Here is a 72,089-nt window from a genome sequence, read left to right as displayed (position 1 = left end):
AAAAAGAAACCAGCACTGGTGATTTAAGTAGCAAGCTCTGTTAGCATTGAAGAAGTTATCCCCTCTTAAAATGCCACAATTTGGGAGAATTGATCCCTTTGAGCTAGCCACAGATGATTGGCTTCAATGCATAGAACGCCTCACGTTTTTTTTCAAGCAAACGAGATTACGGGGAAGAGAAGAGGTGAGTGATCCTCTTGAGTACTTGTGGGAGGAAAACCTACTGTCCGATTCAAAGTTTGATGGCCCCAGATTCGTAGAATTTTGATGAATTGGTGAACCTCGTGAAGGGTCACATTCAACCAAAGCCCTCAGTAACGATGCAGAGGTTCAGGTTTAATTCACAAAATAGAGCCCCGGGTGAGACAATTGCATGCTGCGTGGCAAATTTGAAGCACCTAATGGAACATTGTGAATTCGGTACGACTCTGAACGACATGCTCAGAGATCGTTTAGTGTGTGGTGTAAAAGAGGACACTATTCAGAAAAGATTATTGTCCAAAGTGAATCTGGATTTCAAGAAGACGCGAGAGATAGCAATGGCCATGGAAAGCACTGTAAGTGTTGAAAAGCAATACAGGGTGCGCAAAAAGGTGCTGTCCTCCACATCGGGTGGGAAACCTCAGCCAAAAGAGGCGTGATAAAGTGAGACTCTGCTGAGAAGTGGGAAACAGCCCCTGCTAGCTGAAGAATAAAGGAAAATAGCTCAGCAGCGAAATCAAAGAATAATTTTAATAGAGATGGAAACAATCAGTCTTTTAGCGATTCGCAGTTTAAAAACATGGAATGCTACTATTGTCACAGAGATGGACATGTAATGAGGCAGTGCAAGGAAAGATTCAAACAGACTTGTAAACAAAAGAAGCCCAATGAAATCTATAATGTAGAAGAGCCTGAAACAACAAATTCAGGCAGTTACTTGTTATTTAGCCTGGAAGTTGGAAAGACAGAACCAATATTTGTCACAGTGAAAGTAAATGGCAAACCTGTTAGAATGGAAGTGGACACGGGAGCTTCCACTACAGTAATTGAAGAACGTACCTTCTGATATCTGAATAATGATGAACATCAATTACGTTTAGAAGAAACATACAGGTGAAGACATTCAAGTAAAAGGCATAAGCAGATTAACTGTCCATTATGGAAGACAATCGGCAAAGCTACCCTTGACGGTGGTAGCAGGTGAAGAGCCAAGCCTCTTGGGGCGAAATTGTTTAAAGGAGATTAAGTTAAAATGGGCTGAAATTTTCCAGGTGAGAGGAAGTGGGCTACCAGAGCTACTTAGAAAGTATGATATCATCTTCAAGGACGAACTGGGGAAAATCCAGGGCCTGCAGGTCAAGATTCATGTAGGTCTGGAAGCAACCCCTCGCTTCATGATGGCGAGACCGGTGCCATATGCCCTGCAAGAAAGAGTCAACATTGAACTAAACAGATTAGAGAAACTGGGCGTTATACAAGATGTTTTGTTCTCAGAATGGGCAGCACCCATAGTCCCCGTTCTTAAACCCAACCAAAGCGTCCGAATTTGTGGGGACTACAAACTGACAATTAATAGAGTAGCTAAGCTAGATAGGCATCCCATTCCAAAAATTGAAGACCTATATGCCAAGCTGGCAGGAGGGACAATATACACAAAGCTTGACATGAGCCATGCTTATCGACAACTAGAGTTAGAAAATACCTCCAGGGAATTTGTCACAATTAATATCCACAAATCGTACCAATATACACAAGTACCTTTTGGTGTCTCTTCTGCTTGTGCCATCTTTCAGAGAACAATGGAAAGCTTACTGCAGGAACTGTCCCAGGTTGTAGCCTATTTAGACAATATATTGGTAACAGGATTAACTGAAAAAGAGTATTTGGCAAACTTAGAAGAAGTCTAAAAATGTTTCTTGCAAGCTGGAGTGCATTAAAAAAAAGTGCACGTTCCAAGCGAGGGAGGTTATCCACTTGGGTCACCGGGTAAATTCATAGAGCCTCCACCCGGTTGAGGAGAAAGTGAGAGCCATAAAAGAGGCACCTGCACCAAAGAACGCTTCAGAGCTCAAATCGTTCCTAGGAATGATCAATTATTATGGACGGTTCTTACCCAATTTGTCTACAGTGCTGGACCCCCTGCACTCTCTACTCAAAAAGAACCAATGTTGACCTTGGGAGGCACCCCAGAAAGAAGCTTTCATAAAGGTGAAACAATTGTTGCACTTGTCCAATCTATTAGTGCATCATGACCAGACGAAAGAATTGGTGCTGACGTGTGATGCATCTCCCTACGGAGTGGGAGCAGTGCTAGCTCATCGAATGGATGACAGCACAGAACAGCCACTAGAATATGTATCAAGAATGCTCACCACAGCGGAAAATGGATACTCGCAAATAGATAAAGAAGGCCTGTCCATCATTTTTGGTGTCAAGAAATTTCACCAGTACGCACACGACCGCCATTTTATAAACATTTTGGGCCACAAACCATTGCTAGGGTTGTTTAGTGAGGACAAGGCTATACCACCCATAGCCTCAGCAAGAATACAATGATGGACTTTAATTCTGGCAGCATATGAACACACTTTCGTACATAGGCCTGGCAATCAAATTACAAACTCCGATGCCCTTAGTCGTTTGCCTTTAAAAGAAAATGATGCCCTCCTCAAGGAGCTGGCATGTCCCAGTTCCACAGGAACTTGCTTTACTGTTAAGTTTCTTAGATTCCTTGTCGATATGTGCTCGACATATCAAAGACTGGACACTTCGGGACCCAGTCCTATCTCAGCCATGAGGACAAGTGCGACATGGTTGGTCACAGGAGCCCATAGCTGACGAAATCAAACCGTACTTCAACAGAAGTCATGCAATAACCAGCCAGATAGCATCTTATTGTGGGGAGCACAAGTGATAGTTCCTCTAAAGGGAAGGGAGAAACTTTAAATTGAACTACACAGTGTCCATCCTGGAATTTCCTGAATGAAGACTATATCATGCAGTTGTCTATGTTGGCCTGGAATGGATGGCGAAATAGAGAGTTTAGTAAAGCACTGTGTGCAATGGCAGCAACTGCAAAAGTTGCCATTGACAGCTCCGTTATACCCATGGGAGCGGCTATGTAGATCCTGGGCGCAGTTACACATTGACTATGTTGGACCTTTCCTGGGAACAATGTTTCTGCTCATTGTCGATGCCCATTCAAAATGGTTTTACATATATGAGGTGAAGTCACCAACGATGGCTGCTACGTTTGAGGAACTACATCAGGGGCAGAATTTTCTGGCTAGTGGGCGGGTGGAGCAGGAGCAGGCACGGGCGGGCGCAGACCCGATCGCTGCCTGCGATCGGGTCCACGCTGCCATTTTATGTGGGCAGGCCAATTAAGGCCCACCCAGCATGAACCGCGGCTCCCGAGGATAGCGGGAGTGGGCGGATGGTGGTGGGACTACAATGACTGCCAGGTCCAATGGCGACCCGGCGGCCTGTTTTAAAAAAGCTGCTGCAGCCTTTCAAAGGCTGTGAATCATGGTTACTGGAAGGGCTCCCCAGAGCGCTGCTGGTGAGCAGGCCAGGCAGGAGGGTAGGGCAGGGGGGCACTGTGCCCTTCATATTTCGGACGATTGCCTTGCTGCCCTCCTCAAGGAGGTGGCAGCACGGTGGGAGGTCCTCGCACCCCAGGACGGGAGGAGGAGGCCCCCCCACATGGCCAAACGTGCCTGGGAGGAGGTGGCGGAGATAGTGAGCTCCCACGACGTGGTGCGACGCACATGGATCCAGTGCCACAAGCGCTTCAATGATCTCTTGCACTCGGGAAGGGTGAGTACCATGTTGGCATTGGTCACTTAACCCAGCAGGTCAGCTTTCCCCCCTTGGCGCATCACCCTCCACACACACAACCCCCCCTCCCCACCGCCCGCCACCCACCCCCAAGTCTGAGTGTAGTGACTGCATTGAATCATTGATGGCATGTGTCCTTCGCTGGGTGGGCCAGCAGATATTGCCCATTCCGAGGTCACCCTGAGAGGGTGGTGATCAGATGGGTTCTGTGCCCGCAGCATGTGGTACACTGAGACCCACATGACTGTTCTGGGGACAACCTGGAGGAGCTGCACCGAGGCGCAGTGCTGGAACTCCAGGACATGTCAAAGTCAGGGTGATGACATGCTGGGAGGGGAGCTTCAAGGTGGTGTTGGCACCAATCGATCTACCGCTCTCTGCACTCCACGTGCTTGTGCCTCCTTGCTATGGAAGGTTAGACCGTGTGGTGCCAAATATGACGTAGGCAGCATTTGGCCAAGGTGGGGGGAACAGGCTTGGCATCTTTGTGTGAGTGTTCGGCAGCAGTGGGGTGAGGAGGCACTGGAGCCCTGCAATGTCCCACTATGGTTGGGGAGGGCCTTCTGCAAAGAGAATCCAGGTACAAGTAGCACTAATCAATGCTCTTCTCTCCATTTCAGGAGAAGAATGCACATAATGCCACTGAGCAGGTGAGGACTGGTGGAGGGCTGGCCCGGGTGGCGATGCTTAGCCGGTTTGAGCAGGAGGCCCTAGATCTGGAGAGGTGCCATGTGCCCAGGTCCACCGCTGTCAGTGAGGCTGTGGTGCCACAGGTGTATGCCCAGCAGTGAGGTCACCATCTTCCGACTAGGTACTTTACAGCCTTCCGGACTGAATATTGAGTTCAACAACTTTAGATCATGAACTCTCTCCTCCTTCTCCACCCACTTTCCAATCCCCCTTTTTCCAATAATTTACATATATTTTTCTTTTCTCACATATTTCCATTATTTTTAAATGTATTTCCATCCAATGTTTTATCTCTACCTTTTAGCCTATTTCAATGCCCCCCCACCCCACCCCCACTAGGGCTATCTGTACCTTGCTCGTCCTGCTTTCCACCCTTAATGTCTTCATTAGCACATTTCTTAGCCAATATCACCACCGTCAACACCTCTTTGTCCTTTTGTCTATGACATCTTTTGGCAATCTCCACCTATCACTGGCCCTCTATCCAGCTCTACCTGCCCCACCCCCTCTTAAACCAGCTTATATTTCACCTTTTCTATTTTTCCTTAGTTCTGATGAAGAGTCATTCAGACTCGAAACGTTAACTGTATTCCTCTCCGCAGATGCTGTAAGACCTGCTGAGTTTTTCCAGGTATTTTTGTTTTTGTGAAGTCACCATCATTCTCCCAGCAGCCAGGGCAGTGCTGAATGTTCAGTGATTGAAGTTTGCAACATGTCTTGGCCATTGCTTATGAAAAGATGAGCACATAATGATCCAGGGGACAGCGATGCACATTGACATTGTCTCCATGTTAACAAATCAAATGTCCTTGTTCTTCCTTTCAGCATCAGTGGAGCAGGGCTGGGAGGAGGAGCAGCAGAGACCCCCTCTCACACCTGAGGGCCCTGAAGTCTCGGACTCACCAGCGTCACACCATCTCTGCCAGGCGGGCACCAGCACAGATACTAGCACCTCAGGGGGAATTAAATCATCGGCTAGTGTCCCAGGGCACAGCGGTGAGGGCACTTCACAGTCGCTGGAGGAGCTGGCAGAGACAGAGAGCGCCCATGGTGCCAGCAGTTGGAGGACTGCAGGGAACCAGGCACATGCTCAGTCGGTGCCTGATGATGACCCTCTGGAGTCGTCCACGATGCAGCAAACGCAGGAAATGCGGCTGGGTGTGCGGGAGCATCTGGGGGAGATACATGAAGCTATGCTTGGCTTGGTGTCCGTGGTGGAGGAATCTACGTGGACCATCGCCGATGCAATGAGCCTCATGGCCGAGCGCCATGCGTCCTCCATGGAGAGAGTGGCGACTCTCGAGGAGAGGCTCCTCCAGGAGACCAATCAGGGCTTCCTGGGGATGCGCTTGGACCAGCAAGCCCTCAGCTGGTCATTGCCAATGTGGGAGATGGTCTGGGAACCCAGCTCGGTGCCCATCCATCCACTGTGAGCAGAGAGGTCCGAAGCGACCTCACGTCGGTGCAACAGCTGCCTGGCATCTCTGTGGGCACCTCTCAGGGTGCTCGCGATGAGGGTGGCAGCTCCTCCGCCCCTCTCCCAGTGACCATTGCATCTGATGAGGCTGCGATGACTGGGGAGATGCCAGCTGTAGAACTGAGTGATTTTCTGAGGGACATTCAGCTTTATTGACAAGGCCCTTAGTTAATGTTCCTATCCAGGCAGATTTTGCACTCAGGCATCGAGTATGGAGCCTGCAGCACAGGCTTGTCCTGCAGGTCCATATGTGGTGTGCTAGCTGAAGGTTCGGTTGATTAAAGCCTCCCGGGTGTCCCTGTCTCCCTGGAGTATGCCTGGGTCAGTGTCTACCCCCTCAGCATTTCCCTGTGCGTGCTCATCCTTGGACTCACTGCTGGACTCCTGGAGAGGAAGCAAGAGGTATCTGCCAGCACTGTCGAGGCCTTCCATGCCTGGTGGGCACCACGGGGGCTGAGATGCTTTATCAACCCCCTTAATCACATTTTGGTTTGATGTTTGTAAGTTTCCTTTAAAATTTGTCTTTGGGTTTTTAGTTACCTTAATTTAGGGGCTGTGTTTATTTTATCCCTCATTTTGTCAATTTAGTTTATTTGGTGGACTCCAAAAAAGAGTTACATCTTCTTTGTCCATAGCATTGCCCCTTTCCAGCGCAAGATTGTGCAGAGTGCAGCATGCAACCACTATCTGCGACACACGATCTGGGGGGTAATGGAGTGCGCCCGCTGAGCAATCCAGGCATCGGAAGCGCATCTTGTGAAGATCGCTGGTTCTCTCCACCACAGCCCTTGTGGAGGCATGGCTCCTATTATACCACTGCTCTGTTCTTGGATGGCGGAGAGGCGTCATGAGCCACCTTCTGAGGGGAAACCTCCAGTGGAGAGTTCAGCTCCCATCCCCAGGCTAAGGGAAGGCTTCCTGAAACCTGCAGGCCCAAAATGATTCTTCACTGCAGAGTGCTGATCTGTGAGTCCAGTCCAAGCAGCTGGTATGCGTTTTGAAGTATTGCAGCTCACACAGGCAAGTGTCAGTAACTTTGAAAATTAAATATTTCACAGAGCACACTCGCGACCCCACTGAGCCCTCTTATCCCACCCGTGGATGAGGTTTATACAAATGTGTCCTACCCGCCTGCCTGTTGTGACTGTGCGACAACCTAAAGGCCCAAAAAATCGCCATCAATTGGTGCCTCAAGGGTCTTAAGTGGCCTGTTAATTAGTGACAGGCACACATCAGATATCATCACACGTCCACCCAATGAAATATCGCGATGGCACGCGGTGACATCGGGACGCTCGTCCGCGTCACCGCGTGTCATTTTACGCATTGGCGTGTGGATCCCGCCCCCGCATGCCAATGAGGAAATTCTGCCCCAGAGCTTTGCCATTCACGGACTACAGAAGCTGTCATTTCCCGATAATGGCACAGCATTTGTGAGTGCTGAGTTTCACTGGTTTATCAGTCTCAACGGATGTGATAACTGCATCGTACCACCCTTGTCATCCAGCAGCCATCCATCCAGTCAGGCTGGAGCGCTGAAGAGCCCCAGCACCTGGCAGTGTCTGAGGACGTAGGCATCGTGGGAGCTGCCTGGGTACCTTGCACAGGCTTGTAGAATCAGCATCCTGAGATCACACACTATCTGCACCTTCATGGAGTGGAAGCCCTTCCTGTTGACGAAGGCACCGGGCTCACCTGCTGGTGCCTTGATGGCCACATGTGCACAGTCTATTGCACCCTGGACGCGGGGGAAGCCAGCAATGGCCGCGAAGCCTCTGGATCACTGTGTCTGGCTAGTCTGGTCCCAGCCGTGGTGGATGAAGGTCAATGCATGCCTGAATAGAGTGTCTGTAACCTGCTTGACACAAGTGTGGACAGCTGATTTGGAGACACTGCAAAGATCACCCACTGACCCCTGGAAGGAGCCAAAGGCATAGAAGTTGAGGGCAGCTGTGACCTTTAGAGTCACTGGCATGAGATGTCCACCCACACAGTTCGCGGAGATCTCAGACCCAATCACCTGACAGATATAGTTGACTGTCTCCCTGGAGAGACGGAGCCTCCTTCGGCACTGCATCTCAGACATATTGAGGTAGCTGCTTCGCCGCCTATATACCCTGGCAGCAGGATAGCGGTGTCTTCTGTGGCCCCTTCTGCCTTGGACTACCTCTTGGCCCTGCGCCCCTTGTGCCTGCGTCTCTCCTCCCAAAGGTGGCTTCCCCGGAGGCTGAATGTGCACTCCTGGCCTCCCTCTAGCTCTCCCTTCCTCCTCAGAGAAGGTGCCTCGAGTGGAGAGTTCAGCTCCCATTCCCAGGCTAAGGGAAGGCCTCCTGAAACCTGCAGGCCCAAAATGATTCTTCACTGCAGAGTGCTGACCTGTGAGTCCGGTCCAAGCAGCTGATATGCGTTTTGAAGTATTGCAGCTCACACAGGCAAGTGTCAGTAACTTTGAAAATTAAATATTGCACAGAGCACACTTGCGACCCCACTGAGCCCTCTTATCCCACCCGTGGATGAGGTTTATACAAATGTGTTCTACCCGCCTGCCTGTTGTGACTGTGCGACAACCTAAAGGCCCAAAAAATCACCATCAATTGGTGCCTCAAGGGTCTTAAGTGGCCTGTTAATTAGTGACAGGCACACATCAGATATCATCACACGTCCACCCAATGAAATATCGCGATGGCATGCGGTGACATCGGGACGCTCGCCCGCGTCACCGCGTGTCATTTTACGCATTGGTGTGTGGATCCCACCCCCGCATGCCAACGAGAAAATTCTGCCCCGGAGCTTTGCCATTCATGGACTACAGAAGCTGTCATTTCCCGATAATGGCACAGCATTTGTGAGTGCTGAGTTTCACTGGTTTATCAGTCTCAACGGATGTGATAACTGCATCGTACCACCCTTCCTCAAACAGACTGCCTGAAAGGGTGGTTCAAACGTTCAAGACAGGCATGAGAAGGCTAACTGGTGATTCCTTGGCAACCAAGCTAGCACGCTTTCCTTTACATTACAGGACTATCCCTCACACAATGACAGGTGTCACACCTGTGGAGTTATTGTTGAAACCCCGTCTCAGGCTGAGATTGAGCATGATAATGTCGAATTTAGAGGGGAAGGTGGAAAGGAATCAGGGAAGCCAGAAAACTGGACACGATTGGCATAGCTGCGAGAGGAAATTTACCGTGGGAGTGCCGGTATCCGTGAGAAACTTCTGGGAAGGACCAAAGTGGTTACCGGGTGAAATAAGTGCAGTGACTGGACCCCTATCTTATCACATGGAGGTGGAAGGCCGAATCATCCATAAACATGTGGCCCATTTAAGGAAGAGAGAGACAAAGCACCAAGATTTGGTTCCGCCGCTAGCCATGACTGGGTCTGCATTTCCTGTTGTGGATACTCAAACCAGGACAGACTTGTCTGATGTTCCTGTAAGAGTTGAGGATACAGAACTGCAAGTGCCCACTGAAGCACCTGATGTTCAGGCAACTCCGGAAAAGGAGGTTCCTGACAAAGAATCTGAAGTTGTGGAACTGCGATGTTCCACTCGCACCAGGAAACCACCTGAGAGACTTAACTTGTAAATTCCTCACTCAGTGTAAATATTATGTTGTCTTGAAAAATATGTACTTGTAAATATAATTTATATAGCCAAGTTAAAGGGGGAGGAATGTAGTAATTATATTTTTATTTAGTGTACAATGTACCTTTAAGAATAATACTTGTTATGGAAGATCACATGATCTGTACAAAAGAACATAAGAAATAGGAGCAGGAGTAGGCCATTCAGCCCCTCAAGCCTGCCCTGCCATTCAATAATACCATGTTGATCTACTCCAGGTCGCAACTCCTCTTTCGTGCCAGCACCTCATAGCCCTCAGCTCCCCAATATTTCAAAAATCTATCTACCTCCTCTTTAAATACTTTCAGTGATCTAGCCTCCGCTACTCCCTGAGGTAGAGAATTCCAGACATTCACTACCCTCTGAGAGAAGAAATTCCTTTGCATCTCAGTTTCAAATGAGTGTCCCCTTATTCTGTAACTGTGTCCCTGAGTTTGAGATTCCCCCATTAGTGGAAACATCTTCTCAACATCTACCCTGTAGTAACCAATAGGAGAGTAGCAGGGGCTACCTCAGCGGTCAGTGTAGAAATGGAGTTGGAGTTGAAAACACATGTGTAGTTGCTGCTGAGTATGTTGTAAATAAATGTAATGCTTCCACTTAAGAAGTGTCTACAGATCAACTGTATCATTAATAGCACAACTCGGCCATCCTACAACACTGGGGCTGTTCTCCTTGGAGAAAAGAAGGAAGGGAGGAGATTTGATAGAGGTATTCAAAAGCATGAGAGGTCTGGACAGAAAGGTAGGGAGAAACCGTTCCCATTGGTGGAAAGATTGAGAACAAGAGGCACAGATTTAAGTGTAATTGGCAAAAGAAGCAATGGGGATATGAGGAAAAGAGTGAGTGAGGGTGTATTGGAGGCAGATTCAATTGAGGCATTCAAAAGGGAATTGGATCATTATCTAAAAAGGAAATAATTGCCGAGCCATGATGAAAAGGCAGGGGAGTGACAGTAGGTGAATTGCTCTTTCAGAGAGCCAGCATGGATACGATGGGCTGAATGGCCTCCTTCTGTGTTCTAATCATTCTGTGATTCTATCTCTCTCGAGTGGGACCTGAGCTTATAACCTCCAGATTCAGTGGCAAGTGTGCTATCACAAGGGTATAGCTGAGACTGGACCCTTTCCTTTCCTCCCCTAAACAGTAATCAGTTAGTTGGTCAGTACTTTCCCCAATGGTTCAGTAAGTGGTTGCGTTGTGTTATGTGGTGCTAAACCATATTAAATAGAAGGTCTTAAAATCGCTACTTGCCAAAAACTGGAGAGCTTCCAGCATCCTTGGAACTTTATCAGCATTTGAAGAGGAAAGAGAGAAAGTGTGCTAAAACTGGAAGAAAAATTAAGAAAATTTATAACTCTTAACCTTGCTACAGACAGCAATAGTCTGGCATTTGCTGTTATGCAGGGGCCAACATATAGAGAAATAGTAAAATCAACAATCTAAGTCAAAGTGTGCCATATTCTGTAATGTGTCCAGTTGACTAATTTGAGCAAATTTTATTGTTTAATCGTTGCCACCCAGTACTTTACTTTGTTCTTAATTTGAAACCCTGTCCACTGTCACCCTCTGCTGACTGGAGTTAATAATAAGATTAATGAATGTTCCTCTTGGAAAGGATGAAACAGAAGAACAGTGTGCCACTGTAACATGGGTGTGTGTGTGTGTGCATGCGTATATGTGACTCTTTGGGTGGGATCGTCCCAGATTTGCACTAAGTGGGTTAGCGGGCGGGTAAAACAGCATTTTACCCGCTGGCCGTAATGGCAGGTTTCCACGCCGTGTCTTCCCAATCCCGCCACATTATTTATGCATTCCTAGGAAACACACCATTTCAATGGCAGGCAGGCTCTCATTCGCCCGCTTGCCATCACCTCATAGCTTCATCACGCCGGGCGCCATATTTAAAGTCCAGCCACACACATCTCAGTGCTTCTAGACCATGGCTGCTGCATGGAAGATGTCCACGAAAGGCAAGAAGACTGCAGCCCCCAGGTTTAGTGACGCATCACTGGAACACCTTTTGGATGCCGTGGATGCCCACCGTGATGTCCTCTACCCGCACTCTGGCCGTAGGATGGGCAGTGGCATTACCAATCAGGCATGGGTGGTGGTGGCAGTAGTGGTCAGCACCAATGCCCTGCAAAAGAGGACAGCCACCCCAGTGCTGCTACAGGGTGAATGGCCTCTGCCATTCCGCCAGGATAAGTCACTCTTCTCGGTGGAGGTGCCGACATTAGGCTCCTCACTCACTTTGAGGAGTGTGCCATTGCGCTGACTGGCGAGGACGTGGACAGTGCCTGAGGCGACAGTGAGGTCGGCGGTTAACACCCACATGAGGATCCTGCACCACAGCATTCCTCTCTCAACGCAGCTGTGAGAGAACTGTACAACGCAACTCTCCTGCTTTTGACTCTGCTGCCATGCACTAATTATCTCTGCTTTGGCTCACAGGGAGATCTGCCAAGCAATTGACACCCTCAGCCAACTAGTCCCTCAGCTTCATCCAGGTCCTCATCTGCAGCCAAGAGGACATCTCCTCCAGTGAAGAGGTGGAAATAAGCAGCCTGGAAGACCCGTCACCGCAGAGGGAGCAGCCGGTCCATGAGTGATTCTGGAGGGAGTGTGTGTGTGTGTGTGTGTGTCAGGGCCTTTTGGAGCCTCATGCAAGCACTTTCCCATGCACACAGCTCTTTCACATTTCACACTTATCTCAATGTCCTGGGCATTTTGACAGCTTCTACTGGGGTTTGCTTTCAGTTGTCCATCTAAGTTGACCTGCATCTCCGTCCATCCACTGATCACATTCCCATGCAGCACATGATCTCGCCCACCACGACACTCATTTCACTCTTGATTTAGCAAGCATGGCCTTGTTTCACTGCATTCACATTCACCTCCCTGACCTCCTCCCTCCCACTCCCATGGTCCACGTCTGCCTCCAGGTCCCCAACAACCACCCTCGCCGTCCCTTTTACCACTACCGTTGAACCCTCACCCGCCCACCCTACCGCCTCACTCTGTCCTCGGTCATTCTTACCCTTCTTCCACACCACGCTGTGGTAACTATGGTTTTATCTAATGTGTAGTATACCTTTAAGAAGGATGTTACAATGGAAGATCACATGACTTTGTGTAACCTATAGAGGAGTAGTGTGGGCTAACTCTGTAGTTAGTTAGCAGTTAGTTGGAAGTCAGTAGCCTGTAAGTGAGCAGCAGAAGTATGTAGATAGAGTTTTGTGTAGAAACACATGTGTAGCTGCTGAGTAACTTGTAAATAAACAGAATGCATTCCACCTCAGAAGTGTCTGCTGAACTACTCTATCTAAAGTACCAACTTGGTCACCCCGCAACAAGTATGCAAGTGTGACGCGCAAGTCACCATAAACTGATTGAGTCACAACAACCTGGCGACGAGGATAAAACGAGGATAAAATGAGGATAAAGCGGAGACCCAACAAACTTGCGACAAGGACACAGCAAACCAGTGACAAGGAGGAAGCGATGTTAGAAGATACAATGAGCTAGCGTCAAGAGTAAAATCATGAAGGAAATTAAAAGAATCAAAATCGGGCTGTACCTTGCACAGTCAGAATAAGTAGAACTTTCCGTTCAAATTGTCGAAGCAATACCCTCAAAGCATGCCACATTCAGGAGAATTGATCCATCCGATCCATCCATGGATGATTGGTCTCATTATATTGTACGCCTCGCGTTCTATTCCCAAGCAAACAACATTATGGGAGAAGAAAAGAGGTGGGTGATCCCCTTATCTACATGTGGGAATAAAGCCTATGGCTTAATTTGAAGTTTGATGGCATCCAGTGCCTTAGATTCAAAAGCTTTTGATGAATTGGTGGACTTTGTGAAGGGTCATTACCAGCCAAAGCCCTTGATAATGATGCAACACCAAGTATAATTCAAGAAATCGAGCCGCGGGGAGACAGTTGTTTGGTATGTGGCAATTTGAAACAGTTAACAGAACATTGGCAGTTTGGTACATCTTTAAACAGCATGCTCAGAGATCGTTTAGTGTGCGGTCTGAATGAGGACACAATTCAGAAGAGATTACTGTCCGAAACAAATTTAGATTTTAAGAAGGTGCTAGAGATAACACTGGCCATGGAAAGCACAGTAAGGGATTTGAAATTCATACAGGGAGCACAAAATAGCACCGTCCTCCATATTAGGAGGGAAGCCCCAGCCAAAAAGGGCACAAAAAAGCTAACAGAAAAATAAAAGAATTCACTCAGCAGCTAAAATATGGAATAATGGCAACAGAGGTGGAAATAAGCAGACTAGTAATGATTGGCAGTTTAAAAAAATAAAATGTTTTTATTGTCATTGAAATGGACACATAATGAGACAGTGCAAGGAAAGAATCAGGCAGACTTTCAAGCAAAAGAGAAAACCCTGTGAGATTTACAGTGTAGAAGAGCCTGAAGCAACAGATTCAGATAATTATTCATTATTTAATTTGAAGGTAGGGAAAACAGAGCCAATTTATGTAACAGTAAAAGTGAATGGCAGACCTATTCATATGGAAGCGGACACAAGAGCTTCCACTACAATGATTGGTGAGCATATCTTTCAATATTTGAAGAATGGAGAACATGACTTAAATTTGGAAGAAACTGATGCCAAATTAAAAACTTACACGGGTGAAGACATCCAAGTCAAAGGCAGAAGTAGAGTTACTGTCCCTTACGGGAGCCAATCGGTAAAACTACCAGTGTTGGTATTGAGAAGTAGAGGACCAAGCCTCCTAGAGCAAAACTGACTGAGGGAAATCAACCTTGATTTGTCACGGAGATTCCAAAAAGGAAACTGAAAACATTCCTGTTTTGAAAAAGTGTGTAAGGGTTCAACGACTGAAGAGAAGCAGGCTATCTTAAATCAGAACATGGTAGAACAGCAAAAGGAACTCAAAGAGACCCTGCTTCATGACAGAGCTCAAGACGAGGTGAGCAACCTCTGAAAGGAAGAAGAAAACTTGCTGAACGACCTTCAGACATGACAAGGTTCCCTCAGGTCTAAGTTTGTACCACTGGAAAAGTATGAAAAGCAACAGAAAGAATTCAACACTTCCCTGAATGAACTGAAGGATGAGTTGGCAGACAAGACACAGCAATGCTCAATTTTCCAGGAGGCAGCAAACAAATACAAAAAAGAGATGGAAGAGCTGAAGAACCAGCTACATGAAGCCAAAGAGGCTTTGGAGGCAAAAGTCACAGAAATTTCCAAGAAGTTAACAAATGATGAAATCCTGGGAGACTCAACCACTGATTTCACTCAAGTCGAGCTTGCATCTGAGAGTAGTCTGGCCAATAGGGAAGTCAAAAAGAAAGTCGAGATTAAAGTTAATATTAAAAAGATGAAGGCCCATTGAAAGAAGACACAGAAACACAAAGAGGGCACTGATCCTGGCAGCATATGGTATACTTTTGTACATAGGCTTGGAAATCAAATTGCAAACGCCAATGCACTGAGTCGCTTACCTCTACAAGAAAATGATGAAGATGCCCCAGTTCCACAAGAACACATGTTATTGTTAAATTTCTTCGATTCATCACCGATATGTGCTAGACAGATCAGATATTGGACAAGTAGGGACCCAGTCCTATCCCAAGTACGAGAACAAGTGCTTTAGGGTTGGTCACAAGAGCCTTTATCTGACGAAATGAAACGTACTTTAACAGAAGACATGAAATAACCAGCTAGGATGGTATCCTATTGTGGGGAGCACGAGTGATTGTTCCTCCAAAGGGAAGAAAGGCATTATTAAGCTCAATCTTGTCCTGAGACAGCGTTTCATTATTAATTCTACAGGTGTGACACCTGTTGTGTGAGGGGTGGTCCTATAATGAAAAAGAAAGCATGCTAGTTTGGTTGCTAAGATATCTCAAGTTAAATTTTTCATGCCAGACTTGAACGTTTGAACTGCTCTTTCAGCCAATCCATTTGAGGAAGGGTGAAACGGTGAAGTTTTCACGAGTTATACAGTTGAGGTTGATAAACCGTTGAAACTCAGCACTTGTAAATGCTGTGCCATTATCAGATATGACCACTTCTGGTTGTCCATTAATTGTAATACTTTGAGGTAGCTTCTCAATTGTAGCAGAAGACGTTGGTAACTTCACCTCACATATGTCCATCCATTTTGAGTGTGCATCTACAATGAGCAGAAACATTTTACCCATGAAAGGTACCACATAGTCAATGTGTAATCGTACCCATGGCCTTCCTGGCCACTCCCAAGGGTGTAACAGAGCTGTTGAAGGTAACTTTTGCAATTGCTGACACGGCACACAATTCACCACTAAACTCTATTTCTCCAAACATTCCAGGCCAGCATAGATAGCTATGTGCTAAGGTCTTCATTCAGGATATTCCTGGAAGGTGGAAAGGAGTCAGGGAAGTCAGAAAACTGGACATGACTGGCATAGTCATGAGAGGAAATTTACCGTGGGAGAAACGGTATATGTGAAGAACTTTGGAGAAGGACCAAAGTGGTTACCAAGTGAAATAAGTGCAGTGACTGGACCTCTATCTTATCACATAAAGGTGGAAGACTGAGTCATATGGAGACATGTGGATCATTTGAGGAAGAGAGAGACAAATCATCCATAAATTATTCCATTAGTGTTTAAAACCAAGTCAACGTTTCCTGTTGAGAGAACTCAACCTAGTACAGATGTGTCTGAAATGCCTGTTGTACCTACAAGAGTTGAGGAAACAGATGTGCAGGTAATCACCGAAGAACCTGATGTTCAGAGAACTCCAGAAAATGAGATTCCTAACGAAGCGTCTGAAGTTGTAGAGCTGAGATTTTCTACATGTCTAAGGAAACCCCCAGAAAAACTGGATTTGTAAATTACTTATCTGTGTAAATAATTTGCTATTTTGAATAGATTGTGATTGTAAATGTATAAAAAAAAATTACTAGTAAAGGGGGAGGGATGTGGCAACTATGGTTTTATCTAATGTGTAGTATACCTCTAAGAAGAATGTTATAATAGAAGATCACATGGCCTTGTGTAACCAATAGAGGAGTAGCGTGGGCTAACTCTGTAGTTAGTTAGTAGTTAGTTTTGAGTCAATAGTCTGCAAGTGAGCAGCATAAGTATGTAGGTAGAGCTTGGTGTAGAAACACACATGGGAACCTTGTAAATAAACACAATGTGTTCCACCTAAGAAGTGCCTGGTGAACTATTCTATCCAAAGTACCAACTCAGTCACCCTGCAACAAGCGTGCAAGTGTGATTCACAAGTCACCATAAAATGGCAACTGAGTCACAACACACACCCACCCTCAGTTCATTCCCCAGGAGGCAGACATGAACCTATCCAACCCCTCCCATACACGTTCAACTACACATCCCCCCCTCCATACCCCTTCTCCGCTCTGCACCCCTTCCCCCTTCGCACTCCTTCCCCCCCTTCGCAGCCCCTCCCCCCATGGAACCCTCCCCCCCACCAGAACCACTTCCCCCTCCCAATCCTCCCACCACCCTGCCGGATGCCCCCCCCAACCCCCGCTTAGTCTCTCCTTCCTGACTCCTTCCTCCACCCTTACCTCTTCCGCCACCTTAGTCCCACTCCCCTCTCGACCCCTTCCTTCAGCCTTACCTCTTCCTCCAGCTTCACTTCCTCCAGCCTGCTTCTACCCCCTTCCTGACTCCTTCCTCCACTCTTACTTCTTTCTCCACCCTTACTCCCTCTCCTCTCCACACCTCTCCCTCCCTCGGACACACTCTCCTCTCCAAACCCATTCCTCCCCCTTGATACACTCCCTTCTCCACACCCTTTCCCTTGCACCTTCCACCTTCCTTACACCTACCTCCCTGTTGCCCCCTCCTCCCCCGTTCACCCTCCCCCCTCCCAAACTCACCCCATCCTGACACCTTCATTCCTCCTCTCCCAACCTTACCCCACCCTGACACCTTCATTCCCCCCTCCCAACCTCACCACCTCCCTGACACCTCTTCCTCTCCCAGCCGATCCTAGCCCTTCCTCTCCCACCCTGTCAACCATCATCCATTGTGAGCAGACCCTCAACGGTGATTTTCCACCTTCCGTGAGCTTCTTCGCAGAAGAGCCATGTCCATGTGAATCCACCCAGAATGCCATGACATTCCTCCAGTGTGCCGTTACTGTAGGGTTCCAGTATCTTCTGCTCCTTGGATGTCCGGGATGTGAGCAAGGCCCTGGTGGTAAGTCCCAACTTTTGCATGTCACAGTTGTCAAGATGTGTTCTATGCCGGAGTGATTTCCCACCGATGTGGGCAGACAATCCAACATGGGGGGATGAGTCCGGTGGGCTGGACTAATAATGACATGTTGATGTATTACACTGAGGCTCCTGACATCCAATGGCGGTGAGTGTGGCCTGCCATTAGTGGGCTGAGCGGACAATCGCTAACCGGTTTCATGCTGTCATGAAACCGATGACACCATATTGTCTGCTCATGCCACAAAACACGCCCAGCGCCAGTGGGTATAGAAAACCCTGGCCTTTGTGTGTGCGAGTGAGTGTGCAGGAGCTCTATGTATATGTGAGTTGTGTGTATGTGTAGAACTGTGTTTATGTGGGTGGGTGTATGCACAGCTGTGTGTTTGTGAACCTGTGAGCTGACTGTATATGTATGTTTGGGACTGTGTGTATATATGTGGTGTACATGCGTTTGCGTAAGGGGATTATTGGTGAGTGTGTGTGGTGGTTGTGTGTGCGTGTATGTGCACATGTGAGGGGTTGTGTGTATGTATGTGTGTGGGGGGCTGTGTCTAAATGTATTTGTTTGGGGAGGATTATGTGTGTTCATGGAGCATGTGTGTGTGTACGTGTGTGCATGTGTGTGTGTATTTCTATCCATGCATATGGGTGTGGGTGCATATGTGTTTTCCTTCCTGCTCCCACACCTGTTACCTCTGAAGATCCCAGGAGCTGAATTATCACTTTGAGAACTGGAAACAGGAGTCAGGACTATTTCTGGGTGTCAGACCCACCCCCAGGAGGAAAAGAATCACCCTTTGGGGTTTTGACCATGGCACCCCCTTAATTAGCATGGAGACAGGTTCCTTTCCAGAGGTTTTCCAGCTTCAAAGTAGCAGCAGCCTGCAGTAGATGGTAAACAACTGAGAGGACATTTCAACATGGCGGCACCATCTCAGCAACCTTTTCCAATCGTTAGATAAAAAACAAGATAAGCAGTCACATCACCAATATTGTGGTGAGAGAAATCCCTCTAGAGGGCAGCCTTTGGCTTCACCTGCACCCAAGCAGACAGGGAGGCCCTTTAGGCCTGCCTAGAGCACTGGCCTACAGCCCCTCCCACCCTCGCTCTCCCCTGCTCCACGCCTCCCTGCTGCTGGGTGCCTGCCTCCATGCGCTTAGACTGACCCCTGTTACTTTGGGAAACTGGAGACCAACTGGAAAATTCCTCTGCTCTGCTAATGAACCTGACTACTTGTCTTGTGGTGGGGACTGGGTAAGAGTGTAGGCCTCAAACCCACCTCAGCAGAAATGGCCAATGTCAGGAATGGGTTCAGGGAACTGGCATGCCAGCTGGTGCCGGTATTGTCGGGCCTCGTCAACCTCCATTCCCAAAAGTGGAAGAACCTGAAACATTAGCCCTAAGGATCTATCCTTGGTGCCCTCCTATTTCTCATCTACATGCTGCCCCTTGGCAACATCATGTGAAAGCACAGTATCAGGTTCCACGGGTACACTGATAACACCCAGCTCGATAACTCATTGTCACCTCCCTCAAACCCTCCATAATCTTTAACTCGCCAGTACTGGATAAGCAGAAATTTCCTCTAAATACATATTGGGAAGACTGAAGTACCTGTCTTGGGTCCCACCCACAAACTCTGTTCTCTAACTACCGACCCTATCCCCCCCATGGCAACTGTTTGAGGTTGAACCAGGCTGTTTGTAATCTTGAATTCATATTTGACCTTTAGATGATGTTCCCATCACTTATCCACTCTATCACCAAGACCACCCGTTTCCACCTCTGCATTATTTGACTCCATCCCTGCCTCAGCTTGATTTGTTGCTGAAACTGTCATTTATGCCTTTATTACTGCTAGCCTTGACTATTCCAATGCACTCCTAGCTGACCTATCAGCTTCCATCCTCCATTTGAGGTCATCTAAAACCCTGCTGCCCTGATTCTAACTTACACAAGTCCCATTCACCCAACAAGCACTTTGCTCTCTGATCTGCATTGGCTCCCAGTTGGGTAACACCACAATTTAAAAACCCTCATTGCTGTTTTCAAATCTCTCCATGGCCTCGCTGCTCCCTATCCCTGTCATCTCCTCCAGCCTCACTGTCCTCCGAAAGATTTGTGCTCCTCTAATTCTGGCCTCTCGTGCATCCCTGATTTTAATTGTTCCATCAGTGGTGGCAGCTGAACCTTCAGCTCTGGAATTCGTTCTACCTCTCTACCTCCTTTAAGACGCTCCTTTAAACTCACATCTTTGACCAATTTATTGGTTATCTGTCCTGATATCTCCTGGTGTGGCTCAATGTCAAATGTTATTTGCTAAACCATCCTTTGTGTGTGAAGCACCTCGGAATGTTTAATTATATTAAAGACACTATATAAATACAAGTTGTTGTGTATGTGGAGTGCTGTGTGTATATGTGTCCATACAAGAGTGTAAACATGGGAATGCCTCTATCTATTTGGTGAAGTTATCCACCAGTACTAGACAATACTTGTTCCCTCTCTGTGTGAGGTGAAGATCCTATCAAATCAATTTGGATCCCTTGCCACAGACCCTCAACTCTCCTATTGTGTCCCATGGGTGTCTTCCTCTTTTGTGGATCAGGATTTTTGGCAGCACAGATCAAACATCGCTGACACATATCCTCCAGATCCTTTCTCATCTCAGGCCACCATCCAACATGCCATAACCTTTCCCAAGTGGTTTCCAGTCCCAGGTGGCCCCCCCCCGGACCTCCGTGGGCTAATTCCATCACTTCTAAAGCTCCCTGCTTTTCACATCTTTCCACATACTGGCTTTTAAAATATTCCACCTCTCTTGCCCAACGGTCAATCCCTATGGCATATGTTTCCCAGTCCTTCTTTTTCCCTTCCCTCTCCTCTTGGAGCTGACCCAGAGTACATTCTACAGCTGCACACTGCCCTTCCTTTTCTCTGAAAAGGTTTGCCAATTCTTCTTTCTGTATCAATTTAGCTTCTTTATCAGCTAGTTTAGTTTTATACTCCTGCAGCTCGGCTCCTGATCGTTACATCTCAATTTTATTTCCATCATCTGGCTCTCTAATCTCCTGCATTTCTCCAGTAGTACCGACAACCAGGTTGCTTTTAACAGCCCTGTCTTACACGCAGCTCCCCCCATCCAGAGTTCCGCCTCAAAGCCTGGATTATCCGACTGCTCATTGAGCTGAATCCATCCCTCCTTCAGGGGCAACTTAGCTGGAAGATATTTGTGTATAGCCTCATCCATGTTTGTCTTTGGAGTCCTCGCCAAAAATCTGTAAGGTTCCTGAGAGTCTCACTCAGGTTTGGAGTTGTACTCTGGATGTAACAGGAATGAGTGACAAGCCAATGCTTTAAAGCAACAATTTTATTGAATATTGAATATTGATAATTATAATAATTACTATCATGATATGACAATTATAATTGATAATATAAAAAGAGAAAGAAGTAAAAAGAAAGAAAGATGACTTTATTGAAAGGAGAAAGCACTTCATATATATCAGAAGAAAAGAAAGACAATTTTTTTTAAAGCACAAAGAATAACCCCAAATTGGTCTGTTCCACGACAGCTCCCCAAAATGGATAACCCCAACTTAGTCTGTTCCATGACAGCATCCAAAATTGGCAAACATTCCCCTTGGTACATGCAGTACCAAGTCTCTGAGTAACCTTACATACGGGGATGAACTCTTCGACCAGTCACACCGATGTCCGTGGTCTTCAGTGCTTGACTATTACGCTCCGGCTGCAGCACCAAATCCTGGAAGCAACGTCCCTTTAAGCCAAATTTCTGGCTCCACCCCAACCTTTCGAGGCCTTGTTTAGACTTTCTCAAAACAATGAGTCTGGACAAACATGAATCCTTTAACAACTCTCCTCACAGGCACTGCAAGGCTGTGCAGACTTTCATCGGCTTTGCAATATTCAAGTTGTTTATGCATCCTTTGATGGTGGCTCCCCAACTGCCTCCATTCAGGTGGTATGTCCATCAATAAAACTCCATCTCCAGATGACTGCACCATAGTTGACCACCCCATATAACATTATTCAGTGTCCTGGTTGTAATACAAGGGCTATCAAACGCAGTAAGGAAAAGGACTTCCAATAAATAAAAAAACAACTTTTATTTTAGTAGTCTAGCAGGAAAACAGAGATGTAGACCAAACAACAGCTGTCGATGGCCAAATGAAAAACAATGTCTTCAGAAAACGCATCACCACTGATCATTAGTAATTAGTTGATCAAAGCACAATCACAGCTAGGTTTAGATCAATGTCTACAAAGTAAGATTCATTACAGGTTGACTTAAAAATCAAAAGTGAAGCAAAAATAAAATTACAAAAATTAGTGAATATGGCTATAGGCCTGCATGTGACCTCAAGCAGCACATTGTGCCAACGAATGCCCTTTATCCTGGCAGTAGTTGCAATTTTTTCCTCCTGTGGTAGTCTTCTATGCCAGCTGTATTTGACCTATCACCGAAAATCAAAGGCAGGATACTGGGTGACAAGGGCTATCCATTCAGTGCATGAATACATATACTCAGACCTTTGTTGGAAGCTGTTTGCCATGAAAGGCCATCTGATATGAAAGGCCATCGATATGCATCATTAGTGGAATCCAGTGTATTGGCAGAGATGACCACGTGCTCCAAGTTGGACAAGTTCTGCCCATAGCCCTGCACCAAGTTGCTGCTGGATTCCATGCCCCTTGACATTGAACATTAGCTTTCTGACAGGCTTTCCAGTTCACCAGCCATTTGATTATATACACCAATCAGCCTTTTTCTGTAGCCTGGCATATTGAAGTCTTCATCTCAATCCCCTGCAGCAGAATTTGTCTGCGACCTCTCCCTCCAATTATCCACTTAGTCCCCTTCTCCTTGTCCTTTCGCCACATCCTTTTCCACTTTTCTTTCTTAAAATATTCATCCACTTTTTGTTTTAAAAGCTACTTTGGATTCTGCTTCCATCAGTACCACGGTATTCCTTGTCCTAACAATCTGCCACATGAGGAGATTACTCAGAATATTTTCCTTCACTTTTTGGTGATTATCTTAAACTTATACCTCACATTACCAACTTGCCAATGAGAAGAAGCTTTTTCCTAATCAGTTCATCAAAACCTTTCAATTTTCAACATTTCTATCAGGTCTCCCCTGAACCTTCTCTAGTTTCATGAAAAGAGCCTCTGTTTCTCTGGTTTAAGTCCTTTCCTCTCTGGTATCATCTCAATCTTTTTACCCTCGCCATGGGTCTCACATCCTTCAGAGTGTAATATACCCAAAGTGGGACACACTAATCCGACTACATCCTACCAACGATTTGTGAAGGCTACCTCTGCTCTGTACACTTTCCCCCTTCTTTTAGAACTTCAAATCACATTTACTTTCAGATGTTTGAACTATGCCCAGTTTTCAAGATTTGTTTCTCTCAAATTTTAAGTTGCTCTCCTCTTCTACTGTTTTAATGTTTTAGTGTTTCCTGTATGCTATCTCTCATTTTTCCTCCTTAAATGTATCATCTCACATTCGTCTGCCTTAAGCTTCATCCAACATTGACTACCAAATCGACTAAACTGCCTGAGCTAAAAATTCAATGAGGCCCATTAGCAGGTGCAGAAATCAAGAGGCACAGTTAACCTGCACCAGTTGGGAGTAATGCATACAACAAGCAAGCTTTGTGCTGGAGGCCTTAGTGCAGGAGGTGGACAGGAGGACAGAGCTGCTCTACTGAGGCGGGAGGCCCTCCAGACATACACTCAGGAATGGGAGCAGATATCCCCTGAGGTCAGTGCCAGCAGCCTGGGCCCCGAGGACCTGAATGCAGTGCCAGAAGAAGTTTAATAACCTCACATGAGTGATCAAGGTCAGTGAATGTAACTTCAAATTCCATATCCCACCCACTAACTGCACCACCAACCTCACACACTGCTTAATGCATCACACCCCATTAACAATCTCTAACAATCCAATGTTGGATGAAGCTTAAGGCAGACGAATGTGAGATGATACATTTAAGGAGGAAGAATGAGAGATAGCATACAGGAAACACTAAAATGTTAAAACAGTAGAAGAGGAGAGCAACTTCAGGGGGAGGCGGAGGTGTAGTGGTATTGTCATTGGACTGGTAATCCAGAGACCCAGGGTAATGCTCTGGGGTCCCGGGTTTGAATCCACCACAGCAGATGGTGGAATTTGAATTCAATAAATATCTGGAATTAAAGTCGAATGATGACCATGAAACCATTGCCAATTGTCATAAAAACATATCTGGTTCACTAATGCCCTTTGGGGAAGGAAATCTGCTGCCCTTACCTGGTCTGGCCTACATGTGACTCCAGACCCAGAGCAATGTGGTTGACTCTTAAAAAAATGCCCTCTGAATAAGGGCAATTAGGGATGGGCAATAAATGCTGGCCTAGCCAGTGACGCCCAAATCCCATGAATGAATAGAAAAAAAAATCAGGACTCATCCTAACATCTGCTCAGCCTCATCCTCTCACATTTACCACTGCTGCAAACCTCACTCCCATAAGCTGCATCATAGCTTCCTCATACTTCCAGCTATTCAACTATGACAGGCACATCACCCATATTGCAATACACTTACCACAACTCTTCCCTCCATCTAACATACAAGGCGGTACATATCAGGAGGTACATATGAACTGACAAGGGATTGACATATTGGCAACTCCTTGAAAGAGAAGGTGCTCAACATTTTTGGTACAGCTGCCAGTGAGACTGTGGATAGTGGCATTACTGAAGCTGCCCTGGATGATAGTCTATTCATGCCTTTTGCATCTTCTAACTTCACCCACATCCATCACTCTGCAATCCGTTATGATTAATGATCTGCAGATGGTGTAACCATGTATCTCCTGCTTTCCCCATCTCCACTTTCCTTATGCCAACCCTCTCTTTGTGCGTTTATGCTTTCAGATGCCCTAGAACTGCTGTTGGGTGTCCAGTGGTGCCTGAGATTGAAGGCCCAGAGGAAGAGTAGACTGAGGAGGAAGAAACACCATCACCTGATCTCAGACTCACAGCCGCCAGCTCAGATACTGGCACTGCATGTACTTTATAGAATGGTAGGGAGGCTGAATCTGCACCTGGTGAGTCACTGGACATGAGTGGGCAACAACTTGACCATGGGAAAATGGTAATACTTGTGCCAGCTCAATTGCCAGCATATCCATTTTAGTCTCAGTCACTCTGTTCAGACTTCCTGTACCAAATATTCCACAACAGCATTCTCTGCTGACGTAAGCTCTTTAAGTTCTTGTTAATTGTAGTATAAGGGTCTGGCATTGAGTACAGTAGTGCCCACATAGTGATGTAAGAGAACACATGACCCACACCTAGGGGTCAGTCTAGTGTTGGACAGAGCAGTGTGCACAAGCAAGCATGGAGACAGCTCCTTGCTTGAACCCTTTAGTCTATATATGTGCTTAGTTCTGGTAGTTACATAGTTAACATACTTAAGACTCTGAAGACTTCATTCAGACCTACCAAATGGTATCCAACACCCTACAACATGGTGGCAACTCTTCGAAAAACCCAGAACCTCAGAAAAGCTACAGCAGAAATTCAAAAGCTGGAAAATTAAAGGAGCACGACTGAAAGCACCTGAGGGAAAGACACACAGGAAAATCGCCTGAGAGAAGCTCTGGTGCAGAATTGGAAGCAGAGGGCAGAAGAAAAAATCCACTGTGCAGTTGAGGGCTCCTCAAGGTCACCTGGAGATTCAGTTTGAATACCCACAGATTGCAAAGTTGGCAAACCTAGCAGGGGTGAGCTATAACTCAGGAATTCCAGGATACAACAGGTCCTGAAAAACTTTTAAATAGTTCAGTGGTCAGAAATTGCCGTTTGAAAATTCGGTCAGAAAAACCTGATTAATGAGTCAGTGTCTGAACACTCCGCTCCGAGAAGAAAAAATATAAATTGAATTCGGAACAATTAATTTGGAAGAATCCCACCTAAAGAGTCAGCTTTACAGACCAGCAAGGCTCAGGATTCGATGCTTTCGCGAACCTAAAGCATAGCGCTGAAACAGAGAAGTCTGCATCAAGTCGACCCAAGCAGCCATTGTTAAAATTTTTTTCAAGGTTGGACACAAGTGCCATTGCAACGGGCGCCCACCAAAACCGACAAGCGCTGGAAAATCCTTTGTCTTCAAATGAATGGCGACACCATATCCAATTTCAGCAACTTCTTAAAGCTGAACCTGCACTTTAATTTTTTTTTTAACCATGGATCAGAAATCCGCTCTTCCAGATCAATTTGCACTTATTCAAGGCCCAGATCAATCACATAAGTGGGGTCTTTGGAGAAAAAGAGCCCTTAGGTACATGATTGCTTCAGGTCTGGAAAAAAAGACAGAAGCTGAACACGTTAACATACCGTTTTATTCGGTAGGCCCAATAGTGGGCGATATTATTGCTAGACAAGGAATCAATGAATCATCATCTGCTAAATTTTAAGAAGTACTAAAGTCATTCAATGTTTATTTTTACCTAAGAAGCAACAAAATCCTCGAAAGGGCTAAATTTAATAAGCGTGTCCAGCGGACAGAAGTGCCTGTGCCTCATTCATTGAAGATCTGTACAGGATGAATGAAGGCTACGAATATGGAGACCTAAAATATGAACTTACCAGGGATAGAGCAGTTGTAGGAGTAATGGACGACGCACTCTTAGATGTGCTGCAATGAAGGAAGATCAAACCCTTGAGAAAGCTATCCAGGTTGTTAGGCAGCCTGAACTCCATGTGCAGCACAGGTCCATTTTAATAGGAGAAAGTAACCTGTGGTACAAAGGAAACCCCATAGTTCAGTTAGTGAAACAGCGCAGAAACAGGGGCAATCCAGGCCAAAGAAAGCAATACCCTAACCAGCCAATAGGGCAACCATGCCAGCGCTGTGGAGCAAAGCGCCCCCACAGGCGAGATCAATGTCCTGCAATTTCAGCCCAATGTTTTCAATGCAACAGGATTGGACACTTCAGCAAACTGTGCAAGGTCAAAACAGAAGACCCCAGGATCATTTATGAGGCTGAGACCGCACACAAAGAGGACGCACAGCTGTGTTTCTTGGGGAGGCTAAAGATCCAGGATTTTCATATTGGAATGCGGACATTTCAATTAACGGCCATCTCACAAACTTTAAATTGGAGACGGGAGCCAATGTTATGGTCATATCAGACAAGAACCATGCTGACAGACCTCCAGCTTCGAACAACAGACGCATCACTCTAAGGGCCCGGATGAATTGGACTTCCAGTCATAGGTACGATTCTGGCACCACTAACAACATATGGTGGCAAACAAGTCTTCTAGCTGATGTATGTCATCTGTAACTAATCTTTTTCTCAAGATGTGTAGTCCTGGATCTCCTCAAAGCAGCAGGAGGTGTTATGACAACCACTGTCGTAAATTATACAAAATTGCAAGTTCCCGAGAGCTCAAACAAGGAAGAAGATCTTGACTGGGACTTCAGCTCTGGACTGTTGTCTCTCTTTCCAGAGAGTGTTTGTCCATTTTCGTTACAGGTGCTGGAAATTCCTCATTGGTTGGACAAGCCAACCACTCAGATGGTTACCACGACGCCTTCAGTGGAGGACAGAAAAGAGAGCAACCAACAACCAGAAGAGCCTCGACCTCTGGCTCTAATGACTGTTGATGATGTCAACACTGCGACCACAGAGCAAACGCTGCAACTCCCGGACAGCATGACCATGCCACAGACGATGCTGGAACCAAGTAGCAGCCGTGCATTGCTGACAGCACACCACACAGCCAACTGCAAACCACATCCTCATAACAGGAAATGCCATCTTCCATCACAGAGGACATGGCAATGAATCATATGACAAAAGAAGAAGAGGAAAAAAATCAAGAAAGGGGATGGAACAACAACTACTTATCACCACAACTGCTGAATCAACAAAGAGTGATTCAATGCTAAGGAATGGAAAAAGAGCATAAAAAGATACTCAGATGCCAGAACAACCTCATATCAACCAAGTTTGCCTGCAACGGCAGAGCCTACCACTCCTCCAACAGTAAAGCGAACGAGATATAGAAGGATTCTAAGGCCTCCAGACTGCCTGAACCTATGAACTCAGAGACTCAGAGGCCAGGATATTCAGTGCCCTCGAGCATCGGGCGTGTTCGGTGGCATGAGTAGATAATATAGCGTGAACGGTTTCACAATGAAATCAGTTCGCCGTCATCCGCTCAGCCCGCCAATGGTGGGCCACATTTCCCACCATCGGACATTGGGAACTTCATTGTGATACATCTCCATATCATTATTAGGCCAGCCCGCAGCCCACCTCCTCCCACCTCCCCGGTTGCTGGATCGTCCATCCACATCGGCGTGCTTTCCCACCGTGTGTTTCAGAACAGCATACAAAAGGCAGGCTGCATTTGTACTTGGAGGCGAGCACACAGCAACGATGTGCAGCGCTCGCCATGGCTGCCTGTTGGACTTCAAGCTTGAGGAGCGTTGGGGAGGGTGGGGGTCAAGGGCAGCCTGCTCTTGAGGCGACTTGTGGGGAGGGGGGTGGGCGGAGGGGAGTTGGAGGAGTGGGGAGGGCAAGGACAGCCCTGCCATTGAATATGTCGCACAAGTATTCGTGGTGGGAGGGGTATGGTGGGCGAGGGAAATGGCCACTCATTAGGGAAACCTTGTAGTGACCATTCCTCTGCAGCTGAGATAGTTCAGGTGCAGCCACAATGATATGATTGGAGTCCAGCTCCTAGCTTATCTGCCCACTCAAGCAATACAGAGGCATCAAAGTGCCACCAAGTGCTCCAGAGCTTTTCACCCCTCAGGCACAGACTGCAAAGTCATGAAGGTTTTAGTAGTCTGCAGAACAGTTGGACGACTGCACACGTTGTACAATCTCCTTGCTAAAGCTGGCCGTGGAGCAGTCACTGCTGGAGGTGCTCACAGCCCCTTGCGATGTCAGTATCCCGGTTTGGACCAGTCTCCCCCATAGTTAAAGCTAACAGGGCAGCCTTGCAGTGCGGGTTAGGAGAATGCCTGCGCCTGAGCTGAGAGCACAGCATGCAGTCCAGTGGGCCAAGCTGCCGCCAATCGGTCAGGTGGAGTGGGGCGGAGGTGGGTGGGGTTTCAGGTAGCCATGCAGCGCACTAATCTTTGGCCATCCAAGTGGTGGCCAGCGCTCTCCAGGAAGCGCTAAGTGGCCGTCACACTTAACCAGGACAGGTTCTTAGTACACCCATACCAACCACTTGTCTCTCTCTTTCATTCTGCAGGAGGAGTACATCAGGATCATGGAGCCTGGTGAACTAGCTGTATGCCTGAGGGTCTACAGAGAATGAAGACAATGGAGGAGAGAGTGACTGAGGCTTCTGGCTCAGAAGAGGCAGGAGCAGCAACCTCAGGAAGAAGGGGCAGCTGGGACTCCCACACATGATGCCAAAGAGCCACAGCGAGCCATCACTGGTTGGTGCCTAGCGACGCCCAGGGTCTATAGACAACCGCCTTTCATTCCTGCAGATGACTGCGAGCCAGTGTTGCCGAAGACTGCGCATGTCTAGGGAACTGGTCGCTCACATCTGCCAGCTACTGCAGGATTTGGCGCCAAGGTGACATGGAGGGCATCCACTGCCAGTGGCTCTGAAATTGACTGCAGCCCCTGCTGTGGATCAGACAGTGTGATGTGCTAACCAGATTGTGATCCCAAGGATACTCTAAAGCTAGGTCCCACTGAGGTGTGTGTCTCTGTGCTGGTGGAGGGTGTGGGTGAGCGCTGTGACGGCACTTCAGGGAGGGTGCCTTCAGGTTCTTCTTCAGAGGTTTCTTTGGGGCTTGATTGGAGGCCCTGGGTCATGGACTCTGTCGGCTGTTTGGCAGATGTGCCTGCGAAAGCAAAGAGAGATAATTAGTGCATGGCAGTGGCCTGTGAAACAGGACACATCAGTCACAGCATTGTTGTCTGCTGGATGTTGCACAGCTGGATCCTCACTTGGTAAAGCACTGCCGACCTCACCATCAGCACAGAACCGGTCCAGATCGTCGCCAGCTAGCTGGATGGCTTTGTTTTCAAAGTCTGTGAGGACCTTGATTTCAGGCATTCCTCCACCGGTCTGTGACCTCTCCCTGTTGTTGTGTGTCAGCTTGTTTTGCATGAATAGAGATGGAGAAAGTGTAAGCAGGACACCTGCCAGGCCAGATGATAAGTATGCCTGACATGTGTGGGTGGTGAGTGGTCCCATGGATGGTATGAGGACAATGACAGTGAGTGTGAGAGAGTGAATGGTGATGTCCCTTCACTGGCAGTGAGTGAGTTCCCTGTGGATGTGTGATGGGTTTGTGAGTGTGTGAGCTGAGAATGATGAGAAAAATTACACTGGCGGAACAGAGGAGATTATTTATCCTCTTGCGGCACTGGGTGGCCGCCCTCTTTTGAAGGACGTTAGCGCTGACCGCTGCCTCCCAAGCTTGGTTGGTCATGCTGCTGCTCATCCTGTGGCTAGATCGGGGTTAGAGGACATTGCGGCGGGACTCCATGGCATCTAAAAGGCGCTTGAGGGACGTGTCGCTAAACCTGAGGGCTGCAATCTTCTTGCCTTTCGTGGACACCTACCCTATAGCAGTGGTGAGCCGGAAGCACTGAGATATTTGTGCACTGCTGGACTTTAAATATGGCGCCTGATGTGATGAAGCGGCAAGGTGATGGCAACTGGTGGATGAGAGCCCTGCACTATGGAGATGGTGTGTTTCCCAACAATGCATAAATAATGTGGCGGGTTTGGGATGATAATATGTAAAAACCCACCATCACGGCCGGCAGGTAAAATGTTGTTTTATCTGCCCACTACTGCACTTAGTGCAAATCTGGGACAATTCCACCCAGAGACTTGAAGTGGAGAGATGGGGTAGTAATAATGATGTAAATACATAGGGTTAATTAGAATAACTTGAAATACATTGGATAATGACTTGGGGGAAGGTGTAGTATAAGGACCTGGCACATATAGGGTTAATGTGTGGCTGAGTAAAGTACTGTCCACACAGTGATGTTAGAGAACACATGACCTGCACCTAAGAGTTAATTTAGTGTGTCATGAAAAGCTGATTGCAGTCACAAATTACTTACGGGCATATTGAACTTATTAGGGAAGTCCTGTGTGTTTTTTAAAAAATACAAGCAAGGACACTGAGCAAAAGGTGGCTGATATGTAAAATGACCACTTTCTGGAAAATTCCTATGTGGATTATATTGACAGACCTGTCCTGATAGAAGATGGAATGTCACACCTGAAAAAGTGCCATGGCTTTCTTCAGACAGAGAGACATAAAAGGGAGATAGGAAAGATGCAAAAGACTGAACTTTAATCTCCTGTGGTTGCAGAGATAAAAGGCTGATTAACATGTTTCAGCAAGCATCTAAAATCCACCTCCTGTTGATTCATATCTCAGGATGTTTAAAATGGCCAGAGATCAAAGAAAACAGACTCTGGGTACATGACGTGGTTTTTTTCCCCTTATAGGAATACACAAGGAAAAATGGGTTAAAAAGCTAGCTGCAGGGCAGTGCTAGTGAGCTAGTGTGCTGGTGTGCTGTTTGTGTGTCAGCAAGAAGAAGACCAACTAGTCACCCCTGCAGTTGCAGGCAAAGTTTCTTTTTCTCTCCCTGTGTTGTTGGAGGCAAGGCAGCAGAAGCCACAATCAAAAAGGAAATAGGACAGCTTCTTCAGCTATCCTGCAGAACCAAGTGTCTCCAAACCAACTGTGAAACTACCAAAGTCAGCTTTACCAGAATGACCCAACTTAATGCAACGTATTGCCATCTACGCCTCACAGACAAGCCAAAGACTGATTCACTTTTTAAAACCTTTTATTTGGATTCTTAACTTCCCATTTCTGATCTGTGTGTATGTGTGTTGCATTTTTATTATTTTTCTCGGGATTTTAGTAACTAATAAACTTACTCTTTCTTTGACTCAAGAAAGCCTGGTTAAATTGGCTCCTTCTAAAGTATAAATACATTTGGACTGGGAAAAGGTATCCATGGGGAAAGGGATCTCTTTTAAATTAACCTGGTAGTGACCAACTGAGGGGTTTGAATAAAGGAGGGGAGCCAGCTCATTCCTCCTCACCCGGAAGCATTACAAAATTGGGGACCCATTCGGGAAGCTAACAAATTGGGGGACCTCGGCCGGGGACCCCAGTCGTAATAAGTGTTGGACAGAGCCATGTGCACAAGCAAGCATGGAGAAAGCTCCAAATTGAACTCTTTATTGTATGTATATACATAGTTCTTGCAGTTAATAAATCCATACGGTTAACATACTTAAGACCAGGAAGACTTCTTTAAGACCTACCAAACGATACTCAAGACCCTACAACATTAACCACCACTCATGGTCATGCAGGCCTGATGTTGGTTAGTTTTTCTGTTATTGTGGGATAGGAGGTTATATCATATGTGTCAGCTGCGGCTCAGCTGCTAGCCTCTGAGTCAAAAGGTTGTGGGTTTAAAGTCCCACTCCAGGAACTTGAGCATGTAATCTCAGCTGACACTCTAGCGCAGTATTGAGGGAATTCTGCAATTTTGGAGGTGTTGTCTTTTGGATGAGACATTAAACTTGGCCTTCGGCTGACCTCTCAAATGAATGCCAAAGATCCAGTGGAATTCTTTAAAGAGCAAGGGGGCTATTCCCAGTATCCTGACCTATATTTATTTCTCAACTAGCATCAAAAAAACAGATTGTTTGGCTATTATCACAGGAGATTACTGTGCACAAATTGATTGCTGTGTTTCCTATGTTACAACAGCAACTGCACCTCATAAAGTGCTTGATTAACTCCAAAGTCCTTTGACATGCCCTGAGGCTGTGAAACATAAATGCTAGCTCTTTTGATACTTTTTTCCCAACCTTTTGCAAGGTTCTACATAAGGGGGCCTAACTGCCTATGGCCTTCTTCGTTTGTTTTGTGGAATACAGATGGGGACAGGTTCTAGGAAGTATGTCTGAATCATCTCTTACCGTCCTCCGCATCTCTTCAATAACGATGGGCATATCATGGGCAAGAAGCAACCCTTTCTTAATTGTCTCTCAGCCACATTTTGATCATTCAGTTAGAGCCTTTCACCTCATTAGTGTGTTGATCTGTAATTGATATGGATTGGCAACGATTGATTTGCAAAGCTTTGCAAACAGTAGGTATCATTAAGGTGCAGATTGAAGATGCAACATTCCTACACTGTTCACTTAGACAAACAATTCCTCCATTTAGGCTATACTGGCCAACATCTGGAAACCCAGTACTGTACCTCTGAATCCTGATGTACTGCTTTGATCAGATCATTCTATGTTCGCTGACCTAGGTCATCTAGCACCTTGCCCCCAGTATGTTTTATGAGGAAATTGTATTATTGAGTAATCATAGTTCTTGTACAGTTCACACTCCAGAATTGTTTTTTATTCATTCACAGGATGTGAGTTTATTGCCCATCCCTAGCTTCCCTTGAGAAGGTGGTGGTGAGCTGCCTTCTTGAACTGCTCCATATTTTATTACAAATGCAAAACTCATCTCCAAAAAGAGAAAGAAAGCTGAGAAGTGATTGACAGCCTGAGATTTACAAGCAATTTACTGACCTGAATTCACCTGAAGAACTTACAAGCGGCTATAATAACCTGGATTCTCACAGAGTTCTTGTGCAGTGTAAGGTAAGCAGCTAAACATCATATACATGGGCCCAATTTTAACTCACTCAAAATCCATTCACTTGGACAGAGTTAAAATCAGGCCTCCATAAGTGAGCTTCAGACCCCTAGCTACCCATGTGTAATACCATATGAAATTAGTCAATATTTTGTAAATGGCGTGTTCTAGAGCCACCTTCCCAGAAGTATCAAAAGGTGTTAATAAATTTGTTTGCTTCTGTCAATATACTGCTGCTGCTTGTAGCTACTCCCGCCAGAAGATCTGCTGTCATGGTTTGCCACACTCATCTGTCTTGCACCATCCCCACATCCACAGTAGCTCGTCTGCAACTGCTCTGAATGTCCATTATCCAACTAGGTCTAGGTCCTAGGTCTCTTTCTGCTGTCCTCCACTTTGCCCTCTGGAAGCGATCTCTGTCAATCAATGCACTGCAAATGCTCACTTATAACATTTTACAATAACCAATTGTATATGCGAAGGCAACAATTGCATTTAGCTCTTGAGGTACTCTCCTTATACTTTACTTGCTTAAAATAGCTACCCGAATAAATTTGCCACAAAGTGCTTCAAGTACGATTATGAAACAAATGTTCCATTTAATACAAAGCAAGAAAGGATGCTCATATGAACGTGCACCAATTTGTGCCTATTTAGATGTTTTCTGTGTGGAAAGAAAGAAATTAGAGTCTTTAGCTTATAAATCACAACTCTTTCAGAACAACAGAAACAAAGCTTGGACAAGCCAGCCAGGGAAAAACATCAAGTACCCATTTATCCTGTGGAATTTACCTTCTCTATTTCCACATCCTGCATTAACTTCCTGGATCATTAATACCATTGAAGATCAGCCCACCAAAAACCTGTGGGAACCATTGTCCATCCCTTCCCCCTTCCCCAGTGAATCTGGATGATACCAGAAAATTCTCCTTCAAAGGAAGCTCATGGGTGAATGTTTGGATTATGAAGATGGAAATCAATTCAGACTGAACTCTCCCAGTTAGGAGTACTGTCATTAGGAGCTCCTGGGCCACAATAAAAGTATATAATTTTTCCAATAGCCCTGCCTGACAAAAATGGAAGCTAATGTTGTTTAATTTAACCTGAAAGCAAAGTAATCCATCTTGATTTCTAATTTGTGAAATAGTTTACAATGCAATGATAAAAATTACATTGGCTAGTTTACAAAGCTAGATTGTGAATGTGAACGTAGTTAAAACTGTGAGACATTCCACAAACAATAATACCCCGTTCTCTCCTGTGAACCTGGTCTCTTACACAATCCTGCTGTCTGCAACATACGTCTGCAATTCATTACAATTGTGTAGCTCATGTCTTTATCTTATTAACCCTTCTGATGGTTGATCTAACTTCTTTGGCAGAGAAAAGGCTTTTTTTTCTCTCGCTACTCTAGTCAGAAAGATACAGATGTTTCCTCATCATGTCCACCTTTCTGAATTTATGAAGCTTTGTGTGCCTAGTCTTGGGACTAAAATAGTGTTTAGAGTAATGTAACAATGTGAAGAAAATGTCATTTCACATGTTTTACTACAAGATATAAGGGGACAAAGATTGAACAGCAGGCCTTTGAAATCAGTTTCAAATGGATAGAGTTAGACTTCATTAGAAGCTATGCAGCAATAATATGCATTTGCATTTTAAAGCATTAAATGCAGAAATTCCTAAAGCAGTGCCTCTAATTGGCACAGAATTGCCTTGTACCTTCAGAAGATTCAGCCGGTTTGAATTGAATAGCATGTTTAATTGCAGGAAATGTGCAAAATGTGGCTAACAAGCTATTGCTGCCGACTTGTTCTCCCTCTTCACAAGAAGTCTGTTCACTCCTTTAACCAGACAGAGACTGAAGTAATCGCTGTCACATTTCCTGTGGGCTGCTACATATTTGTTCGGTTTGTTCACGTCTTGAGTGATTTTGCTGTTTAACATTAATTGAATTGCAATCAAGCTGCGAAAAATAGATAAAAGCATATTTGTTGCATTAGGTTAGTGATAATTACTATCCTTGCCCTCCATTCGTGTTTAATTTTGATCTAATCATTCAGAAAAAAACAACTTCAAGATGAGATTTTTATCTTCCTTCACAGAGCATGTGTGTTCAGTTTCTGTCCATGTTGATGCACAATTTACGAAATGAAATAAAATCCTTTCCTGGAAGGCTCGCTCTTGATTTTAAAACTGCTAAGAGAACAAAAACTGTTCTCTCCTCTTGACCTCTGCTGCCATCTGTTTCCTGTCTCTCAGACCTGCGTGAATTAGAATCCACAGAACACAGAAGCTGACAGGGAGAGAAGGGGAGGGAGTCAAAGCAGCACTGGTAAGGGAGGCTTCACTGGAGCAGATGTAGGCCGGGATTTTCCGGCCCTGTTGCGGGTGAACCCGCCGCGGGCAAGGCGGCCCCCCCAGCCAGAAGTCCATGGACTTGTGGCGGGACCGGAAGATCCCGGCGGCAGGCGGGTGCAGAAAATACCGTCCTTAGTATTCTCAGTTTCAGCTCTTGAAGCCTAATATGTGAATGAGTTTAAAACATAGTGAAGAATAACTCAATTGGTGGCACCAGGGTATGGAAAGATATTGGGCTTCACACTCCCTGGAAATTCAGGTTTGGAGTGCAGGGGGCAGAAAAGCAAGAGGAGAGGAAGGAAGGGGACTTAGGGAAAACAAATGGGAACAAATGATATGAAGAATAAATAAAGAAGAAAGGGAAAGCAGAAGCATTTGTTTTCCATTAGTGCCAGGTTGTTTGAATGTTTCTCACTCCTCCCTAATTCTAATCTTAAGGACGTTAGAACATAAGAAATATAAGCATCAGTAGGCCATTTGGCCCTTGAACCTATTCTGCCATTCAATAAGACCATGGTTGATCTGATCATGGCCTCAACTCCATTTTCCTCTCTGCTCCCTAGAACCCTTGACTCCCTTGTAGTTTAAAAATCTGTCCATCTCAGCCTTGAATATATTCACTGGCCCTGCTCCACTGATGTCTGGAGTATAGAATTCCAAAGATTAACAACTCTCTGAGAGGAAAAAAAAAATCCCTTCTCATCATCGCCTTAAATGGGAGACCCTTATTCTGAACATGCAAACATAAAAAATAAAAGCAGAAGTAGGCCATTTAGCCCCTCGAACCCGCTCGGCCATTCAATAAGATCATGGCTGATCTATCTGTGTTTCGAATTCCACATTCCCATCTACCCCCAATAACTTTTGATTCCCTTACCTAACAAGAATCTATCTATCTCTGCCTTAAAAATATTCAATGACCCCACCTCCACCGCCTTCGGAGGCAGAGTTCCAACGCCGCACAACCTTCTGAGAGAAAAAAATGCTCCTTGCCTCAATCCCTTTCTTTGCCTGGCGTCTACTCAACTCTTTAATGAATTACCTGTCATCACATTAATTGACTTTTGTGAGATTCTATTCCTATACTTTCACCTCGGACTTGTCCTGTTGTTGTGTTTAAAGTTAAATGAGCTACTTATGCCCACATATTGCCCATCCCTTTCAACATTTAAATTCATGAATTTTAAATGAAAATCCATTTATTCGAATCCTAAAATTCAACATTGTCAGTCCCAGGATTCTCCTGACACTCTTCTTTGAAACTTCTCCAATGTCTCATAACAAAGTATAGGACATTGTTTCAACCAAGCAACCTTCCTATTTCTTCCACAATGTCTTTCACTATAAGAACTGAAAATTTTTCAATGGGAACCCTGAAAAAAGAGATTTCAAACATATTTTGGTGTCAAATAAAATTATTGATATGCACCACCAGGCATGGCAACCAAGAGGATCTTCATTTAGGAGATGAGGTGAGAAAATGGTCTATCACCCCTTTCATGCTGAAAAATGGAATGGTATGCGATCAAAGTGTCACATATATTGGAAGTGTTAACTTATCATGGTCAATGATACCACTCTCTATCAATGACTATTGCCCATTATCTAACTCAAATAGGAATGCCCTCACTGGGCTCGACTCTTACCTATCCAACCATAACCAAGATTTCTCCAACAAGGTCTTCTCTCCTTATAAACACGAAGGCTAAGCAAAGTGCTCCTTCCTTTTAAAAGGTGCTGGGTGATTTAAATATCATCACTACCCAATGAAAAAGCTGCCAATAACCAACGCGCTGACATATCACCCATCATATGGAAATGGCATAGGCATCTATGGGCTGTGCCTTTGGGCAGCCACCGCTTTAAGTGAAAGTTGGGAACCCTTCCTGGATCTCAACAGTGTAAAAGTATGAACTAAAAACAGAAAATGCTGAAATTACACAGCAGGTCAAGCAACATCTTGTGGAGAGGAAAACAGGGTTAATGGGCTTGATTTAATGGAGTCAACGGAGCTAGCGGGAGCCCTGAGCCACCTCATTTAGGGAAGGCCTGCCAAACTAAGTGCTATTCAGGCACTTGACAGGCCAGCATCAGGACTTCCCTAGGATCAAGGACCCTGGGGGCAGAGGTCCCACTCATGGTGAGCTACCAGCCAATTAGAGACTGACAGCTCTTCTGTACTCAGCAACACTGCTGGGGAGGCGATGGCTGCTGGTATGACACCCACCTGAGGCCTAAGATTGTCACTGGCTCCCAGGTCACACGTGAGTGATGGTGTGAGAGGGGATCATGAGGTGGGGGAGTAGGGTTGGCAACTAGGGGAGGGGAGTAGTTTAAAGGGGCTCCCACCTTCCTGGGGCTGAATTTTCCATTCGTCGGGCGGGCGGGCCTGACCCAATCACGGGCAGGCACGGAGCCAATCGCCGCCAGCGATCGGGACCGCACCACCATTTTACATGGGCGAGCCAATTAAGGCTCGCCCAGCGTGACGTCTGCCAGGAAGTGCTATGCACTCCCTGTGCAAGCGGGGGGAATCCCTAAAATCGAGAATGTGCTCTTTTGCGCATGTGCACGAAAGAGCGCACTCATCTCCCTGAGGCTAAGTGCAACCTCAGGGAGATCGCCTCAACTTTTAAAATTATTAAAAATAGAGAAAAGAAAAATCCCTTACATGTCCCCTCATGTGACAATGTCACATGAGTTGGGACATGTTCATAATTTCCATAACAACTTTATTAAAATTTTTAAAACCCTACATGAAACCTCATCCCGCTGCTGGATGAGGTTTCATGTTTTCTCTAGTTCCCGCCAGCTGATTTTGCTGCACCCCCGCCTTCCTAAAAATCTAAATGGGGCATGGTGAGGCCAGGTCATTGAGTGTATTTAAGACCGAGATAGATAGGTTCTTGATTGGTAAGGGGATCAAAGGTTACGGGGAGAAGGCAGGAGAATGGGGTTGAGAAACTTATCAGCCATGATTGAATGGCGGAGTAGACTCGATGGGCCGAATGGCCTAATTTCTGTTCCTATGTCTTATGGTCTTATGGTGACGTCGGAAGTTCCGCCCAAGGTCATCCCGCGTCATTTTACGTGTCGGTGAGCGGGCCCTGCCCCCGCTCGCCGACGGAAAATCCTGTCCCTGATCTTGAGTCCCTTGATCAGGAACTGAGTGCCTTTGAATGAGAAGCCGTAAGCAACCCCACAAGGATTTGCTTGTTTTGCTCGTCGCATGCCAAGCCCCCTGCCAGTCGCTGAGTTAATAACTAGCAGCAGGGGGAAGAAGCTCTTAAGTAGGTATTAATCACCCACTTAAGAGCTTCAATTGGCAGTGGGTTTGGAAGACCATCCATAGGCCTTCCCCAGCATGGGTTTGATCGGGGTAGAGATGCGAAGGCACTGGGGTTCCCACCTGCCACCCTCCAGCCCGATTAAGTGTCATCCCCACCACTAAACTCAACACGGTGGAGGGCATTAAATTCCACACAACATTTCAGGTCAATAGCCTTTTGCCAAAGAGTGTGAAGTGTTCTTTTCCTCAGCACTGACATCGCTCACTCGAAATCAGCACAAAATAATCCAAAAGTAAATCTTGTATATATTTATTTGCAACTATCATAGTCTTTACCATAAGATAAAAGCTCATCTACCAAATTAATCATCCTACCTGTTGCTTTATTCATTTCAAAGGAATGTGAACACCACTCAGCCTAAATGACTCCTGCCGATGAATGAGATGTTCAAGCCTTTATTATTGACCAATTCATTCACCTACTCCCTGCAGATAAGCTACCATCATACAAACAACAGTGCACTGTGGATTGTTTGTGGCAGTAAGTAATTAAAACAGAAACCTGAAAGTAGTATTCTATTCTATTAATAATTTAAATGATCTCATGCAATTGTGTTGGCAGTAAGTGTGTGCAACTCAAGAAACCATTAGCTCAAAGTTGTTGAGCTGAAGTCTGAGGTGCAGGTTGTATTGCACCTTGGGCAGGGAAAGTAATCTGGATAATTTAATCCATGAGGCAGCCACACCCCTTCATTTCAGTAATGGTTTAGATTTTTTTCTTTATTCTTTCATTGGATGTGGGCGGGTAAGACAGGCAGATTTCCTTCCTTAAAGGGCATTCGTGATCCAGAAGGGTTTTTACAGCAATCAATGATAGATTCAAGGTCAACATTGCTGAGACTTGCTTTATAATCCAGATTTATTAACTGAATTTAAATTTAAATGGGATTTGAACCCTTGCCCCCAGAGCATTAGCCTGGACCTTTGGATTACTAGTTCAGTGATATTACTAGAATGCCACAGTCTCCCACTGCAGTTTGGTTAGGGGTCAGAGACAGCAGGATATGACGGTGACTCAAGAAGACAAGGGACCATAGATGCATTGATGGAGGGGCCATTGTTCAATAGTTATAAGGTACTTGCTACCAGTGTGAATGAGAACAAAGACTGCAGGGAGGAAGCACAAATTGACTGTGGCAGTCTGATTCAGGAGGCCGTTCAAGTGGGGTGAGTGAAAAGGAATGTCACATTGGTAGGGGACAGGAGGATGGATACCATTCTCTGCAACCATAACTGGGAGTCCCAAAGATTGTGTTGCCAGTCCAATGCCAGAGTTATAGACAGCTCCTTGAAGCTGGAGAAGTTTTTGGAGAAACAGGAGGAGAACTAAGTTGTGGTCCACTTTGGGAGAAATGACATAGATAGAACTAGGAGTGAGGTTCTGCTGAGGGAGGCTGAGGAGCAAGGGTACAAATTAAAAAGCAGAACCTCAAAAGGTGACGATCTATGGGGCCACATGCATAGGGATAAACAGATTAGACTTGAAAGGTGTGGCTGAAAGAGTAGTGTGGAAGACAAGGATTTTAATTTATGGGGCACAGTCACCAGTACAGGGGACAGAGGGAGTTGTACCATTGGAGCAGACGCCACTTAAACTGGGCTGGGACCAGAGTCCTGGCAAATCAAATGACTAAGGTGGTAGAAAGGGCCTTAAGCTAATGAGAGTAAGGGAGGATTTAGAATAAGGTATTTTTTTCAATCTGAAGAGAAAAGTCAAGTCAACAGACTAGTAATTTGTGTAAAATCAAGCAAATTGTATCAGAAAGGGACTGAGAGTTTAATAAAGGTAATAGGCCATTTGAGATTAAGGCCTCATCAGGGAAACAGAGTAAAAAGCTAAATTTAAAGGCACTATATCTGATTACACAGGAAACAGTTTCTCCTTATTTATTCTACCAAAACTATCCACATCCTCTTCCTAAAGTGTGGCACCCAGAATTGAACACAATGCTCGAGTTGAGGCCTAACCAGTGTTTTATAAGGGTTTAGCATAACATGGTTGCTTTTGTACTTTAATCTTCGAGTAATAAATCCAAAAATCACATACAACTTTTTAACAGCCTTTTTAACTTACCCTATCACCTGCAAAGATTTGTGTGCACACACCCCTGGATCCAGCTCTTCCTGCATTGTCTTTAAATTTTTGCCATTTAATTCAAATTGCCTCTCCTCATTCATCCTACAAAAATGGTTCGCTTCACGTTTCTCTACATTAAATTGTATTTTCCATGTGTCTGTGCATTTCACCAATCTATGTCCTCCTAAAGTCCATTACTATCTTCCACATTTACTCCATTTCCAAGTTTCGTATTATTTGTAAACTTAAAGATTATATCTTGTATGCTCAGGTCCAGGCCAGTATTATGTATGAAAAAGAGTGGTGATCCTAATACTGACCCCTGAGGGATACCACTCCAGTCTAAAAGCAATCATTCACCATTAATTTCTTCTTTCTGTCCCTTTGCCAATTTTGTATCCATGCAGCCATTGTCCATTAATGCCCTGGACTCTAATTTTGCACACAAGTCTAATGCGTGACACTTTGTCAAATGCATGTTGGAAGTCTTTATATACAACATTAACCATACTACCCTCATCAACCCTCTCTTTGACTTCACCAAAGAACTTGATCAATTTCGTCAAACTTGATTTGCCTTTAACAAATCTGTGCTAATTTATTAGCCCATACATTTCTGAATGCCAATTCATTTTGTCCCTGATTATTGTCTCTAAAAGTTTCCCCAACCACCAACGTAAGGCTGACTGGCCTGGAATTGCTGCATTTATTGCTTTCCCTTTTTATAAACAGGGGTGTAGCATTTGCAATCCTCCAATCCTCAGGGGTCACCCCCATATCCATGTGATGAGAGATTCACATTGAGACTTTTTGAAGTGGGGTGCCTCGTGGAGGAAATACTTGATTTGGCATAGGTCACACTGTTAGAAAGGGGAAATCTGAACTCTGACAAGGTGTTGGACTAGTCTGGTACTGTCTAGGGAACATGCCTGGATGTCCCCAAAGGCTCCAGATTGGAGAGAGGGTAGGGATTTGTAGGCATGTACTGACCTCGTTTCAGGCCAGTGTTGTGCTTCAAATTTAATTATTGAAAGCGTGTGGCCTGGAAGACATCTTTTGCTGGAAATGTTAGAAAATGACAATTGAACTTGGGCAAAAACCTCATGGACAAATTTCTTTTGTTTATTCTTTCATGGGATGTGGGTGTTTCTGGCAAGGTCAGCATTCATTGCCCATCCCTAATTGCCCTTGAACTGAGTAGCTTACCAGGCCATTTCAGAGGCAAGTTAAGAGTCAACCACATTGCTGTGGGTCTTGCGTCACATGTAGGCCAGACCAGGCAAGGATGGCAGATTTCCTTCCCTGAAGGACATTAGTGAACCGGATGGGTTTTCACAACAATCAATGATTGTTGTCATCGTATTACTAAGACTATCTTTATAATTCCAAAAATAGTTTAAATTTCACAAGCTGCCATGGTGGAATTTGAACCCATGTCCCCAGACCATTAGCCTGAGCCTCTGGATTACCAGTCCAGTGACAATATCACTATTCCACCATCTACTCCAATCATAATATCAATTCTGATCATGATATCAATTTATCTACAAAGTGATGCATTACAGTTCTCTGTAATTATTCTTAATGATGCACAGTCATGTGTGGTTCAAGTTCTGAATAAGTTACAGAATGTTATTTGAATATGCAAAATGAAACCGGATTAAATAAACTGAGACTGGAAAGGAGGATGGTAAATGTGTAAGGAAATATGGTTTGATGTTTGGTAATTTAGTACATTGGACATTTATGGCCAGCTTAAATCTGAAAAATTACTTTAAGAAAATCAAGTTAACTCACTATCAAATAATTGTCCATTTAGGGGATATTTAAATTTGATTTCCATGAGGTATGTGTTACATGGTGTAAGTATGGCTCCTATCATTATAAATCTGACTCACAATGGAATTGGAGAATTCATCATTATACACCCATAACTTATTAAAAAATCACACTTCTTGTTGTCATATTTTAGTCACACTTTGAGCCATTCCTTTTCATTTTAACTTAATTTGCCTACATTTGGAAGCTGGTCGCTTAAATGCATCACTTCACAATAGAAAAATCTGTCCACCAGGTGGTGCTTTCTTTACCCTAAAAGTCATTCAAAATTCTATCTAAATAATTTTCATTTGAGAATTTTCCATCACCATTTTGTTATCTGCAATTTAAATTAAAATGTACAAAATAATGGTTTAAATATTTTTTTTAATGAAAAGTGCACTGTTCATAATACTGTAATATAGGGTGGAATCTTCTGTCCTGTCTAGGGGTTTATTTGCAGGCAGGGAGGGCAATTAAATGGGCAGAAGAGTGGCAAATAGGGACCTTTATCCCTTCCTGTCTCCATCCCGATTAAATCCGGGATGGGAAGGCCCATGGTCAAACTTCCCACCCTGCCGCCAATTGAGGCCCTTAAATGGGCAATTGATGACCACTTAAGGGTCTTATCCCTCCACTGCTGATATTAACCTATCTGCAGGCAGGCTTAGCACCATGTGGCATACACGACAAGCAAACCTGTGCAGGCTGCTCATCATCTCCTAGGGGCGAGGGTGGGGGTCCCTCTTTCAAAGGCTCTCAGTGCCTGATTGAGGAACCCAGCAACCGGAAGGGGAGCGGCCCACTGACAACTCCACTACCCTTGCTGCTGACCCTCCCCTACATCCCCCTACATGTGACCCCTACCCCGCAAAACCCGTCCCGCCACTACTTACCTCTGGCCTGGGTCACTCTATGATCCTGGACTTTGGGTAGCTATTGTTCCTGCAGCAGCCACTGCCTGCCGTGTGACACTGCTGAGCAAAGGGCCAGACAGTAGGCAGGACTTCCCCCTCCCAGGGTCCTGATCCCAGGGATAGGCCCACTGCTGGCTTCTCTACTGCTTGATTGGCTTGTGGTTCGGTGGACGAGATCCCTGTCACCTCCACAAGATTCTGGCCAAAATTACATTTACTTGTTTCTTGCCTCCTAATACCTTAATTATTGAATAGAATTCAGAAGGAGGCCATTTAGGCCACTATGTCTGGGTGGCTCTTTGAAGAAACTGTCCAATTAGTCCCATTCCCTCACTCTTTCCCCATAGACCAGAATTTTTTGTTCAAGTGTTCAATTCAATTCCCTTATGAAAGTTATTATTGAATCTGCTTCACCCACTATTCAAACAATACATTTCAGTTCATAACAATTTGCAGTGTAATTTTTTCCCCTTCTTATTGCCTCTGGTTCTTTTGCTAATCGATGTAAATCTGTGTCCTCTGGTTACTGACCTGTTGCCACCAAAAGCAGCTTCCCCTTATTTATTTAACCAAATCCTTCAAGATTCAAATCCCCCTGCCCTGCCCCCACCACCCCTTAACTTTCTATGTAAACAATCCTAGTTTGTCAATAAACTGAAGTCTTTCACCCCGATATCATTCTTGTAAATCTCCTTTCACCCTCACAAAAGCCCTGACATCCTTCCTAAAGTGCGCCGCCCAGAATTGGCCACAATATCTCAGCTGCAAGTTAACCAGTGTTTTATAAAGTTTTAGCATAATTTGCTTGCTTTTGTACTCTGTACCTTTATTTATAAAATCAAAAATCCTTAAAGTGTTGGTGGTGTAGTGGTAGTGTCACTGGGCTAGTATTCCATGGGTTCAAACTGCACAACAGCAGCTGGTGGAATTTAAATTCAATTAATAAATCTGAAATTGAAAGCTGGTCTCAATAATGGTGACCTTGATAACTATCATCAATTGTAAAAACCCATCTGGTTCACTAGTGCCCTTTAGGGAAGGAATCTGCTGTCCTTGCCTGGTCTGGCCTACATGTGACCTCAGATTCAGTTGTTGACTCTTAACTGCTCAATTCTTGAACAACACATCCTAGGAAGAATTAACGAACAGGCCTTTTTTACAGCCTTCTCAGTCTCTTCAAAGATTGGCCTGTCTATCCCTTTAAAAATGTATAATTTATGCTTATTTCCTCTCCTCATTCTTCTTACCATGTGCATGTTAATTGTCTGCCCCTTTCACCAGTCTATGTTTTCCTGAACTCCTATGTTTATCCTGAAATCAGCAACCTTTATCCTCATTTTTTTTTTAGTATATTTCCAAGCTTTATGTAATCTGTAAACTTTGCATGTCCATGTCCTGGTCCTTAACATATATCAAAAAGAGCAATGGTCCTCATACCAGGAGGCAGGACTCCTTCCAGTCTGAAAAAAACCAACTGTTCACCATTACTCCCTGTTTTCTGTTCCTTCACTAATTTTCATGCAGCCACTTAAATAATCCCATTTAAATTTAACAATTTGGTTTTGCAAACAAATTTATCTTATGTACTCCTGTAAGTTCCCTTCTCAGTTGTCTCCATTGAGTGCTAAATAGGCCCAGTTTTTCCTCATAACTGAATGCTTTGAATCAGATGATTGGTCCCATGATTCACCTTCAAGAATTGAATGGTTCCTTTACTAACCTAAGCTAACAGTGTGCAAGGTGCCATCTGCCCAATGCACTTTACAGCTGTAGCAACACTTTCTCCACATGGCGCTACACTCACTTAGCAATTATTCCTTTGCTTATTCCTGCGGCAGTTAAGAAGCAAGCCTACCATCATGCATCCTTTTCTGATCTTCCTCCCCTGGTCCGGTAACCCTTTATGGTATCGTTCTGGCATCAAATTTCCCTGCCAGAATTGCGGAGGACCTTGGCAGATTTTCTGTGCTGTCGTTAAGGCTGCACAAAATTACCTAAGGGGCTCAGGAGAGCAATTTCTGTGAAGTATGTAACTCTTAAACAGTAGACAAATTCACTAAGTTTGCAGGCTTTTAAAATTGCAAATTTTTACAGGTCCCTTGTGCTTGAACAAAAATTCCTGCCGTATAACTAGACACATACAGTATTATCTCAGTGGGTTTTTGGAGTTGAACTCCATAGATTTTCTGAAGAAGTTTATAAGTGTGGTTAAGTCCTCAATATTCTGTCATAGTGAAGGACACCTCTGGAGCAAAAGTGGAAATGTGCAGATAAATGAGGGTGTCCAGCAACACTCACTCCTGTTGCTCCACTCCTGCCAGCAGAGTTCCACTATTACTTTATCCAATTGCAATTGTAATGTGCTTAATTCCAGGTCAGGAATTGATCCAGTGCTCAGGAAAGGAGGATCTTTGCTAGTTTGTGCTCACTGGCCTTCTTTGCCAGCAATCTGATTTGAGTCAGAGGTTGTAAGTTCAAACTGCGCCACGGAATTAAATGCATGGGGCCTGAATTTTCACAGGGTCAGGACAATTCCTACCACTGCAAACCCGTCCCGGGAAAAAGAGCCCCGGTAGTTCAGATTTTCGTTCCGGGGGTCGGGTTAAAATGGGATTCGGAATGGGTGAAAGGCCAGCACTTTGTCAAAACAATGAGAAAAAGAAATAAAACAAAAAACAGCCCTCTCCCCTTGCATCCTCTCACCCTCACACACTCCCCATGCCCCATCCACATCAACCCCTGCACCTCATGTCCCCACCCACCCCCATTGTCCCCATACCCTCCATACGAACCATGCCCCCCATTCAGCCCCATAGCCTTTTATAGCCTCTATGACAACTTAGTGCCAACTCATGCCAACCCATGACCTCTGCCCACCACCCTTTGTCCTTACACCCTCTGTGCGAACTCACCCAGTGTCTATTGATGAATTCACAGTGACATGCCTGTCTGTTCATAGTTTGAATGACAGCTCCAAGTGCTTATAAAGTCTTTGAAGTGGGACTATGAATACAAATACTTGCTTTAATAAGGGATTAAAGGAAGTTAAATGCTGCAAATGGGTTTTTATCAATGAGAATCTTTTTCTTTGAAATAGTGAATTCATCAATAGATACCTAAGAACTTTATTTAATCTCAGCATGTGTCCTGAGGTCTGCCCATGGTAGATAGCTCGGTGTGGGTAGTGGGACGTGGAGGATATGAGGGGCATGAGGGTGTAGGTTGGGAGCATGAGGTGGCATGGATAGGGCATGGGGAGTGTGTGGGGTTGTGAGGGGTGGGCGAGGGCTGTTTTCAGTATTATCCCTTTTTTTTATTGCTTCGACAAAGTGTCAGAGAACCAAGGCCGCCTTTCGCCCAGCCCACTTCCACACCCGGCAGCCTCTAAACTCTTTCCGGGAGCAAGGTCCATGATTCCCATTTTCACCCATCCACCCCCAACAGCCCCTCCCCCAGGACGAAAATCCGACCTCCGGGGCACTTTCTCCAGTTTGGGTTTGCGGAACTGAGAATTCTCCCAAGGGAGCAAAAATTCAGGCCTAAACCAAGGCCTGTCTGTTCAGGTAAATGTTGAATATTCTGTGATATAGGAAGTGTACTCAGTGTCTATTGCAATGTTTCTTCTTTCAGCACCATCAAAAATCGATTATCTGACCATTCCTTCATTTGCTATTGGAGCATAGATGCAAATGTGTGCCTGCTTTCCAAAGTAATTCACTACTTAAAACATTGGCGAATAAGTGCTTTGGGGGATCCTGACGATGGATGACACGATATAATTTTTTTCTTCCTTCTGACACTGCCTCCTGAATCTCCATCTCTCACCGCGTCTCTTGACCCTTCCACTGTGTCTAAATTGTCAGACTGTATGGCTGACATCCAACACTGGGTGAGCAGAAACTTCCTCCAATTAAATATTGGAAAGACCAAAGCCTTTGTCTTCAGTCCCCACTCCAAACTCTGCTTCCGAGCCAGCACTCCCATTCCTTCCCTGGAACTGTCTGCAGCTGAACCATTCTGTTTGCAATGTTGCTGTCATACCTGAACCTGAGGTGAGCTCCCCATCACACATCCGTGCTTTCTCTGGAACCACCTATTTCCACCTCCATAGCTTCACCCAATTTCACCCATATCTCAGTTCATCTGCTGCTGAAACCCTCATTCATGTCCTTTGTTACCTCGACACTTGGCAATTTCAACACACTCCTAGCTGATCTCCCACATTGTACCCTCCTTGTACTTGAGCTCATCCAAAACTCTGTTGCCTGCGTCCTAACTCGCACCAAGTCCTGTTCACCTATTACCTCTGTGCTTGCTGCTGACTTTGGCTTCCAGTCAAGCAACACCTCAGTTTCAAAATTCTCACCTTGGTTTTCAAATCCCTCAGTGAGCTCATCCCTCCCTATCTCTGTAATCTCCTCCAACCCCACAAATCTCTGAGATAGCTGTGCTCCTCTAACTCTGGCTGCTTGAGCATCAATGATTTTAATTGCTCCGCCACTAGTGGCCATGCTTTCAGCTGCCAAGACCCTAAGCTCTGTAATCTGCCCTCTAAACCTCTGCGCCATTTTACCTCTCATTCATCCTTTAAGAAGCTACGAGAAACTTACCTCTTTGAACAAGCTTTTAGATCTTAGAATTGATAGAATGGTTACAGCACAGAAGGAGGCCATTCAACCCGTTATGCCCATGCAGGTTCCCTGCAGGAGCTACTCAGCTAGTCCCACAACCCTGCCTTTTCCTGCTGCCCTGCAGATTTGTTCTCCTCAGGTAATTGTCTAGTGATGCAGTGGGTGGCGTCCCTACCTCTGAGCCAGAAGCTCTGGGTTCAAATCCCACTCCAGGACCTGATGGCCAATGAAGGTGCATAACACGACCAAACAGGCAATAACTTGTAAATCCTTCCAACATATTCCAATGTTGATGGTAAGAGGGGTGGTAAAGGTGGGAACAATTACTGGTCATCCATGTGATGGAAAGAAATTGGAGCCTCAACCATCAATATTCATAGCTCCAGGCTACAACATGCATGTAAAAGTGTATGCTGCCATAGCAACTCAGACTCACCGGAGGGCTGGTTGGCTCGGTTAGCAGGATGGCCGGTGTGGATCAGATTTGTGCTAACAGCATAGGATTCGACCTCTGTTCTGGCTGGGGTGGATTGCCTTCTTACCCTACCCGTGGTGGAGGTCATGGTTCTTTGGGCCAGACCTGTCTTTGGGCAGAGAACTCAAGAAGAAGAATTGTTCAATTCCCTTTGAAAGCCATGATTGAAGCGGCCTCCACCACACCCTCAGGCAGCGCGTTCCAGGTCCTAGCCACTCACTGCCTAAAAAAGTTTTCCACATGTCGTTGTTGCTTCTTTTGTCAATCACCTTAAATCAGTGTCCTCTGGTTCTCAATCATAGGAGCACAGGGCGGAATTTTCCGTGACTGTTGGTGTTGGGCGTCATGGCGGACGTGAGTGGACAATACTGTAGGAAGGCCAAAAATTGGTTTCACGCTTTCTTGAAACCAGTTTGCGATCGCCGCCTGTCCTGCTGCTGGATATTGAGAACTTCATTTTAATACATCTGCATATCATTATAAACCCTAATCGCCGGGATGATACTCCCATGCTGGATCATCTGGGCACGCCGATGTGTTTCACAACAGTATTTATAAGGCATGCGCCTGGTGAGCTGAACTTCATGGGGAAATCTGAGGTGAGTGCTCACTAACGTTGCGCCGCGCTCACGAGGGCGCCTGTTCGTCTTCAAGGTTGAGGCACCGCGCGTTCAGGTGAGAGCATAGGCAAGTCGCTTTTTCCTGGCTGGATGACAGTGTGGTGCCAGGGCAAGGGTTGCACTACAGCTGGGGCGAGGTGGTGGTGGTGGGGGAGGGTAAGGCAACACACTATGGGGTGGGTTGGAGGGGCAAGGGCTGCACTGTGGTCAAAGCAAGTTGGTAGGGCAAGGCAGCCCAGACTTGTGGTAGTGAACAAGCATATGCAGGGAGTGACAGACAGAGGGAAGCAGCCACACATTAGGGCAATCTTGTTTAAAGTGAGCATTCTTCCGCAGCTGAGACAGGTCAGGCGCAGCCACATTGACAAGCTTGTAGTCGGGCCTCTAGCTTATCTGCCCACTCAAGCAACGCAGAGGCCTGAAAGTTTCACCAAGCGCTCCAGAGCTTTTCACCCGTCGGGCACAGACGAAAGCTAATAAGCATTTTAGTGGACTGCAGAACAATTGGACGACTGGGCAAGGTGTACAATCTCCGTTCGAAAGCTGGCCATGGAGCAGTCACTGATGGAGGTGCTCACAGTCCCTTGCAATGTCATCATCCCGGTTTTGGACCAGTCTCCCCCATGGTTCAAGCAAACAGTGCAACCTTGCAGTGTGCATTGGGGGAATGCCTGTGCCTGAGCTGAGAGCACAGCATGCAGTCCGGTGGCTGAAGCTGCTGCCAGTTGGTCAGGTGGAGTAGGGCAGAGGTGGGTGGTGTCCCAGGCAGCCATGCAAGTGGTCAGCACTCTCCAGGATGAAGGGGCCTTCAGGCTTAACCAAGAAAGGTTCTTAGTTTTTTAATTCATCCACAGAATGTGGGCTTCGCTGGCCGGGCCAACATCTATTGCCTATCCCTAGTTGCTCTCGAGAAAGTGGTGGTGAGCTGCCTTCTTGAGCTGCTACAGTCTATGTGGTGTAGGTACACCCACAGTACTGTTAGGGAGGGAGTTGCAGGATTTTGACCCAACGACTGTGAAGGAACGGCAATATTTTTCCAAGTCAGGACAGTGTGTGTCTTGGAGGGGAACTTTCAGGTGGTGGTATTCCTATGTGCCTGCTGCCCTTGTCCTTCTAGATGGTAGCGGTCATGGGTTTGGAAGGTGCTATCTAAGGAGCCTTGGTGAATTCCTGCAGTGCATCTTGTAGATGGCACATAATGCTGGTACTGTACGTTGGTGGTGGAGGGAGTGAATGTTTGTGGATGTGGTGCCAATCAAGCGGGCAGCTTTGTCCTGGATGGTGTCAAGCTTCTTGAGTGTAGTGGGAGCTGCATTCATCCAGGCAAGTGGGGAGTATTCCACCACACTTCTGACTTGTGCCTTGGAGATGGTGGACAGGCTTTGAGGAGTCAAGAGGTGAGTTACTCGTCACACAATTCCTAGCCTCTGACCTGCTCTTGTAGCCACAGTATTTATATGGCTAATCCAGTTCAGTTTCTGGTAAATAGTAACCTCCAGGATGTTGATAGTGGGGGATTCAGTGATGGTAATGTCATTGAACATCAAAGAGTGATGGTTAGATTCTCTCTTGTTGGAGATGGTCATTGCCTGATACTTGTGTGGCGTGAATGTTAGTTGCCATTTGTCACCCCAAGCCCGGATATTGTCCAGGTCTTGCTGCATTTGGACATGGACTGCCCATAGCACACCTATGCTAACACACACACATGTCGCTTTCATCCTGTGGGAGGAGTACATCAGGAGCATGGAGCCTGGTGACCTAGCTGTATGCCTCATGGCTTACAGAGAGCAGAGACGAAGGCGGCGAAAGCGATAGAAACTCAGTCTGGACAGAGGGAGGAGCAGCACCCTCAGGAAGATGGGGCAGCTGGGGCTCCCACACATCCCACTGAAGAGCCACAGCGAGCCATCACTGGTCAGTGCTTAGCTAGACCCAAGATGACCGAAGACTGCGCATGTCCAGGGAACTGGTTGGTCACATCTGCCACCTGCTGCAGGATTTGGTGCCATAGGGACATGGAGGGCATCCACTGCCTGTGGCACTTAATTTTTACATTAGTGGCTTCTTTCAGGGCTCCACAGGTGACCTCTGTGGGATATCGCCAGCCTCCACCCACAAATGCATCCATGAGGTCGTGGATGCCATCTTCGCGAAGGCACACAATTTTGTGCACTTCGTCCGGGATCAAGAAAGCCAGGAAGCAAGAGCGATTGGATTTTCCGAGAACTCGGGTTTCCCATGTGTGCAGGGTGCCATCGACTGCACTCACATGGTGCTCAGATCTCTGTGGCAACAAGCAGTCAACTACATCAACCGCAAGGACTTCCATTCACTGAATATTCACCTGGCGTGAGACCACCACAAATGCATCCTGCAGGTCTGCACACAGTTCCCAGGGAGTGTCCACGACTCCTGCATTCTCAGTAGGTCTCAGATCCCTGGCGTCTTCCAAGCTCCAGAGGGGCTGCCGGGTTGGCTCCTTAGGGACAAGGGCTACCCACAGAGGATGTGGCTGATGACACCTGTGCGGCGGCCTCAGACTGCAGCAGAGCGACGGTGTAACGAGGCTCATGCAGCAACTCACACCTTGGTGGAGCAAACCATTGGGATGTTGAAAATTAGTTTCCAATGCCTGGACCGGTCTGGTGGAGCCCTGCAATACCGTCCGCAGGGGGTGTCACACATCGTCATCACCTGCTGCGGCCTTTACAACCTGGCGCTGCAACGGGGAGGAACTGACTGAGGAGGAGATGGAGGAGCTGCATGTCTCCTCCAGTGAGGAGGACATCAGGGCTGAGGGTGAGGAGGTCCTCAAAGGCAAGGATGACAATGATGAGGCTATTGCACTGGCCAGATGAGGCAGGCGCGCTCAGGAGGCCCTCATAGCTGCTGGATTTGTGGAGGATGATGATTTTATTCATTCACGGGATGCGGGCATCACTTTTTAGACAAGCATTTATTGCCCATCCCTAATTGCCCTTGAGAAGGTGGTGGTGAGCTGCCTTCTTGAACCGCTGCAGTCCATGTGGTGTAGGTACACCCACAGTGCTGTTATGGAGGGTATTCCAGGATTTTGACCCGGCAACAATGTAGGAACGGTGACATGTTTCCAAATCAGGATAGCGAGTGACTTGGAGAGGAACATCTGGGTGGTGGTGTTCCCATGTATCTTCTGCCCTTGTCCTTCTAGATGGTAATGTTCGTGGGTTTGGATGGTGCTGCCTAAGGAACCTTGGTAACATGCAACGAGGACGCCCCATATACCCTCATATTGCACCTGTGAACGTTTGACTCCTGTCTGGCTGATGGCAGCACCCATACCCTCTGTGATAAGGCCCCTGTCATGGAGGCATAGCGGATGCCCATAGTCCTGACATTCCAGGAGGAGGATGATGATATGCAGCGGGGACACTCCATAGACCCTCACATAGCTTATGTGGACGTCTGACTCCTGTCTAGCTGATGGCAAATCGCTTGCGCTCTGTGAACAGGGTCATATCATGGAGATGCAGCGGGGAAGCTTTAACCTGTCCTGGTCCTATGACAGCCTTCATGAGCTGAACCTTTCAGGACCACACTGTCACTGGACACAGATGCTGATGAGATGGGGGCCAGCTGTACCTCAAATGGGCTGAGAGCATACAGAGAGGATGATGGAACTCCATGCTGCTGGCCCAGGACATACTGGCAGCAATGATGAACCCCATTGAGGTGCAGGCATGACTGATGTGTCCAGTGACTGTGAAGGTGCACCATCAGTGTGCTGGGAAGGTTGCACAAAGCACAGGGAGGAGGCCCTGGACTGAGACACCTGCCTTTATCTTGTGCAGGGATCAATGTTTCACATCTGAGTGACACAAACACGCTCATTAGACTCAAGGAGCCATAGGCAAGGAGACATTCTTGTCAGTTTATTATGTACACGTGATTAACACCCATGCCCAGGTTATGCAACTACATCTTCTTAACCTTCCTAACTCTGCCGCTATGCCTTGGTGCTTCCCGACATCCACAGTGGAGGTGGAGGTAGCCTGCTGACTGCTACACCCTGTCTGATGACCTTGGCGGATGTCCTCTGTAGTGCAAAGACCTGGAGGGCCCCGGCCTGTTTTTGTGGTCCTGCTATATGGCTGTCATACCCTCCTCAGCCTGTGAAGCTAGAGCTGCAAGGGCCACAAGAAAAAGGGGATTCGCATGGGCTGGACACTCCCAGAGTCACCTGGGTAGATGACCCCGGGTTGTGCACCTGTTGGTCCTCCTCCCTATGGGTGCCCGAGGGCCCCTGGCTGACTCCTTGAGGAGAAGGGGAAGCTGGAGGGGTGTTGAGTTTCCCCTCACCCCTCCCGTGTTGATACTGCTGGGGGCCAACCATGGTGTTGGCAATGGAGTTCAGCCCGAGCAGCAGTGCTGGACCAATGTCCTAGGCCAAGGTCTCCATGGTGGCCACCATGCTGCCAATGATGACCTCAGTGCGTTGGCATGATGGCGCTATGACCTCGGGCTGAAGGCGGATGGACTCCTCCATTGTGCCTTGCAATCTGAGAAGTGCAGCGGACATCCCCTCCTGCTATTCCTGTGATTGTTGCTGCAGATCTGACAACTGATTGAGGACCGAGTCCAGAGGCTCATTATCTGACTCTGACTCAGCAGATTCCTTGGCTCCATCAGTTCTCCAAGTGCCGGTGATCTCAGGCGGGCCTCCCTCCGCCTGCTGTGGATCAGATTGTGTGCTGTACTCACCAGATAGTGAACCCGAGCTTGCTTTACATGTAGGTCCCACAAGGCGTGTGTCGCTGCACTGGTGGAGGTGTGGGTGAGCGCTGTGACAGGTCTTTGAGGGTGCTTCCCTCAGGGTCCTCATCTGAGGTACTGTCTGAGGGTGACGTGGCAGATGTGCCTATGAGAGAAAGTGGAGATGGTTAGTGCATGGTCTCCGTGATACACAGAGCAGTGGATTCACAGTTGAGTTGCGAGATGGATGATCTGGTGCATCATCCTCACTTGGATGCTTGGCGCTGACCTCACCATCACCTCAGGAATGGTACACGTCCTCTCCAGTCAGCTCTAATGCTTGGGGGAGTGAGGACCTGATGTCCGGCACTCCACCCCCAGTCTGGGTTCACTCCCATTGATTGTGCACGATCTTGTCCTGCATAAAGACAGATGTAGAGAGTGTGAGCAAGGCGCATGCCAGGCCAAATGAAAAGGATGCCAAATGTGCGTATGCTGAGTGGATGAGGAGGCAGTCTCCAGAGGCGATGAGGCCAGATGGAGATGTGTGGGTGTGTGTGAGAGAGTGAGTGGTGATGTCCCTTGAGCTGGCAGTGAATGAGATGCCAGTGAATGTATGATAAGCTTGTGGGTGTGTGCATTTAGAGTGATGAGGTGGTTGCTTTACCCTGGCAGCACAGATGAAATACCGATCCTCTTTCTGCACTGGATGGCTGACCTCTTGTGGGCAGTGTTGGCACTGACCACCGCTGCCACTGCCTCCCATGCCAGATTGGTGACATTTCTTGCTTGCCTTTGCCCAGAGCTGGAGTAGAGGACATTATAGCGGGCCTCCATGATGTCCAAAAAGCGTTCGAGGGTCACATCACTGAATCAGGGGGGCTGCAGTTTTCTTGCCTTTCGGGGCCATGTCTTCTGTGTGGCAGTCCTGGGCTGGAAGCACTGAGAGGTGTGTACGCAGCTGCGCTTTACAAATAGAGCCTGGCATGAGGAAGCGGCGAGGTGATGGCTTGGCAGAGAAATCAGAGCTCGCCCACCAGTGAAACAGCGTGAAAAGCCGCCATTGCAGCCAACGGGTAAAATGCTCTTTTTTTCACCCACTACCACATTTAGTACAAGTCTGGGACAATTCTGCCCATAGGGATTTAGGAAATAAGAGCAGGAGAAGACCATTCAACCCCTCAAGCCTGCTCCGCCATTCAACTAGGTCATGGCTGATCTTTTGCTTCAACGCAATTTTCTTGCACTATCCCCATATAACTAGGAATCTATCGATCCCTGTCTTGAACATACTGAATGACTGAGCCTCTATGGCCCTCTGAGGTAGAGAATTACAAAGATTACCCACCCTCTGAGTGAAGAAATTCCTCCTCATCTTGCTCTTAAATGGCCTACCTCTTATTCTGAAACTGTGCCCCCTGACTCTAGACCACCCCCACCCCAGACAGGGGAGACATCGTTCCTGCATCTACCCTGTCAAGCCCTGTAAGAATTTTGTATGTCTCAATGAGGTTGCCTCTCATTGTTCTAAACTCTAGAGAATACATGTCCAGCCTCCTCGTTCCTTCCACTAGTGGGAACAGTTTTTCCCTATCTACCTTCTCCAGGCCCCTCATTATTTTGAACACTTTGATCAAATTTCCTCTCAACCTTCTCTTCTCTAAAGAGAATGACCCCAGCTTCATCAATCCATCCTTGTAACTGGCGTGCCTCATTCCCAGGCCCATTTCCATAAGCCCTTTCCGCACCTCCTATAAAATCTTCACATCCTTCTTCAAATGCAATGCCTAGAATTGGGAATAATACTCCATTTGAGACTGAAACAGTGTTTTACAAAGGTTCATCATAATTTCCTTTGCTTTTGTACTCTTTGCCTCTATTTATAAAGCCTGGGATCCTGTATGTTTTATCAACTGCTTTCTCAACCTGTCCTGCCACCTTCAACAGTTTGTGCACAAATCCTCAAGGTCCTTCTGCTCTGAACACTGTTTTGAATCACATCTTTTCTTTTATATTGCCTCTCCTCATTCTTTCTACCAAATTGTATCACTTCACACTTCTCTGTTTGAAATTTCATCTGCTGCGTGTCCACCCATTCCACCAGTGTTTTATGTTGTCACCATTATTTGATGAGGTTTTGCTAATTCTATGAGTGACTTGATTTTAAAAATTCATTCATGGGATGTGGATGTCGCTGAGTAGGCCAGCATTTATTGCCCATCCCTAATTGCCCATGAGATAGTTGGCATATAGTTTTCCTTTAAACTATTATTTACAAAAACCTCAGTGGTCAATACATGGTTTTCTGGACACAGTCTATTCTGTGCCTTGCACTCTTTGAGCTTCTCGGTCATCTGACTCTTAATATCATGCTTACATCATCATTAGCCTCGTTTGCCAATTAACATAACTATTAACCCTTTACTCTGAAACCAGCCTGTCCATGTCCTCTTGAAGACGATCGCCATCCTCTTCACGGTTCACAATACTTCCAAGTTTCATGTCATTTGCAAACTTTGAAATTGTGTCCTGTACACCCAATCCTAGATCATTAATGAGGATCAAGAAAAGCTGTGACCCTAACTCCAACCCCTGGGGAACCTCACTATATATCTTCATTAGTCCAAGAATCAGTCATTCAGCCAACTTTGTATCCATGCTGCCACTGTCCCCTTTCTTCCACAGACTGCAACTTCAACTGATAAACATGTCATTTGTCAATTGCCTGAATATCTCATGTAGCTCGGTGTCAAAATTTACTTTATAACATTCCTGTGAAGTGCCTGTGGGATGTTTTATTACATTAAAGGTGCTATATCAATATAAGCTGCTGTTGTTGTTTGTCGGCAGCTGCCAACAGGTTGTCTGCCATTTTACTGAAGTTTGACGCTTTTCCTGTGTAGATAAATCTCAACACCTCGATCCTTAAACACTTCTGGATCTACAATTATTTCTACTCTATTCTGTTGAGAAAAGGCTAAAAAAATCATATACAGTATAATATAAATGATTAGAATTCAAAACTGGGCACCATTTCTAATAGTCAATCTGTACGCTAACTACATTTCTGCCTCAATGTATATTAGCAATTGAAAGATTTGCACAAAGCTGTACTGTAGAATGCAGAAGCAAACTGTGCAGCTAAATCACAGCAATATCAAAAAGCCAAAATCAAATTGTGTAAGATTATTTTTCACTATCAAGATTTTATTTAATCTTAAAATGAAAATCGCACGGTATTTCTGATGATCTTGTTTTTTTCCATTTTGTGTTCAAACATAGCATTAAAAACAGGAAAAAACGCTGCTAAAATTCTTAAAGGCCTGGCTTCAAAATGGGCTGTGACTGGACCTGTGAGATGTGTTATGATTCAATCTGAACAAATACCGTGTTTCCACGATGCATCAGTAAGAAACTTTTTTCTTAGCTTCCAACTGTTTCTGCTCAATTATTCTTCAAAATTATTTGAATAACAGCTGAAAGGTAATATCAATCCTTTTGTTCAGGTAGAGTTTATTTTAGTTTTGTTTTGAACAGAGAATATATATATACATGTATGTGCGAGAACAGAGGCGGGACAGTTCAAGTGCAGGCCCCATTTAAACTCACCATGGCAGCCATTACTGTCACTGCTGAAAGTGCATAGTGAAAATTTACAGAGACCTTCAGGCTGGATTTTTCATTCCATGAAGTCTCGGGAGAGCTGGAGGCCCGAAACCTGGGGCAGGGCAGCCCTCCCCTTTTCAGATGCCAGCCTGGAGCTTGATAAGATTGAAGAAACATAGGGTGGAATTTTCCGTGCCCGCTGGCGTCGGGCGTCAAGGTGGGGGTGAGCAGACAATATGGCAGGAAGGCCAAAAATCAGTTCCAGGTTGTTGTGAAACCAGTTTTCAGTTATCCACTCCACCCATCAATGGCGTGCTGCATTTCCCGCCACCGTGCATCGGAACTTCATTGCAATACATCTGCATATCATTATAAGCCCAGCTCACTGGAATCATTCCCCCCATGCTGGATCACCTCAGCATGTCGGCACGATTGCACCCTGACGTGTTTCACAACTGAACATGAGCGATGTGCAGCGGCGATCTGCACTTCGCTCAGGACTTCGAGGTTTGTTTGCCTACCTTGCTTCAGGTAGCACTCGTGGTCATCAGCGCTAGGCAGGCAGCACCACATCACTTTTACGGGGGGCTCCTGGGCAAGTCTCCACTTTTGACACAAGCGGTACGGCAGGGGTGGTTTTTCAATGGTTGCAGGGGAAGGGGGAGAAGTGGCCTCAGGCAAGGGAAGAGGTTGCAGGGTGAGGACTGCACTGGGGAAGGGGGGTATCCCAGGGTGTGTGTGGGGGCACATGTTGATCTGTGCAAGTGGCCTCAAGATGGTGAGGATTGAAGAGGCAGTCTCCAGAGGAGATGAGGCCAGTTGGAGATGTGGGGGTCTATGTGAAAGAGTGAGCAGTGATGTCCCTTGAGCTAGCAGGGTGAGTGAGATGCCAGTGAATGTGTGATGGGCTTGTGAGTGTGTGAGTTTAGAGTGATGAGGTGGTTGCCTTACCCTGGCGGCACGGATGAGATCATTCATCCTCTTTCTGCACTGGATGGCCAACCTCCTCTGTGCAGCATTGCCACTGACCACCGCCTCCCAAGCCGAGTGGTGTCACTGATGGGCCTACTGCTGCCAGAGCAGGGGTAGAGGACATCACGGCAGGCTCCAATGGTGTACAGAAGGCACCCCAGGGATGCATCACTGAATCGGGAGGACTGCAGTCTTCTTGCCTTTTGGGGCCATGTCTTCTGTGCTGCGATCCTGGGCTGGAAGCACTGAGAGGTGTGCACGCAGCTGCACTTTACAAATGGAGCCTGTCGTGTGGAAGCGGTGAGGTGATGGCACAGTGAGCAAATCGGAGGCTGCCTGCCAGCAAAACAGCCTGTTTCCCGGGAATGCATGATGAATGGGGCAGGATTGGGATGATACAGCGTGAAAAGCTGCCACTGCGGTCAGCGGGTGAAACATTTTTTTTCCCGCCCACTACCGCACTTAGTGCAAATATGGGACGATTCCACCCATAGTGTGAGATTATAGTAATGTCTGTAAAGCGCGATGGGAAGGCTGCAGACTTCAGTTACACTTCTGGATGCGAGTTACATTGAGCTCATTGATAATAAAGTTCTGTGCAGGCATCTTTGGATACTTGTGGTCTGGTCCTCGGCAGTCAAATTTTTAATGAGAGGTGGGTAGGATTAAACATTAAAAATGTTCCATCGCAAGTTTAAAAGGTGCCTAGTAGATTCTAAGAACCGCGACACCTTCATGATATCACTTCATACCAACTTGCCATACCTGACTCGCAGTCCAGGTGATGTCAGGTTACCGCTCATGACCAGCGAGAAATGATGATACAAGATGTAGGACTGAAAGCTGGGATGTTTACGGAAATTACTACCGTCAATCTAGTTTAGCCTCAAAAAGCTAAATTTTCACTACGGGGGCAGGAAACAGGAATCAGGACTGTTTCTGGGTTGCCAAACTGCACCCGCTGGGAAACAGTCATTCTTAGGGATTTTGACTGGAGTAACCCTTTAATTGTCATGGAGACAGTTTCCCTGTCCAATTGAGGGGGCGTGGGGGTTGATGGGCTCTTGAGGGCCAAATCAGAGGCTGCACACAATAAGTAACTGAAAGTGTGTTTCAACTGGATAAAGCCCTCTTACCAAGTTTTTAAAGAATTCATATAACAAAAAACAGAAAAACAGCCAGGCCACTTCTGTGAGGATTGGAGGGAGGGAGGGAGGAATTCCTTTGGCTGCACCTGCACCCAGGCAGACAGGGAGGGCCTCTAGGCCTGCCAAGAATGCTGGCTCCCCAGCCTGTCTCTGGGGAGCCTGCACTCAGTTAAACATCACCCCCCCCACCCCCATCGCATCGGGAAACTGGAGGCCACTGCAAAATCCCAATCAACCTCCTTTAACTGCCGTGGACAAGGCTCCCAATGAGCATAATTGGCTGCCATCTCATGGGGGTGTCAGCCTTGCCGATCCCAAACCTGCTTCCCTTAAAAAGGGGTTGGGATGCCAGCCTGTGTCGATATTTTCAGACCCATCCGCTGCTGTTCACAACCTTGGCAGGGCCCAAAAATCCCACCCAGCAATTTCTTCCACATAGCCAACAAACGCAAATTGCCCACTATTCTGAGGAAGTGTTTTTTAGATAAAGTACAATGAAATCTTTGAGCACAATTTACTTTGCGTACAATGTGAAATTAAGCAGATGCTTTTGATATTCTTTGATTTGCCTTTGTTTACACTGAGAAGAAATGCTTTTAACATGGGAGTTGTTAGTTGTGAAATTAGAAAATTAGCTGTTGATCTGAAAGAGCCTATTATATTCAATGGAGACAATCCGAAATATCCAACACAAATTGGTCATGGTTCTTCAACTGTCTAAAAAGCGGCATGCATGTATCAGCATATTTGGCAGTGAGATACAAAGCTGTAATTCAACCAAGTGTTTCTGAGAATGTCATAAACCATCAGCGTGAAGCCTGAACTGTTTACAGAGAGCAGTAAAACCCAAGACTGCATTAAGTATATTGCCAAATGTTTGCTACTCTTTGTTATGCATTGCCCATCAACTATTTTTAGATAATATTAAATCTATCCCTGCATCACAATGTGATAGATAACCTGGATATAGTAGAGGCAGTGTGGCAGAGGTGAATGGCTGATAAAGATGGCAATTATGTAGGAGGCATTTAATTTAGAAATTATACAGTGTGATAATAGTGTATAGATCTTTAACCCTTTTATGTGAAATTCCCTTGTCCACTATTTTGGTGGAGGCATTAACCCATGTATGACTGAGAAGCTATAGTGTACATTTACACATGCACTTGTCCCTCAGTTGCCACTAGTGCCCTGACTCTGACCCCGCAGAGCAAATGGGGCATATTTATAGCACTCTGAATCATAAACAATGATAGAACCACTTCAAGCTGATGTCGTTCAGTGATGTGAATAGACTCCAGGCTGTGCCTCTCTTCCCCCTCCCCTCCGCCCTCACAGATGCACCTACAGTCTAAAGTATATCGTTTAACACAAGGAGGTGAAAGGCCAGAAAATAAATGAACTGCAGAGATGTTAAGATTCATTACATGTTTCTTTCTATTAGTTTTGGAAATAGCCTTTGCCTAGTAGTTGCTCTTAGTAAGGAAGTGTACTGTCAGTGGCCTGCTGTTGATGGTAGTGTAAAATACGTAAATCAAGGAGAAATGACGCTGTAATTGTCTAGACTTCCAACACTGCAGAGTGCAGTGCAGTGTGGAATGGCACTCTTTATCACAAATGATGTAGAGTATTCTGAGAAGAGATCACATGATGGATGCTGATGGCTGATTCATTGTGTTCCAAATAAATAAACTATATGTATTTGTCACTGTCACTTGATGTAACACAGACCAGCTACACAGGCCATATGGCCTTTGAAGATACAACAACCGGCTAAGCAAAACACTTTCAAACTACTACATTTCCAAAGATGGAAGACAATTTGTCTATTTCTTCTTACCCTGTGATCCTTACTGTGACAAATTGTTCCTGTTCATTATTGGTAAGTTTGTCCTGAAATGTACACAGTTTTCATTGGTACAGAGGAGATTGCAGGGTGATTTACTAGAGGTGTTTAAAATTGTGAAAGGATGGGAAAGGATCGATAAAAACAGACTATGTCCGGCGATTTAGGGGTCCAGAATGAGGGAACATAGACTTAAGATTAAAAATGCTCCAGATTGCAGCATTTAAGTGTTGTGTTATTATAATGATATAGCACCTTGAGCTTATTTACTGTACAAGACACAAGGCACCAATCGCTCATAAGAGATTGGGTATACATGTTTTGAGTTCATTTATTAAGACCAGGCACATCAGAACAATTCTACATAGGTATAAAGCTTGAAAGCATCAGAGCTGTGTGTGTGCTCCTCAGAGCAAAAGTGAAACTAAGACTGGATCACGTGACACATTTCCTTTCTAGCAATGTCATGTTGATACCCCTTAAAGGCATATTACAACAATAAGTTGACCTCGAAGCTTCGAAAATCCTTCCAAAAACGATGATTGAATTATATGCGGAGCATAAGATGTGAACCGCCAGTGTTGGTGTAGATGGTCGTCATTTTGTAATGTTAAAAATATAACACTGGTAATTCAAATTAAACCAATGTGTCATGTTTTATTTAATTAAATAATTCCAGAAAGATAGTTTGAAACACAATCATAAGGTTTTAAGAACCATCAAATTTGTTGTCTTCATTATCCGACACAAAGGACTAGATTATTGTGGAGGGGGCAGACTCTTTAAAAGCTCACCATTTTTTCATTCTGGGGAGGTGGATGCAGGGTGGTGTCGGGCCTGCTGCCTCCAGAGGCAGTTTGGAGGTGGCCATAGAGCTTGTACTAGTGCCAAGGCGGGCTGGTTAGAGGGCTGGTTGGAACTTCAGCCCAGTTCTATTAAAAGTGGTTCGGCCCTCTAGCCCTCAACTCCCACGCCCCCTCAACCTGCACCGCCCCCCACCCCTCCTCACGCAACCACATCATGCCCCCTCATAACTCACACCCACCATCCAGGCCCCCCAGTCCCCTATTGCCCCTTCATGCCCCCCATGACCCCTTCATTTGCCTTCATATCCCCTATGCAACCTGATATCCCCCATGCACCATCATTTCTCCCTTGCCTCCTCCATGACCCCCCAAATCCATTACCCCCATTCTCCCTCATATCCCCATGACCCCTCATATTGACCATGCCCATTCCATGCCTCCTCTTATCCCAATGTCCCTTTAAGTACCCTCATATTTCCCATGGCCCTTCCATGCATGTTTCCATTACCCTCTTGCACTTTCCATGCCTCCTGCATTCTCCATATCCATCCATCCAGAATGCACTATGAGCAGAATCCAATGAACAATACAATATCATTGACAAATATTTGAAAAGCTCATGAAAACACCCAGAAAATGCCCCAAAAAATCTCCTTTGGAAGAACTGCTGCTATTTAAACTTATAGAAGTGTCAGGAAATAAAGAGTAGGCATAAATAGGTCATTTTATGGTTGGTACAATGTGGTGAGTGGTGTGCCACAGGGATCAGTGCTGCGGCCTCAACTCTTTATAATTTATATAAATGATTTGGATGAAGGAACTGATGGTATCATTGCTAAATTTGCTGATGACACAAGTAGGAAAATTAATTGTGAAAAGGACATAAGGAGGCTACAAAAGGATATAGATAGGTTAGGTGAGTGGGCATAGATCTGGCAAATGGAGTATAAGGGAATGTGGGAAAATGTGAGGCTATCCATTTTGGCATGACAAATAAAAAAGAAACATATCTAAATAGAGAGAGATTGCAGAGCTCTGAGATTCAGAGGAATCTGGGTGTCCTAGTGCATAGGAACAGGAGTAGGCCATTTGGCCCTTCAAGCCTGCTCTACCATTCAATTAGATCATGGCTGATCACAGAATCACAGTGCAGAAGAGGCCCTTTGGCCCATCGAGTCTGCACCGACACGTGAGAAACACCTGACCTACCTACCTAATCCCATTCACCAGCACTTGGCCCATAGCCTTGCTACCTCTGCTGATCATCTACCTCAATGCCACTATCCTACACTATCTCCACATCCCTTGACGTCATTAATCTCCAGGAATCTATCGATTTCTGTCAGGAACATGCTCAATGCCTGAGCTTGCACAGCCCTTAGGCATAGGGAATTCCAAAGATTCGCTACTTTCTGAATGAAGAAAATTCCACCTCATTTCAATCTTAAATGTTTACCCTTTATCCTGAGATTATGCCCCCCTGGTTTTAGACTCACCAGCCAGAGGAAACATCTTATCTACATCTTGCCTGTCATGCCATGTAAGAATTTTGTAAGTTTCAATGAGGCAACCCCCTCATTCTTCGAAATTCTACGGAAAACAAACCCAGTCTCCTCAATCTCTCCTCATAAGGCAATCCCGCCATTCCAGGAATTAATCTGGTGAACCTCTGTTGCAATACTTTTATGGCAAGTATATCCTTCCTTAGATAAGGAGACCAAAACTGTGCACAATACTCCCGGTGAGGCCTCACCAAGGCTCCATATAACAGCAACAAGACACCCTTTCTCCTGTCCTCAAGTCTCCTCGCAATGAAGGCCAACATTCCATGTGTCTTCTTAATTGCTGTACCTGCATGCTAGCTTTTAGTGACTCATGAACTTTGGACACCTGCACTTCCCAACCTTTCACAATTTAAGAAATATTCTGTCCTGTTTTTTTCTACCAAAGTGAATAACTTCACACTTATTCGCATTATATTTCATCTGCAATGTTCCAGTCCGTTCACTTAGCCTGTCCAAGTCCCCTTGAAGCCTCCCTGCACCCTCCTCACAACTTATATTCCTGTCCACTTTGGTGTCATCAGCAAATCTGGAAATATTACAAGTGGTCCCCACATCCAAATCATTTATACAGATTTTGAACAGCTGTGGACCTAGCACTCATCCTTGCGATACTCCACTAGTAACAGCCTGCCATCCTGAGAATGGTCCATTTATTCCTATTCTCTGTTTTCTGTCTGTTAACCAATTCTCAATCGATACTAGTATATTTCCCCCAATCTCATGCGCTCTAATTTTATTTACTAACCTCCTGTGTGGGATCTTATCAAAAGCCTTCTGAAAATCCAAGTACACTACATCCACTGGTTCTCCTTTATTTATGCTACAAAAAACTCCAAGTTTGTGAAACATGATTTCCCTTTCATAAATCCATGTTGACTCTGCCCAATTTTACCATTCTTTTCTAAATGTCCAGTTATCACATCCTTAATAATAGATTCTAACACTTTCCCTCCTACTGATGTCAAACTAACAGGTCTGTAATTCTCCCTAACGCTCTTCCTCCCTTCTTAAATAGTGGGGTTGCATTTGCTACTTTCCAGTCTGCAGGAACCTTTCCAGAATCTATAGAATTTTGAAAGATCACCACCAAAGCATTCGTTATCTCTCTAGCCACCTCCTTCGACAGTCTGGGATGAAGTTCATCTGGTCCAGGGGAGTTATCAACCTTCAATCCAGATATCTTTTCAAGTACTACCTCTTTACTAATACTAATTTCTTTTAGATTTTCAGTTTCACAAGTCCCTTGGTTGCTTAGTATTTCTGGGAGATTTTCTGAATTTCCATGAAGACAGATGTAAAGTAATTGTTTAGTTTCTCCGCCATTTCCCTATTCTTCACTATGAATTCTCCTGTCTCCACCTGTAATGGGCCCACACTCATCCGAGCTAATCTTCTCCCTTTCACATACTTAAAGAAGCTTTTTACAGTCTACCTTTATGTTCCTGTTAGTTTGCATTCATATTCTATTTTCCCTTTCTTAATAAATTTCTTGGTCCTCCTTTGCTGGGTTATAAATTGCTCCCAATCCTCAGGTTTACCGCTTTTTCTGGAATCCTTATATGCCATTTCCTTTAATGTAATGCAATCTTTAACTTCTTTCATTAACCACAGTTGATTTACCTTTCCCTTTGGATGTTTGTGCCTTAGAGGAATGTATATCTGTTGTTGACTATGTAGTATTTCTTTAAATACTAGCCATTGCCTGTCTACCATCAAATCTTTGAATGTATTTTCCCAATCCACCACAGCCAACTTGCCCCTTATACCTTCATAATTTCCTTTCTTCAGATTTAAGACCCTAGTTTCAGGATGAACTATATTGCATTCAAACTTAATGAAAATTCTATCATATTATGGTCACTATCTCCCAAACGCTCCTTTATAGCAAGGTTATTAAGTAATCCTTCTCATTACACAACACTAAATCCAAAATAGCCCGAACACTATTTGACTCCTCAATGTACTGCTCTAGAAACCCCTCTTGCACACACTTCAGGAATTCCTCCTCCAGAGCATTAATGCCGATATGGTCAACCCAGTCTATGTGTAAGTTGAAGTCATCCATTATCACTGTATTACCCACATTAAATGTATCTCTGATTTCCTGAATTATACTGCGCCCAACATTACCACCAATGTTTGCTGCCCCTTGCTATTCCTTAGCTCCACACAAACTGATTGTACATCTTGATCCTTCAATATAAGATCCTCTCTTACTTTTACTTATACTTAGCTTGATAAACCTTACAACTATTGGTAAACCTTACTATACTGATAAATCTGACTAATACTTAACACGCTTTAAGAGTTGAAATAAACCTTACTCAAAGCATCTCTTTCTCCTGAGCACCAAATTCCCATGTGAACCTAATTCGCCAATCACTCTGTCTCCATCTCACTCAGGTGTAGTCTCCTGTCTCCTCATGCAGGAGTAATATGAGATAAGTTGCTCTTGCAGAAACCGGACATGAAATCAATAGGTTGAATGACTTCCTCCTGTGCTATCCTATATTCTATATGTAGTTGAAGGAATATTGGACCAGGAAAGGCTTATGGGATTAGGATGTCTGCTTGTGTGAAGAATCAGTATCAGTGTGGACTGGTTGATTCAAATTGTCAGTTCCTGTGTTTTAATTTCTATGCAATTCTGTTTCAGCGGGCGATTATGTAGAAAACGCTACTGCCTTTATGAGTTCAATAATCATGGAATTCAAGAGAATTGAATTCAAATAGACATTTTCTAGTATAGAACTTGAGTACTGCTGAAAAACGAGACATGTCTAAGCTTTTCATCTTACAATTATCAGGACACTCACAAGAATATCAATATAAGGGGAAAACAGCAATTTATACTGTATGTGAAGAGAGTGTTGATTTGTTGGCAGCTGGCGTTGCCATGGAGAATGCACCACTGATGGTAACTGACTGTTAACTACCAAGCATTGTTTGAAATTTAAACCAGGCATCTTGGCCCTGATTGGTCAAGGCATTGCCCTGAGCAATGAGTCAGCGAATGGCTGTCACTTATTTTGCTTAGCTGAAACAGGTGCAATGTGTGTACATGTTCTTTCTGTCTGCAAAGAGCAGGGCCCTGTGTATTAATACATATGTAGCTTCCAGTACAAGCAAATGTGCTACACTGCAAGCCTGACTGACAATCTTAAATTGGTTGTCAGCGTAATTCTTAGCACATTGAGGATTATTTAGCAAATGTTTTCCAATTGCGGAATCACATATAATGTTGGGCACTGTGTTTTGAGTTTTGCAAGAACGGGCTGGTTGGGTAGGGTCTGTACCTTGTTCGTTGCGAACAGCTGTTTGATACGATCCGCCAGTCTTTGGGACGTACTGATTACATATCTAGCAGCTGCTGCTCGCAAGGATCAGGATACAGGGCATTCCGTAGGGATCGTTCCTTCCGTGACACCCTGGTCCACTCCTCCATCACCCCCTACACCTCAACCCCCTCCCATGACACCTTCCCATGCAACCGCAGAAGATGCAACTCCTGCCCCTTTACTTCCCCTCTCCTCACCGTCCAAGGGCCCAAACATTCATTTCAAGTGAAGCAGCATTTCACTTGTACTTCCCTTAACTTAGTCTACTGCATTCGTTGCTCCCAATGCGGTTTTCCTCTACATTGGAGAGACCAAACGCAGACTGGGTGACCGCTTTGCAGAACACCTTCAGTCTGTCCGCAAGCATTACCCAGACCTCCCTGTCGCTTGCCATTTCAACACTCCACTCTGCTCTCATGCCCAATGCTTGCTGCATTGTTCCAGTGAAGCTCAATGCAAACTGGAGGAACAGCACCTCATCTTCCGACTAGGCACTTTACAGCTTTCTGAACTGAATATTGAGTTCAACAATTTTAGATCATGAACTCTCTCCTCTATCCCCACCCCCTTTCCGATTTTCCCCCTCCTTTTTGTTTTTTCCGATAATTTATATAGATTTTTCTTTTCCCACCTATTTCCATTATTTTTAAATGTATTTCCATCCATTGTTTTATCTCTACCTTTTAGCCTTTTTCAATTCCTTCACCCCACCCCACCCCCACTAGGGCAATCTGTACCTTGCTCATCCTGCTTTCTACCCTTAATTAGCACATTCCTTTAGATAATATCAGCACCTTCAACGCCTCTTTGCCCTTTTGTCTGTGACATCATTTGGTTATCTCCACCTAACACTGGTCCTTTATCCAGCTCTTCTTGTCCCCCCCCCCCCCCCCCCCACCCTTAAACCAGCTTATTTTTCACCCCTTTTCTATTTTTCCTTAGTTCTGTTGAAGAGTCATGGGGACTTGAAACATTAACTGTGCTCCTCTCCACAGATGCTGCCAGACCTGCTGAGATTTTCCAGGTATTTTTGTTTTTTTTATGTACACACATTGTGTTTGTTTCAGCCAAACAAAGTAAGTGGCAACCATTCGCTGACTCATTGCACAGGCAATGCCTTGACCAATCAGGGCCAAGCTGCCTGGTTTAAATTTCAAAAAATGTTTGGCAGTTAATTGTCAGTCACCATCAGTGGCGCATTCTCCACGGCAACGCAACTTGCCAATCAATCAGCACTCTCTTCACATACAGTATAAATTGTTGTTTTCCCCTTATATTGGTATTCTTGCGAGTGTCTGATGAGTGCCAGATGAAAAGCTTATTCATATCTCTTTTTTCAGCAATACTCAAGAATTGAATTCACATAAATCTGTAACTTGACGATTTTCATTAATTTAATTTACATTCTAAAAGTACATTACTTTGGTTAAACAAGGAAATTATATTATATTTTAATTCAGTCGTTTGCAGTAGAGGGAATCATTGCCTCTCCAATTTTACAGGAGTTGGTGGTCAGCAACAGCATAGAAGGTCTTCATTCACACAACCTTTGTTCTAAATAGTTTTCAATTCAAGATCAGAAGATATCTCATTGATTCTGATTGTATAGTATTATGTTTTTATTCATCAATGGAGGTTGTGAAATAAAAGAGCATTGCTGTATTCTCACAATGAGACAGTGTTACAGAACGATGCATTGCTGTTACGAGCAGTTACCTAGTCAGAGGAAAGCATTGGCCCATATCTGTTAATTGAAACTATTTGTCGTGAATCTGACTTAATAAAAATCAATCTTTACAGTTAAATGCATTCATGTGAGAAAAATTATTTTTTTATACTTTTCACTAAGGTAAGGGGCTAACCTTTACAAGGCATCATTTCAAAATATTTCAACACCAACCTGCTGTTCTGTTCTATGTTCTGAATACTGCATCATGCCATTGAGTTGAAAAGTATGTCTATTGGACACAGATTAAATGTATCAGGCTATAAGGAAGTGGTGCTCTCTTTATACATCTGGTAAACTGACTAATAAATGAGGATAGAGTTCAGCAAAGGAACTGGTTTTAATGAGTACCAGGTTGAAACAATAAATGGAACATAGCAGCTTGAAACTATTTCTAACACCCTCTGTTTTTCTGCTGCTAGACTGTTTCCTGAGATATTCAACAGATTTTTGATAAACTGAATGGATTTTCTGATGCCAGCTACCCACTGTTGCAGTATAAACCTGACATCTGGTATTGGAAATTGATCAGCAGCTCTATCCCTCCAGAGCTCTGTTCACTTTTTGTTTTCCATTGGACAGAACCAGTGGCACTGGAACAACCCACCTCAAACGCTATTTAAATATCAATTTGAGGGGATGTCTATCCTGCGTAGGACATTCAGCACATGTCACAACTGTTCGAAAGAGGTTCAAAGGAAAGGTTCAAAGAAAGTTACAGTGGAAAGCCATTCGTGTCCTTGCCAGTTCCAATCCCACTGCTCTGCTCTCCCCCTTCAACCCACGATCTTTCTTTGCATCAAATGTTTATCAATTTTTTCCTTAAAAGCTACAATGATCCAAACTTCAGCTACTTTCTACAGCAATGAATGCCATGATCCATCACCTCTCCACATAAAAACTTTCCCTCACTTCTATCATCACTCCCTTTGTGACAATTTTAGACTGATGCAATCTTGTTGCTGATTTCCCAGATAGAGGATATAGTTTTTGAATTTTTAGTTGTATGTTCACGGAATGTGAGTATTACTGGCAAGGCCAGCAATTTTTGTCCATCCCTAATTGCCCTTGAGACCACAGTGGTGAGACGCCTTCTTGAATCACTGCAGTTCATGTGGTGCAGGAACACCCAAGGTGCTGTTAGGTGGAGAGTCCCAGGATTTGGAATGGTTATATGTTTCCAAGTTGGGTTGGCGTGTGATTTGGAGGAGAACTTGCATGTGGTGGAGTTCCCATGCATCTGCTGCCCTTAACTGAAGGGTCAGACCGACTCGAAACATTAACTCTGTTTCTCTCTCCACAGTTACTGCTAGACCTGCTGAGTTTTTCTAGCATTTTCTGTTTTTGTTTCAGATTTCCAGCATCTGCAGCATTTTGCTTTTATTGTCTGCTGCCCTTGTTCAACTAGGCAGTAGAGATTGCAGGTTTGGAAAGGGCTGTCGAAGGAGCCTTGGTGAGTTGCTGCAGTGCATCTTGTAGATGGTACACACTGCTGCCACTGTGCTTCAGTGGCGGAGGGAGTGAATGTTTAAGGTGGTCAATGAGGTGCTGATTAAGCAGGCTGCTTTGTCCGGGATTCTGTTGAACTTCTTGACTGTTGTTGAAGCTGCACTCAGCCAGGCAAATGGAAATCATTTCGCCACACTCCCACCTGTGCCTTGCAGATTGTGGACAGGCTTAGGAGTGTCAGGAGGTGAATTATTCGCTGCAGAATTTCCAACCTCTGACCTGTTCTTGCAGCCACAGTATTTATGCAACTGGCCAGGCTAAATTTCTACTCAATGGTAAACCCCAAGATTTTGATAATGGGGGATTCAGTGATGGTAGTGCCATTGAATGCCAAGGGGAAGTACTTAGGTTGTCTTTTGTTGGAGATGGTCATTGCCTGGCATTTGTGTGGCACAAATGTTGAGAGCAATCGACCGCACCCGGCATCTGTGGGAAACCAAGATCTGGGCAAATCCAATCGCTCTTGCATTCTGGCTGCCCTGATCCTAGGTGAAATGCACAAAGTTGTGTGCCCTCGCAAAGATGGCATCTGTGACCTCATGGATGCATTTGTGGGTCGCGGCTTGTGAGATCCCACAGAGGTCACCTGTGGAATCCTGAAAGGAGCCACTGGCATAGAAATTGAGCGCTGCAGTCACTTTTGCAGCCACTGGCCGTGGATGCCCTCCATGTTCCTGTGGTTACAAATGCTGCAGTAGCTGGCAGATGTGACCAACCAGTTCCCTAAACATCTGCAGTCTTCGGCAACACTCGTTCTCAATCATCCGCAGGAATGAAAGGCAGCGTCTACACACCCTAGGGAACGCTAGGCATCGGCCTGCAATGGCTCACTGTGGCTCTTGGGCAGGGTGTGTGGGAGCACCAGCTGCCCCTTCTCCCTGATGTTGCTGCTCCTGCCTCTGCTCAGCCAGGAGTCTCAGTCGCTCTCTCCTCCATTGTCTTCACACTCTGTGGGCCATCAGGCATACAGCTAGTTCAGCAGGCTCCATGATCCTGATGTACTCCTCCTGCAGGATGAAAGAGAGAGACA

This window comes from Cetorhinus maximus, chromosome 8 (assembly GCF_964194155.1).
Source record: "Cetorhinus maximus chromosome 8, sCetMax3.hap1.1, whole genome shotgun sequence".
NCBI lineage: Eukaryota > Metazoa > Chordata > Chondrichthyes > Lamniformes > Cetorhinidae > Cetorhinus > Cetorhinus maximus.
This window is presented reverse-complemented; position numbering follows the sequence as displayed.